Below are 71,920 nucleotides of genomic sequence, written 5' to 3' on the forward strand. Positions count from 1 at the left end.
TTTAGTCCTTTGCACTGCACCTCATTTCTGCCCAGACCACTTTCTTGAAGTCACAAAATTTCCCAATTTGTTTTGTTTTTTATTTTCAATTTCATTTCCTTTGCTGGTATCTCTATTCCAGAGTGTTTGTAGGTCCTTCTTTTGTATTTCTGGCTTCAAGGAGGATCAATTTATGCAAGCCTTGGTGTATGTGCTGCATGTCCCTGCACTGGATGACATGCCATGCCTTTTGATCTCTTTTGCTTTGGCCACGAATTTTGCTTTTTAATTTTTTTAAATGAAGTATCAATGCCATGTCCCTCATTTCTTTCCATTCATGTAGTGCCTACTTCTTTGATTTTTCCCCTGCTTTTGCAACAGCTGTGAGGTTACTTTTGGCCTCTTTTGGTCCTTTGCACTGCACCTCATTTCTTCCCAGACCACTATCTTGAAGTCACAGAATTTCCCAATTTCTTTTTTTTTTTTTTCTTCAATTTCATTTCCTTTGCTGGTATCTCTTTTCCAGAGTGGTTCTAAGTCCTTCTTTTGTATTTCTGGCTTCAAGGAGGATCAATTTATGCAAGCCTTGGTGTATGTGCTGCATGTCCCTGCACTGGATGACATGCCATGCCTTTTGATCTCTTTTGCTTTGGCCACGAATTTTTTTTTTTTTTCTTTTTTTGTAGTCTCAATTTCTTGTCCCTTATTTCTTCCGATTCAAGTAGAGCCTACTTCTTTGATTTATCCCCTGCTTTTGCAACAGCTGTGAGGTTACTTTTGGCCTCTTTTGGTCCTTTGCACTGCACCTCATTTCCACCCAGACCACCTTCTTGTAGTAACTATATCTCCCGATTTTCCATTTTTTTGGCCTTTTTTTCAACTGCATTTCTTTTGATGATATCTCCTTTCTCAAGTGTTTGAAAGCCTTCCTTTGAAGGGCTCGCAAGATTCCGTTTGCCTTCCCGAAAGGAAATTTCATTTCCTTTCGGGAAGGCAAACGGAATCTTGCGATTTCAATGGGGACCAATTGGGCAAGCTTTGGTGCAAGTCCCTGCACTGGATGGCATGCCATGCCTTTTGATGGCTTTTGCTCTGGCAAAGATTTTTTAATGTTTTTCTTTTTATTTTTAAGTGTCCATGCCATGTCCCTCATTTCTTCCCATCCAAGTAGTGCCTACTTCTTTGATTTTTCCCCTGCTTTTGCAACAGCTGTGAGGTTACTTTTGGCCTCTTTTGGTCCTTTGCACTGCACCTCATTTCTGCCCAGACAACTTTCTTGAAATCACAAAATTTCCCAATTTCTTTTTTTTTTTTTTTCTTCAATTTCATTTCCTTTGCTGGTATCTCTTTTCCAGAATGGTTCTAAGTCCTTCTTTTGTATTTCTGGCTTCAAGGAGGATCAATTTATGCAAGCCTTGGTGTATGTGCTGCATGTCCCTGCACTGGATGACATGCCATGCCTTTTGATCTCTTTTGCTTTGGCCACGAATTTTTTTTTTTTTTTCTTTTTTTGTAGTCTCAATTTCTTGTCCCTTATTTCTTCCCATTCAAGTAGTGCCTACTTCTTTGATTTTTCCCCTGCTTTTGCAACAGCTGTGAGGTTACTTTTGGCCTCTTTTGGTCCTTTGCACTGCACCTCATTTCTGCCCAATCCACTTTCTTGTTGTAACTATATCTCCCGATTTTCCATTTTTTTGGCCTTTTTTTCAACTGCATTTCTTTTGATGATATCTCCTTTCTCAAGTGTTTGAAAGCCTTCCTTTGAAGGGCTCGCAAGATTCCGTTTGCCTTCCCGAAAGGAAATTTCATTTCCTTTCGGGAAGGCAAACGGAATCTTGCGATTTCAATGGGGACCAATTGGGCAAGCTTTGGTGCAAGTCCCTGCACTGGATGGCATGCCATGCCTTTTGATGGCTTTTGCTCTGGCAAAGATTTTTTAATGTTTTTCTTTTTATTTTTAAGTGTCCATGCCACGTCCCTCATTTCTTCCCATCCAAGTAGTGCCTACTTCTTTGATTTTTCCCCTGCTTTTGCAACAGCTGTGAGGTTACCTTTGGCCTCTTTTGATCCTTTGCACTGCACCTCATTTCTGCCCAGACCACTTTCTTGAAATCACAAAATTTCCCAATTTCTTTTTTTTTTTTTTCTTCAATTTCATTTCCTTTGCTGGTATCTCTATTCCAGAGTGGTTCTAAGTCCTTCTTTTGTATTTCTGGCTTCGCGGAGGATCAATTTATGCAAGCCTTGGTGTATGTGCTGCATGTCCCTGCACTGGATGACATGCCATGCCTTTTGATCTCTTTTGCTTTGGCCACGAATTTTGCTTTTTAATTTTTTTAAATGAAGTATCAATGCCATGTCCCTCATTTCTTCCCATCCAAGTAGTGCCTACTTCTTTGATTTTTCCCCTGCTTTTGCAACAGCTGTGAGGTTACCTTTGGCCTCTTTTGGTCCTTTGCACTGCACCTCATTTCTGCCCAGACAACTTTCTTGAAATCACAAAATTTCCCAATTTCTTTTTTTTTTTTTTCTTCAATTTCATTTCCTTTGCTGGTATCTCTATTCCAGAGTGGTTCTAAGTCCTTCTTTTGTATTTCTGGCTTCGCGGAGGATCAATTTATGCAAGCCTTGGTGTATGTGCTGCATGTCCCTGCACTGGATGACATGCCATGCCTTTTGATCTCTTTTGCTTTGGCCACGAATTTTGCTTTTTAATTTTTTTAAATGAAGTATCAATGCCATGTCCCTCATTTCTTCCCATCCAAGTAGTGCCTACTTCTTTGATTTTTCCCCTGCTTTTGCAACAGCTGTGAGGTTACTTTTGGCCTCTTTTGGTCCTTTGCACTGCACCTCATTTCTGCCCAGACCACTTTCTTGTTGTAACTATATCTCCCGATTTTCCATTTTTTTGGCCTTTTTTTCAACTGCATTTCTTTTGATGATATCTCCTTTCTCAAGTGTTTGAAAGCCTTCCTTTGAAGGGCTCGCAAGATTCCGTTTGCCTTCCCGAAAGGAAATTTCATTTCCTTTCGGGAAGGCAAACGGAATCTTGCGATTTCAATGGGGACCAATTGGGCAAGCTTTGGTGCAAGTCCCTGCACTGGATGGCATGCCATGCCTTTTGATGGCTTTTGCTCTGGCAAAGATTTTTTAATGTTTTTCTTTTTTTTTTTAAGTTTCCATGCCATGTCCCTCATTTCTTCCCATTCAAGTAGTGCCTGCATTCTTGGTTTTTCCCCTGCTTTTGCAACGGCTGTGAGGTTACTTTTGGCCTCTTTTAGTCCTTTGCACTGCACCTCATTTCTGCCCAGACCACTTTCTTGAAGTCACAAAATTTCCCAATTTGTTTTGTTTTTTATTTTCAATTTCATTTCCTTTGCTGGTATCTCTATTCCAGAGTGTTTGTAGGTCCTTCTTTTGTATTTCTGGCTTCAAGGAGGATCAATTTATGCAAGCCTTGGTGTATGTGCTGCATGTCCCTGCACTGGATGACATGCCATGCCTTTTGATCTCTTTTGCTTTGGCCACGAATTTTGCTTTTTAATTTTTTTAAAAGAAGTATCAATGCCATGTCCCTCATTTCTTCCCCTCCAAGTAGTGCCTACTTCTTTGATTTTTCCCCTGCTTTTGCAACATCTGTGAGGTTACTTTTGGCCTTTTTTGGTCCTTTGCACTGCACCTCATTTCTGCCCAATCCACTTTCTTGTTGTAACTATATCACCCGATTTTCCATTTTTTTGGCCTTGTTTTCAACTGCATTTCTTTTGAAGATATCTCCTTTCTCAAGTGTTTGAAAGCCTTCATTTGAAGGGCTCGCAAGATTCCGTTTGCCTTCCCGAAAGGAAATTTCATTTCCTTTCGGGAAGGCAAACGGAATCTTGCGATTTCAATGGGGACCAATTGGGCAAGCTTTGTTGCAAGTCCCTGCACTGGATGGCATGCCATGCCTTTTGATGGCTTTCGCTCTGGCAAAGATTTTTTAATGTTTTTCTTTTTTTTTTTAAGTGTCCATGCCATGTCCCTCATTTCTTCCCATTCAAGTAGTGCCTGCATCCTTGGTTTTTCCCCTGCTTTTGCAACGGCTGTGAGGTTACTTTTGGCCTCTTTTGGTCCTTTGCACTGCACCTCATTTCTGCCCAGACCACTTTCTTGAAGTCACAAAATTCCCCAATTTCTTTTTTTTTTTTCTTCAATTTCATTTCCTTTGCTGGTATCTCTATTCCAGAATGGTTCTAAGCCCTACTTTTGTATTTCTGGCTTCAAGGTAGATCAATTTAAGCAAGCCTTGGTGTATGTGCTGCATGTCCCTGCACTGGATGACATGCCATGCCTTTTGATCTCTTTTGCTTTGGCCACGAATTTTTTTTTTTTTTTCTTTTTTTGTAGTCTCAATTTCTTGTCCCTTATTTCTTCCCATTCAAGTAGTGCCTACTTCTTTGATTTTTCCCCTGCTTTTGCAACAGCTGTGAGGTTACTTTTGGCCTCTTTTGGTCCTTTGCACTGCACCTCATTTCTGCCCAGACCACTTTCTTGTTGTAACTATATCTCCCGATTTTCCATTTTTTTGGCCTTTTTTTCAACTGCATTTGTTTTGATGATATCTCCTTTCTCAAGTGTTTGAAAGCCTTCCTTTGAAGGGCTCGCAAGATTCCGTTTGCCTTCCCGAAAGGAAATTTCATTTCCTTTCGGGAAGGCAAACGGAATCTTGCGATTTCAATGGGGACCAATTGGGCAAGCTTTGGTGCAAGTCCCTGCACTGGATGGCATGCCATGCCTTTTGATGGCTTTTGCTCTGGCAAAGATTTTTTAATGTTTTTCTTTTTATTTTTAAGTGTCCATGCCACGTCCCTCATTTCTTCCCATCCAAGTAGTGCCTACTTCTTTGATTTTTCCCCTGCTTTTGCAACAGCTGTGAGGTTACCTTTGGCCTCTTTTGATCCTTTGCACTGCACCTCATTTCTGCCCAGACCACTTTCTTGAAATCACAAAATTTCCCAATTTCTTTTTTTTTTTTTTCTTCAATTTCATTTCCTTTGCTGGTATCTCTATTCCAGAGTGGTTCTAAGTCCTTCTTTTGTATTTCTGGCTTCGCGGAGGATCAATTTATGCAAGCCTTGGTGTATGTGCTGCATGTCCCTGCACTGGATGACATGCCATGCCTTTTGATCTCTTTTGCTTTGGCCACGAATTTTTTTTTTTTTTTCTTTTTCTGTAGTCTCAATTTTCTGTCCTATATTTCTTCCCATCCAAGTAGTGCCTACTTCTTTGATTTTTCCCCTGCTTTTGCAACAGCTGTGAGGTTACTTTTGGCCTCTTTTGGTCCTTTGCACTGCACCTCAATTCCGCCCAGACCACTTTCTTGTTGTAACTATATCTCCCGATTTTCCATTTTTTTGGCCTTTTTTTAACTGCATTTCTTTTGAAGATATCTCCTTTCTCAAGTGTTTGAAAGCCTTCCTTTGAAGGGCTCGCAAGATTCCGTTTGCCTTCCCGAAAGGAAATTTCATTTCCTTTCGGGAAGGCAAACGGAATCTTGCGATTTCAATGGGGACCAATTGGGCAAGCTTTGGTGCAAGTCCCTGCACTGGATGGCATGCCATGCCTTTTGATGGCTTTTGCTCTGGCAAAGATTTTTTAATGTTTTTCTTTTTTTTTTTAAGTGTCCATGCCATGTCCCTCATTTCTTCCCATTCAAGTAGTGCCTGCATCCTTGGTTTTTCCCCTGCTTTTGCAACGGCTGTGAGGTTACTTTTGGCCTCTTTTGGTCCTTTGCACTGCACCTCATTTCTGCCCAGACCACTTTCTTGAAGTCACAAAATTCCCCAATTTCTTTTTTTTTTTTCTTCAATTTCATTTCCTTTGCTGGTATCTCTATTCCAGAATGGTTCTAAGCCCTACTTTTGTATTTCTGGCTTCAAGGCAGATCAATTTAAGCAAGCCTTGGTGTATGTGCTGCATGTCCCTGCACTGGATGACATGCCATGCCTTTTGATCTCTTTTGCTTTGGCCACGAATTTTTTTTTTTTTTTCTTTTTTTGTAGTCTCAATTTCTTGTCCCTTATTTCTTCCCATTCAAGTAGTGCCTACTTCTTTGATTTTTCCCCTGCTTTTGCAACAGCTGTGAGGTTACTTTTGGCCTCTTTTGGTCCTTTGCACTGCACCTCATTTCTGCCCAGACCACTTTCTTGTTGTAACTATATCTCCCGATTTTCCATTTTTTTGGCCTTTTTTTCAACTGCATTTGTTTTGATGATATCTCCTTTCTCAAGTGTTTGAAAGCCTTCCTTTGAAGGGCTCGCAAGATTCCGTTTGCCTTCCCGAAAGGAAATTTCATTTCCTTTCGGGAAGGCAAACGGAATCTTGCGATTTCAATGGGGACCAATTGGGCAAGCTTTGGTGCAAGTCCCTGCACTGGATGGCATGCCATGCCTTTTGATGGCTTTTGCTCTGGCAAAGATTTTTTAATGTTTTTCTTTTTTTTTTTAAGTTTCCATGCCATGTCCCTCATTTCTTCCCATTCAAGTAGTCCTGCATCCTTGGTTTTTCCCCTGCTTTTGCAACGGCTGTGAGGTTAGTTTTGGCCTCTTTTGGTCCTTTGCACTGCACCTCATTTCTGCCCAGACCACTTTCTTGAAGTCACAAAATTTCCCAATTTGTTTTGTTTTTTATTTTCAATTTCATTTCCTTTGCTGGTATCTCTATTCCAGAGTGTTTGTAGGTCCTTCTTTTGTATTTCTGGCTTCAAGGAGGATCAATTTATGCAAGCCTTGGTGTATGTGCTGCATGTCCCTGCACTGGATGACATGCCATGCCTTTTGATCTCTTTTGCTTTGGCCACGAATTTTGCTTTTTAATTTTTTTAAATGAAGTATCAATGCCATGTCCCTCATTTCTTTCCATTCATGTAGTGCCTACTTCTTTGATTTTTCCCCTGCTTTTGCAACAGCTGTGAGGTTACTTTTGGCCTCTTTTGGTCCTTTGCACTGCACCTCATTTCTTCCCAGACCACTATCTTGAAGTCACAGAATTTCCCAATTTCTTTTTTTTTTTTCTCTTCAATTTCATTTCCTTTGCTGGTATCTCTTTTCCAGAGTGGTTCTAAGTCCTTCTTTTGTATTTCTGGCTTCAAGGAGGATCAATTTATGCAAGCCTTGGTGTATGTGCTGCATGTCCCTGCACTGGATGACATGCCATGCCTTTTGATCTCTTTTGCTTTGGCCACGAATTTTTTTTTTTTTTTCTTTTTCTGTAGTCTCAATTTTCTGTCCTATATTTCTTCCCATCCAAGTAGTGCCTACTTCTTTGATTTTTCCCCTGCTTTTGCAACAGCTGTGAGGTTACTTTTGGCCTCTTTTGGTCCTTTGCACTGCACCTCAATTCCGCCCAGACCACTTTCTTGTTGTAACTATATCTCCCGATTTTCCATTTTTTTGGCCTTTTTTTAACTGCATTTCTTTTGAAGATATCTCCTTTCTCAAGTGTTTGAAAGCCTTCCTTTGAAGGGCTCGCAAGATTCCGTTTGCCTTCCCGAAAGGAAATTTCATTTCCTTTCGGGAAGGCAAACGGAATCTTGCGATTTCAATGGGGACCAATTGGGCAAGCTTTGGTGCAAGTCCCTGCACTGGATGGCATGCCATGCCTTTTGATGGCTTTTGCTCTGGCAAAGATTTTTTAATGTTTTTCTTTTTTTTTTTAAGTGTCCATGCCATGTCCCTCATTTCTTCCCATCCAAGTAGTGCCTGCATCCTTGGTTTTTCCCCTGCTTTTGCAACGGCTGTGAGGTTACTTTTGGCCTCTTTTGGTCCTTTGCACTGCACCTCATTTCTGCCCAGACCACTTTCTTGAAGTCACAAAATTCCCCAATTTCTTTTTTTTTTTTCTTCAATTTCATTTCCTTTGCTGGTATCTCTATTCCAGAATGGTTCTAAGCCCTACTTTTGTATTTCTGGCTTCAAGGCAGATCAATTTAAGCAAGCCTTGGTGTATGTGCTGCATGTCCCTGCACTGGATGACATGCCATGCCTTTTGATCTCTTTTGCTTTGGCCACGAATTTTTTTTTTTTTTTCTTTTTTTGTAGTCTCAATTTCTTGTCCCTTATTTCTTCCCATTCAAGTAGTGCCTACTTCTTTGATTTTTCCCCTGCTTTTGCAACAGCTGTGAGGTTACTTTTGGCCTCTTTTGGTCCTTTGCACTGCACCTCATTTCTGCCCAGACCACTTTCTTGTTGTAACTATATCTCCCGATTTTCCATTTTTTTGGCCTTTTTTTCAACTGCATTTGTTTTGATGATATCTCCTTTCTCAAGTGTTTGAAAGCCTTCCTTTGAAGGGCTCGCAAGATTCCGTTTGCCTTCCCGAAAGGAATTGAAATTTCATTTCCCTTCGGGACTGGAAACCAAATCTTGCGACCTTGAAAAGAAAGGCTCAGAAATACTCCAGAAAGAAGATATAATCAAGAGAAATGCAATTGAAAAAAATCACCAAAAAGCCAGAAAATGGGGAGATGTAATGACTACAAGAAAGTGGTCTGGGCGGATATGATTGCAGTGCAAATGTCCAAAAGAGGCCAGAATTAAGCTCAGAGCTGTTGCAAAAGCAGGGGGAAAATCAAGGAGGCAGACACAACTTCGAAGGGAAGATATGAGGGACGTGGCATGGTTACCTAAAAAAATGAAAAAAAAAAGAAAATCACGTCCAAAATCTAAGCCATCCAAAGGCATGGCATGCCATCCATTGCAGGGACATGCACGACATAACCCTGGTCTTGTAAAAATTGATCCACGCGGTAGGTCAAAACAAATAAGAAGGACTAAGGAGCACTCTGAAATGGAGATACCATCAAAGGAAATGAAATTGAAGGAAAGAAAATTAAAATTTGGGTAATTTAGGGACTATGAGAAAATGGTCTGCGTGGAAATGAGGTGCAGGGCAAAAGTCCAGAAGAGGCCAGAATTAAGCTCACAGCTGTTGCAAAAGCAGGGGGAATATCAAGGAGGCAGACTCAACTTGCAGGGGAAGATATGAATGACGTGGCATGGATACTTAAGAAAATGAAAAAAAAAAAAAAAAATCTCGGCCAAAGTCACAGCCATCAAAGGGCATGGCATGCCATCCAGTGCAGGGACACGCACGACATACCCCTGGTCTTGTAAAAATTGATCCACGCGGTAGGTCAAAACAACTAAGAAGGACTAAGGAGCACTCTGAAATGGAGATATCATCAAAGGCAATGAAATTGAAGGAAAGGAAATTAAAATTTGGGAAATTTAGGGACTATGAGAAAAAGGTCTGGGCGGAAATGAGGTGCAGTGCAAAGGTCCAGGAGAGGCCAGAACTAAGCTCACAGTTGTTGCAAAAGCAGGGGAAAAATCAAGGAGGCAGACAAAACTTGGAGGGGAAGATATGAGGGACGTAGCGTGGATACTTAAGAAAATGAAAAAAAACAAGAAAATCTCGTCCAAAATCAAAGCCATCAAAAGGCATGGCATGCCATCCATTGCAGGGACATACAGGACATACCCCTAGGCTTGTTAAAATTGATCCACGCGGTAGGTCAAAACAAATAAGAAGGACTAAGGAGCACTCTGAAATGGAGATACCATCAAAGGAAATGAAATTGAAGGAAAGAAAATTAAAATTTGGGAAATTTAGGGACTACGAGAAAGTGGTCTGTGTGGAAATGAGGTGCAGTGCAAAGGTCCAGAAGAGGCCAGAACTAAGCTCACAGCTGTTGCAAAAGCAGGGGAAAAATCAAGGAGGCAGACACAACTTGGAGGGGAAGATATGAGGGACGTGGCACGGTTACCTAAAAAAATGAAAAAAAAAAAGAAAATCTGGGGCAAAATCAAAGCCATCAAAAAGCATGATATGCCATCTAGTGCAGGGACACGCACGACATACCCCTAGGCTTGTTAAAATTGATCCACGCGGTAGCTCAAAACAAATAAGAAGGACTAAGGAGCACTCTGAAATGGAGATACCATCAAAGGAAATGAAATTGAAGGAAAGAAAATTAAAATTTGGGAAATTTAGGGACTATGAGAAAGTGGTCTGTGTGGAAATGTGGTGCAGTGCAAAGGTCCAGGAGAGGCCAGAACTAAGCTCACAGCTGTTGCAAAAGCAGGGGAAAAATCAAGGAGGAAGACACAACTTGGAGGGGAAGATATGAGGGACGTAGAGTGGATACTTAAGAAAATGAAAAAAAAAAGAAAATCTCGTCCAAAATCAAAGCCATCAAAAGGCATGGCATGCCATCCAATGCAGGTGCATGCACAACATACCCCTAGGCTTGTTAAAATTGATCCACGCGGTAGGTCAAAACAAATAAGAAGGACTAAGGAGCACTCTGAAATGGAGATACCATCAAAGGAAATGAAATTGAAGGAAAGAAAATTAAAATTTGGGAAATTTAGGGACTACGAGAAAGTGGTCTGTGTGGAAATGAGGTGCAGTGCAAAGGTCCAGAAGAGGCAAGAACTAAGCTCACAGCTGTTGCAAAAGCAGGGGAAAAATCAACGAGGCAGACACAACTTGGAGGGGAAGATATGAGGGACGTAGCGTGGATACTTAAGAAAATGAAAAAAAAAAAAAGAAAATCTCGTCCAAAATCAAAGCCATCAAAAAGCATGATATGCAATCAAGTGCAGGGACATGCATGACATACGCCTAGGCTTGTAAAAATTGATCCACGCGGTAGGACAAAACAAAAAAGAAGGACTAAGGAGCACTCTGAAATGGAGATATCATCAAAGGCAATGAAATTGAAGGAAAGAAAATTAAAATTTGGGAAATTTAGGGACTATGAGAAAATGGTCTGTGCGGAAATGAGGTGCAGTGCAAAGGCCCAGGAGAGGCCAGAACTAAGCTCACAGTTGTTGCAAAAGCAGGGGAAAAATCAAGGAGGCAGACAAAACTTGGAGGGGAAGATATGAGGGACGTAGCGTGGATACTTAAGAAAATGAAAAAAAACAAGAAAATCTCGTCCAAAATCAAAGCCATCAAAAGGCATGGCATGCCATCCATTGCAGGGACATACACGACATACCCCTAGGCTTGTTAAAATTGATCCACGCGGTAGGTCAAAACAAATAAGAAGGACTAAGGAGCACTCTGAAATGGAGATACCATCAAAGGAAATGAAATTGAAGGAAAGAAAATTAAAATTTGGGAAATTTAGGGACTACGAGAAAGTGGTCTGTGTGGAAATGAGGTGCAGTGCAAAGGTCCAGAAGAGGCAAGAATTAAGCTCACAGCTGTTGCAAAAGCAGGGGGAAAATCAAGGAGGCAGACAAACTTGGAGGGGAAGATATGAGGGACGTAGCGTGGATACTTAAGAAAATGAAAAAAAAAAAAAGAAAATCTCGTCCAAAATCAAAGCCATCAAAAAGCATGATATGCAATCAAGTGCAGGGACATGCATGACATACGCCTAGGCTTGTAAAAATTGATCCACGCGGTAGGACAAAACAAAAAAGAAGGACTAAGGAGCACTCTGAAATGGAGATATCATCAAAGGCAATGAAATTGAAGGAAAGAAAATTAAAATTTGGGAAATTTAGGGACTATGAGAAAATGGTCTGGGCGGAAATGAGGTGCAGTGCAAAGGTCCAGGAGAGGCCAGAACTAAGCTCACAGTTGTTGCAAAAGCAGGGGAAAAATCAAGGAGGCAGACACAACTTGGAGGGGAAGATATGAGGGACGTAGCGTGGATACTTAAGAAAATGAAAAAAAACAAGAAAATCTCGTCCAAAATCAAAGCCATCAAAAGGCATGGCATGCCATCCATTGCAGGGACATACACGACATACCCCTAGGCTTGTTAAAATTGATCCACGCGGTAGCTCAAAACAAATAAGAAGGACTAAGGAGCACTCTGAAATGGAGATACCATCAAAGGAAATGAAATTGAAGGAAAGAAAATTAAAATTTGGGAAATTTAGGGACTGCGAGAAAGTGCTCTGTGTGGAAATGAGGTGCAGTGCAAAGGTCCAGAAGAGGCCAGAATTAAGCTCACAGCTGTTGCAAAAGCAGGGGAAAAATCAAGGAGGCAGACACAACTCTGAGGGGAATATATGAGGGACGTAGAGTGGATACTTAAGAAAATGAAAAAAAACAAGAAAATCTCGTTTAAAGTCAAAGCCATCAAAAGACATGTCATGCCATCCAATGCAGGGACATGCACCAAAGCTTGCCCCCTTCGTTCCCATTGAAATCGCAAGATTTCGTTTCCCGTCCCGAAAAGAAATTACATTTCATTTCGGGACGAGAAACGGAATCATGCGACCTTGAAAAGAAAGGCTCACAAATACTCCAGAAAGAAGATATGATCAAAAGAAATGCAATTGAAAAAAATCCCCAAAAAGTCAGAAAATGGGGAGATGTAATGACTACAAGGAAGTGGTCTGGGCGGATATGATTGCAGTGCAAATGTCCAAAAGAGGCCAGAACTAAGCTCACAGCTGTTGCAAAAGCAGGGGAAAAATCAAGGAGGCAGACGCAACTTGGAGGGGAAGATATGAGGGACGTGGCATGGTTACCTAAAAAAATGAAAAAAAAAAAGAAAATCTCGGGCAAAATCAAAGCCATCAAAAAGCATGATATGCCATCTAGTGCAGGGACATGCACGACATACCACTAGGCTTGTAAAAATTGATCCACGCGGTAGGTCAAAACAAATAAGAAGGACTAAGGAGCACTCTGAAATGGAGATACCATCAAAGGAAATGAAATTGAAGGAAAGAAAATTAAAATTTGGGAAATTTAGGGACTACGAGAAAGTGGTCTGTGTGGAAATGAGGTGCAGTGCAAAGGTCCAGAAGAGGCCAGAACTAAGCACACAGCTGTTGCAAAAGCAGGGGAAAAATCAAGGAGGCAGACACAACTTGGAGAGGAAGGTATGAGGATGTGGCATGGAAACTTCAGAAAATTAAAAAAAAAAAAGAAAATCTTGTCCAAAATCAAAGCCATCAAAAAGCATGATATGCCATCCAATGAAGGTGCATGCACAACATACCCCTAGGCTTGTAAAAATTGATCCACGTGGTAGGTCAAAACAAATAAGAAGGACTAAGGAGCACTCTGAAATGGAGATATCATCAAAGGAAATGAAATTGAAGGAAAGAAAATTAAAATTTGGGAAATTTAGGGACGGCGAGAAAGTGGTCTGTGTGGAAATGAGGTGCAGTGCAAAGGTCCAGAAGAGGCAAGAACTAAGCTCACAGCTGTTGCAAAAGCAGGGGAAAAATCAAGGAGGCAGACGCAACTTGGAGGGGAAGATATGAGGGGCGTGGCATGGTTACCTAAAAAAAAGAAAAAAAACAAGAAAATCTCGTCCAAAATCAAAGCCATCAAAAAGCATGATATGCCATCTAGTGCAGGGACATGCATGACATACCCCTAGGCTTGTAAAAATTGATCCACACGGTAGCTCAAAACCAATAAGAAGGACTAAGGAGCGCTCTGAAATGGAGATATCATCAAAGGAAATGAAATTGAAGGAAAGAAAATTAAAATTTGGGAAATTTAGGGACTACGAGAAAGTGGTCTGTGTGGAAATGAGGTGCAGTGCAAAGGTCCAGAAGAGGCCAGGACTAAGCTCACAGCTGTTGCAAAAGCAGGGGAAAAATCAAGGAGGCAGACACAACTGGGAGAGGAAGGTATGAGGGATGTGGCATGGAAACATCAGAAAATATTAAAAAAAAAAGAAAATCACGTCCAAAATCAAAGCCATCAAAAAGCATGATATGCCATCTAGTGCAGGGACATGCACAACATACACCTAGGCTTGTAAAAATTGATCCACGCGGTAGGTCAAAACAAATAAGAAGGACTAAGGAGCACTCTGAAATGGAGATATCATCAAAGGCAATGAAATTGAAGGAAAGAAAATTAAAATTTGGGAAATTTAGGGACTACGAGAAAGTGGTCTGGGCGGAAATGAGGTGCAGTGCAAAGGTCCAGAAGAGGCAAGAACTAAGCTCACAGCTGTTGCAAAAGCAGGGGAAAAATCAAGGAGGAAGACACAACTTGGAGGGGAAGGTATGAGGGACGTAGCGTGGATACTTAAGAAAATGAAAAAAAAAAAGGAAATCTTGTCCAAAATCAAAGCCATCAAGAGGCATGGCATGCCATCCATTGCAGGGACATGCACGACATACGCCTAGGTTGTAAAAATTGATCCACGCGGTAGGTCAAAACAAATAAGAAGGACTAAGGAGTACTCTGAAATGGAGATACCATCAAAGGAAATGAAATTGAAGGAAAGAAAATTAAAATTTGGGAAATTTAGGGACTACGAGAAAGTGGTCTGTGTGGAAATGAGGTGCAGTGCAAAGGTCCAGAAGAGGCAAGAATTAAGCTCACAGCTGTTGCAAAAGCAGGGGGAAAATCAAGGAGGCAGACAAACTTGGAGGGGAAGATATGAGGGACGTAGCGTGGATACTTAAGAAAATGAAAAAAAAAAAAAGAAAATCTCGTCCAAAATCAAAGCCATCAAAAAGCATGATATGCAATCAAGTGCAGGGACATGCATGACATACGCCTAGGCTTGTAAAAATTGATCCACGCGGTAGGACAAAACAAAAAAGAAGGACTAAGGAGCACTCTGAAATGGAGATATCATCAAAGGCAATGAAATTGAAGGAAAGAAAATTAAAATTTGGGAAATTTAGGGACTATGAGAAAATGGTCTGGGCGGAAATGAGGTGCAGTGCAAAGGTCCAGGAGAGGCCAGAACTAAGCTCACAGTTGTTGCAAAAGCAGGGGAAAAATCAAGGAGGCAGACACAACTTGGAGGGGAAGATATGAGGGACGTAGCGTGGATACTTAAGAAAATGAAAAAAAACAAGAAAATCTCGTCCAAAATCAAAGCCATCAAAAGGCATGGCATGCCATCCATTGCAGGGACATACACGACATACCCCTAGGCTTGTTAAAATTGATCCACGCGGTAGCTCAAAACAAATAAGAAGGACTAAGGATCACTCTGAAATGGAGATACCATCAAAGGAAATGAAATTGAAGGAAAGAAAATTAAAATTTGGGAAATTTAGGGACTGCGAGAAAGTGCTCTGTGTGGAAATGAGGTGCAGTGCAAAGGTCCAGAAGAGGCCAGAACTAAGCTCACAGCTGTTGCAAAAGCAGGGGAAAAATCAAGGAGGCAGACACAACTCTGAGGGGAATATATGAGGGACGTAGAGTGGATACTTAAGAAAATGAAAAAAAACAAGAAAATCTCGTTTAAAGTCAAAGCCATCAAAAGACATGTCATGCCATCCAATGCAGGGACATGCACCAAAGCTTGCCCCCTTCGTTCCCATTGAAATCGCAAGATTTCGTTTCCCGTCCCGAAAAGAAATTACATTTCATTTCGGGACGAGAAACGGAATCATGCGACCTTGAAAAGAAAGGCTCACAAATACTCCAGAAAGAAGATATGATCAAAAGAAATGCAATTGAAAAAAATCCCCAAAAAGCCAGAAAATGGGGAGATGTAATGACTACAAGGAAGTGGTCTGGGCGGATATGATTGCAGTGCAAATGTCCAAAAGAGGCCAGAATTAAGCTCACAGCTGTTGCAAAAGCAGGGGAAAAATCAAGGAGGCAGACGCAACTTGGAGGGGAAGATATGAGGGACGTGGCATGGTTACCTAAAAAAATGAAAAAAAAAAAGAAAATCTCGGGCAAAATCAAAGCCATCAAAAAGCATGATATGCCATCTAGTGCAGGGACATGCACGACATACCACTAGGCTTGTTAAAATTGATCCACGCGGTAGGTCAAAACAAATAAGAAGGACTAAGGAGCACTCTGAAATGGAGATACCATCAAAGGAAATGAAATTGAAGGAAAGAAAATTAAAATTTGGGAAATTTAGGGACTGCGAGAAAGTGCTCTGTGTGGAAATGAGGTGCAGTGCAAAGGTCCAGAAGAGGCCAGAATTAAGCTCACAGCTGTTGCAAAAGCAGGGGGAAAATCAAGGAGGCAGACACAACTTGGAGGGGAAGATATGAGGGACGTAGCGTGGATACTTAAGAAAATGAAAAAAAACAAGAAAATCTCGTTTAAAGTCAAAGCCATCAAAAGACATGTCATGCCATCCAATGCAGGGACATGCACCAAAGCTTGCCCCCTTCGTTCCCATTGAAATCGCAAGATTTCGTTTCCCGTCCCGAAAGGAAATGAAATTTCCTTTCGGGACGGGAAACGAAATCTTGCGACCTTGAAAAGAAAGGCTCACAAATACTCCAGAAAGAAGATATGATCAAAAGAAATGCAATTGAAAAAAATCCCCAAAAAGCCAGAAAATGGAGAGATGTAATGACTACAAGGAAGTGGTCTGGGCGGATATGATTGCAGTGCAAATGTCCAAAAGAGGCCAGAACTAAGCTCACAGCTGTTGCAAAAGCAGGGGAAAAATCAAGGAGGCAGACGCAACTTGGAGGGGAAGATATGAGGGACGTGGCATGGATACTTAAGAAAATGAAAAAAAAAAAAATAATCCAGGCCAAAGTCACAGCCATCAAAATTCATGGCACGCCATCCAGTGCAGGGACAGGCACGACATACCCCTGGTCTTGTAAAAATTGATCCACGCAGTAGGTCAAAACAAATAAGAAGGACTAAGGAGCACTCTGAAATGGAGATACCATCAAAGGAAATGAAATTGAAGGAAAGAAAATTAAAATTTGGGAAATTTAGGGACTACGAGAAAGTGGTCTGTGTGGAAATGAGGTGCAGTGCAAAGGTCCAGAAGAGGCCAGAACTAAGCTCACAGCTGTTGCAAAAGCAGGGGAAAAATCAAGGAGGCAGACACAACTTGGAGAGGAAGGTATGAGGATGTGGCATGGAAACTTCAGAAAATTAAAAAAAAAAAAGAAAATCTTGTCCAAAATCAAAGCCATCAAAAAGCATGATATGCCATCCAATGAAGGTGCATGCACAACATACCCCTAGGCTTGTAAAAATTGATCCACGTGGTAGGTCAAAACAAATAAGAAGGACTAAGGAGCACTCTGAAATGGAGATACCATCAAAGGAAATGAAATTGAAGGAAAGAAAATTAAAATTTGGGAAATTTAGGGACGGCGAGAAAGTGGTCTGTGTGGAAATGAGGTGCAGTGCAAAGGTCCAGAAGAGGCAAGAACTAAGCTCACAGCTGTTGCAAAAGCAGGGGAAAAATCAAGGAGGCAGACGCAACTTGGAGGGGAAGATATGAGGGGCGTGGCATGGTTACCTAAAAAAAAGAAAAAAAACAAGAAAATCTCGTCCAAAATCAAAGCCATCAAAAAGCATGATATGCCATCTAGTGCAGGGACATGCATGACATACCCCTAGGCTTGTAAAAATTGATCCACACGGTAGCTCAAAACCAATAAGAAGGACTAAGGAGCACTCTGAAATGGAGATATCATCAAAGGAAATGAAATTGAAGGAAAGAAAATTAAAATTTGGGAAATTTAGGGACTACGAGAAAGTGGTCTGTGTGGAAATGAGGTGCAGTGCAAAGGTCCAGAAGAGGCCAGGACTAAGCTCACAGCTGTTGCAAAAGCAGGGGAAAAATCAAGGAGGCAGACACAACTGGGAGAGGAAGGTATGAGGGATGTGGCATGGAAACATCAGAAAATATTAAAAAAAAAAGAAAATCACGTCCAAAATCAAAGCCATCAAAAAGCATGATATGCCATCTAGTGCAGGGACATGCACAACATACCCCTAGGCTTGTAAAAATTGATCCACGCGGTAGGTCAAAACAAATAAGAAGGACTAAGGAGCACTCTGAAATGGAGATATCATCAAAGGCAATGAAATTGAAGGAAAGAAAATTAAAATTTGGGAAATTTAGGGACTACGAGAAAGTGGTCTGGGCGGAAATGAGGTGCAGTGCAAAGGTCCAGAAGAGGCAAGAACTAAGCTCACAGCTGTTGCAAAAGCAGGGGAAAAATCAAGGAGGAAGACACAACTTGGAGGGGAAGGTATGAGGGACGTAGCGTGGATACTTAAGAAAATGAAAAAAAAAAAGGAAATCTTGTCCAAAATCAAAGCCATCAAGAGGCATGGCATGCCATCCATTGCAGGGACATGCACGACATACCACTAGGTTGTAAAAATTGATCCACGCGGTAGGTCAAAACAAATAAGAAGGACTAAGGAGTACTCTGAAATGGAGATACCATCAAAGGAAATGAAATTGAAGGAAAGAAAATTAAAATTTGGGAAATTTAGGGACTACGAGAAAGTGGTCTGTGTGGAAATGAGGTGCAGTGCAAAGGTCCAGAAGAGGCCAGAACTAAGCTCACAGCTGTTGCAAAAGCAGGGGAAAAATCAAGGAGGCAGACACAACTTGGAGGGGAAGATATGAGGGACGTAGCGTGGATACTTAAGAAAATGAAAAAAAACAAGAAAATCTCGTTCAAAGTCAAAGCCATCAAAAGATATGTCATGCCATCCAATGCAGGGACATGCACCAAAGCTTGCCCCCTTTGTTCCCATTGAAATCGCAAGATTTCGTTTCCCGTCCCGAAGGGAAATGAAATTTCCTTTCGGGACGGGAAACGAAATCTTGCGACCTTGAAAAGAATGGCTCACAAATACTCCAGAAAGAAGATATGATCAAAAGAAATGCAATTGAAAAAAATCACCAAAAAGCCAGAAAATGGGGAGATGTAATGACTACAAGAAAGTGGTCAGGGCGGATATGATTGCAGTGCAAATGTCCAAAAGAGGCCAGAACTAAGCTCACAGCTGTTGCAAAAGCAGGGGAAAAATCAAGGAGGCAGACGCAACTTGGAGGGGAAGATATGAGGGACGTGGCATGGATACCTAAAAAAAAGAAAAAAAAAAAGAAAATCTCGTCCAAAATCAAAGCCATCAAAAAGCATGATATGCCATCTAGTGCAGGGACATGCATGATATTACCACTAGGCTTGTAAAAATTGATCCACGCGGTAGGTCAAAACAAATAAGAAGGACTAAGGAGCACTCTGAAATGGAGATACCATCAAAGGAAATGAAATTGAAGGAAAGAAAATTAAAATTTGGGAAATTTAGGGACTACGAGAAAGTGGTCTATGTGGAAATGAGGTGCAGTGCAAAGGTCCAGAAGAGGCAAGAACTAAGCTCACACCTGTTGCAAAAGCAGGGGAAAAATCAAGGAGGCCGACACAACTTGGAGGGGAAGATATTAGGGATGTGGCATGGATACTTAAGAAAATGAAAAAAAACAAGAAAATCTCGTCCAAACTCAAAGCCATCAAAAGACATGTCATGCCATCCATTGCACGGACACTCACGCCATACCCCTAGGCTTGTAGAAATTGATCCACGCGGTAGATCAAAGCAAATAAGAAGGACTAAGGAGCACTCTGAAATGGAGATACCATCAAAGGAAATGAAATTGAAGGAAAGAAAATTAAAATTTGGGAAATTGAGGGACTACGAGAAAGTGGTCTGTGTGGAAATGAGGTGCAGTGCAAAGGTCCAGAAGAGGCCAGAACTATGCTCACAGCTGTTGCAAAAGCAGGGGAAAAATCAAGGAGGCAGACACAACTTGGAGAGGAAGGTATGAGGGATGTGGCATGGAAACTTCAGAAAATATTAAAAAAAAAAGAAAATCACGTCCAAAATCAAAGCCATCAAAAAGCATGATATGCCATCTAGTGCAGGGACATGCACAACATACCCCTAGGCTTGTAAAAATTGATCCACGCGGTAGGTCAAAACAAATAAGAAGGACAAAGGAGCACTCTGAAATGGAGATACCATCAAAGAAAATGAAATTGAAGGAAAGAAAATTAAAATTTGGGAAATTTAGTTATTTAGAAAAAGTGGTCTGTGTGGAATTGAGGTGCAGTGCAAAGGTCCAGAAGAAGCAAGAACTATGCTCACAGCTGTTGCAAAAGCAGGGGAAAAATCAACGAGGCAGACACAACTTGGAGGGGAAGATATGAGGGACGTAGCGTGGATACTTAAGAAAATGAAAAAAAAAAAAGAAAACCTCAGCCAAAGTCAAAGCCATCAAAAGACATGTCATGCTATCTAGTGCAGGGACATGCACCAAAGCTTGCCCCATTCGTTCCCATTGAAATTTCATTTCCTTTCGGGACGGGAAAGGAAATCTTGCGACCTTGAAAAGAAAGGCTCACAAATACTCCAGAAAGAAGATATGATCAAAAGAAATGCAATTGAAAAAAATCCCCAAAAAGCCAGAAAATGGGGAGATGTAATGATTACAAGGAAGTGGTCTGGGCAGATATGATTGCAGTGCAAATGTCCAAAAGAGGCCAGAACTAAGCTCACAGCTGTTGCAAAAGCAGGGGAAAAATCAAGGAGGCAGACGCACCTTATAGGGGAAGATATGAGGGTTGTGGCATTGTTACCTAAAAAAATGAAAAAGAAAAAAAAAAAATCTCCGGCAAAGTCAAAGCCATCAAAACGCATGGCATGACATCCATTACAGGGACATGCATGACATACCCCCAGGCTTGTAAAAATTGATCCACGCGGTAGGTCAAAAGAAATAAGAAGGACTAAGGAGCACTCTGAAATGGAGATGCCATCAAAGGAAATGAAACTGAAGGAAAGAAAATTAATATTTGGGAAATTTAGGGACTACGAGAAAGTGGTCTGGGCGGAAATGAGGTGCAGTGCAAAGGTCCAGAAGAGGCCAGAACTAAGCTCACAGCTGTTGCCAATTCTGGGACAAAGTCAAGGAGGCAGACACAACTTGGAGGGGAACATATGAGGGACGTGGCGTGGATACTCAAAAAAATGAAAAAAAAAAAAAAAATCTCTCCCAAAATCAAAACCGAGGGATATGAGGGACATGGCAATTATACTTATAAAGAAAAAAATAAGGAAAAGAAATAAGAGATAAATAATAAATAAAAGATATATTTTTTATAAAGTTAAAGCCTTCAAATGGCATTGCATGCCGTCCAGTGCAGGTGCCTTCAGCAAAGCTTGCCTGAATTGGTCCCCATTGAAATCGGGAGATTTTGTTTCCCTTTTGGTTTTGGAAACTTGCAACTTGTCCTATTGCTCTATGATTTGCTGCTAAGTCAAAACAAAACCTCATAGAAGCAGTTTGTAGGTGTTTCCTCTCAATAGGAGGCTGCAAAGTGGTTGGAACAACTTCTTGAAGGCTGGAGGTTCCATTCCTGGGGTTTGCCCTGGCTTCAAACTATGCATTTATCTAAAATTATTAAGAAAGTGTCTTCATTTTCACGTATGTACTATTCTGGGTTTGAAAAGACTGGAGTCTGCTAAGGAAGGCAGAAGCCTCCCCTGAAATGGAAAATGTAAACCCTCCCCACCCCTCCAAATTGCCATAAATTTTATACTAAGGGGCTTTTAGGCAAAAAATATGGGATCAGGAAATAACCGTTCTTCAATAGGGAAAAAAATAAAAGGATAAAATAAACAATGCAGTACACTAGAACAACGCTGACAGAATCAGAACTCAACCTCACACCCTGTTGGTCAGGGTATTTGTAGCAGTTCAATTGGAAATGCGGCTGCAGCTCTCCTGGAGTGTCAGGTGTGGTTCTGTTGGAGCAGAGGTCCTGTAGAAAAGGGGATAGTCTTCCTCCGAATATCCAGAAAAGGCAGCTGCTGTTCCTCTGGGAAATCCAGTGGAGAAGCCTTGCAGTTACTCCAGGATCTCCAAATTATATCTGGGTAGCAATGCTTGGCTCCTCCCTCTCGGCAAAGCATCTCACAATGGGATGCTATAGTTCTTATCAGTCATGCAGTGACATTCAATAGCCTCTTATCAGCAGACGTTACCTCCCATGGGAGGAGTGATTGTGATCACTCAGAGAGAGAGATAAGGCAAACTGCCGGCTTGACAAAAGACATCTGCCATACAGATGGTAATAGAATATGTCTTGCCTTGCAATCTGGAGCACTACTTTTGATTTATTTGTCATGAGTAAGAACAAATGACAAATTGCAAAGGGAAACTTCAAATACCTATATTATAAATGAGAAGTAATTTATTAATTAATAAACTCAATTTTTTTTTCTTGTAAGTCATAGAAAATAAAACATTCTGAGAATTGTAAGTATGCAAGAAGGGTTGCTCTATCAGTTTTGTGAATTGAAGAATATTACACCAAGGATTGTGGTATTAAGATAAAAATTTAAAATAGTCTGTAACTTCCAGGGCAATTAGTTGCTGAGGATTTCTTACTTGTGCTTGACGCTCTTCTCATCAGTTATCAGATATAGTGTTCTGCTCGTGCTGTGAGAAGCCACAGCAGTAGTGTGTGCTCATCACCCCGGTATCAGTAAACCCACAATGCTGAACCATACAAATGCTGTAGACAAAGCATGTATTTGTGCTGTTAAGAAGAAGAAAAGCTTTAGTGCTGTAACATTTGTTTGCTGGAGTATAAGGATTTCATTAGAAATCAGTGTTTTTCCATATTAGTTATGGAAAGCCATTTGTCTTTATTCCAGCCATCAGTGTGTTGTGGGCAGGCTGAGTGGTAGAGAAACGATTATACAAGAGTGTTAGTGAGAGCTCTTGAAGACCTGGAGCTTGGCTTTTTGTGTGTGTGGCTTTGGGGGTGGGGAGGAGTGAAGGTTTTCATTTCTTTACTTTCTTTCTGCCTGGCAAGTCCAGCACTATCAGCCTGACTGAAAAGAATTCATGTTGCATCCAGAGCACCTCTTGTACCTCTTCTGCATTTCAGAAATAATGACTTTTATTTTCAGTATCTTGAGCTCGTAGAGACCATGGGCAAGTGCCAGTGTGTTTTAGGAAAGGAACAACCACTGTCCCTTAGTGCCAAGCCAAGCCAGGAGGTCTGGGGGGAATCCTTGCAGAGAAAGGAAGGTGTTTGCCTTTCCATGAGCTGTGGGCAGTCCAAGCAGGTGTATAGCTGGCAGAACCCTCATTTCTCATTTTCTCCCTGCTGCTTGAGCTGCTCTGGGGCTGGCCTCCTGTAATCCCTGCCTATCCTGGCCCATGTGCATCTTTGGAAGGGTGAGGGGCAGAGCCCAGAAGCCACATTCAGCTGCTTTAGTAGGCTGTCAGTGGCAAGGATTCCTGGAGTTCCTGAGAGATTGAACAGAGATCAGGCAGAGGTATTACTGAAGGAAAGGGTTGCTAACTTGTTCTCCCAGGGCATTCATAATATCTTTGAGTATCACCAATGCTCTGTGTTCCTTCCTGTCACACACTGGTGCTGTGCTAGCAGCTTGCTGGTAGTGGCAGGAGCAGAGTTTGGTATGGGAAAAGAGGTGGCCTGCCTCCCAGGCATGCTGCTGGCATTCATTTCCCTTGCAGCTGAGGGCATCTCCACAGTGCTGTGCTGCACAGTCTGGTCACATAGGAAGGGCTCAGAGGCTCCAGCTGGGGTTATGTGTGACACCATGGCTTGGTCCCTGGGCCATGACTGCTGTCAGACAAGAGAGCAGTTGCCTTTACCATATTTAGGGGTAACAGCAAAGGGGTGGCAGCATCTGAGGTGACAGCAAGGTGACAGCAAGGCCCTCTGCTTCACCCCATGCACATAAGCATGTGTACATTCTGTATGAGCAAACAAGAGGGAAGGACCAGCAACCCTGGTCATCCAGTTAGAAATGCAGCCCTGGAAGGGGTCTTACCATGAGCATCTCAGTTCAGAATTGCACCTAACTGATCCACCTTTAGGAAATGGGGGCAAAAAGCTCTTCTGGACAGAGCTGCTCTGCTCTTTTCTGCTCTTAAATCTGGTTTTCAGGTTTTGCTGGCAAGGAATTTCACCCCTGATGCACATAGTGGGAGCGCCTCCCCCTCTGAGAGGCACTGAACAAGGGCTGTGGCTGTGCGCCAGTGTTAACTCAGACAGCTCTGTACCACAACTGCATGACCCACTTCCCACTCCCTGCTAAAGGAGGTTAAAATCTGACTGATACATTTTGAGCTTTCTAAAGTATTCCCTGATGTGCAGTAACAACAGTAAATAGCTGCTTCCTAAAATGGGAACTCTAATCATCCAAAATCTTCCCCCTCTGCCAGAGCCAGACATCCAGGCTGAGACAAACTGGGAATTAACGTAGCCCATAAGCCACAAATCTGTGCAACTCACCACACTTAGCTCAAAGCTCCCACCAGCACAACTTCTCGCCACCATTGCTTATTATTTGATGAATGTGGACATAATTTCTCTCTCCTATTGCAAATAAAATAAGGTACTGAGAATAATTTTTGGGAAAATAGCAGAAGGCTCTGCTCCTGTTTGAAACTCATGAGAGCTGTGCTGCTTTCCTCATGCCCAGGAATGGGCATGGGTGGGTTGTGCCTGAATCCCACCTCTGGAGATTATCCTCTGCTTGTGCTGAAGCTTAGGGAAGGTTTCAGGTAGAAACACTGTCCTTTGCTTTTCCTGGACCCATGAACCAGAGAAGTAACAAACAACACAGACTGAGTAAAAGATTATCATTTAATGTTGCTCTCCTGCTGATCAGGCCTGGAAAGCAGAGCAGTCTTTTCCCCAACCTAAAAAAATGCAATTGAAAATCGCGATTTTCAATTTGTTTGAAAATAAATTCTCAAATTGTTGAAAATTGTATCATAAATACAAGGTGACAACCTTTCCTTCTAATGTATGAGCTCCCCATCTCAGAAGTAAGGGATCATAGGAAGATCTGCCAGGCACCTTCACAGCTTTCCTACTCATCTTTGTGTTTATCCTCCTGCAGCTCCTCATGCCTTCTCCCAGCTCTTGCCAGCACCATAGCAAGTGCCTTTAGAGCCACCTGAGCTGCCCTCCACTAGTGTCCAGCATTTCCAAAGCTTCCTGACCACAGGCAGGGCAGGACTTCACAGCAGCTGGGGTGTTTTCCCCAGGGGACAGAGAGGGGTGTGCCCATTTTTGGTTGAGAGCAATTAGCTTCACTAAACAGACAATGCTCCTGGAGTTCCTCAGGCCATGATGGCACCTTGTTTCAGCAGGCACTGCCAGTGATTGGCATCTTAAAATGCTGCTCTTATCATTGCATGTGGAAGTCTTTTTTTCCCTTCCTGAAACTGAGATTTCTTCAGCTCTAGAGGGCAGTCTTCCAGAGCTGGGCAAAGTTTGTGTATTCAGAGACCTGGGGAACAGGCATCTGAATGGGTGAAGAAATGCAGAAGTAAGGCTTCAGGGTGATCTGCAGGGCAGGGAAACAAATCAAATAGTGATTTGCTGGCTGATGGCAAGTCACTAGAAAGCAGCCTAGTGGGGGGACTGCATCCAAGTGCCCCTTGGGATTGTGAGATGCCCTAGATGTTCCAGGGTCACGTGGTGAGGAGAGAAATCCCACCTGATGGAGAAAGGCTGGTGCAGGGCAATGGCTGAGCTCCTGATAAAGCTCCTTTTTCTTCTGAGTCCAGGACAAAGCTGCCAGTTCTCAATCAGCAGCCAGGGACAAGGTGGTCCACAGGATGAGGCACTTGCTTGAGCAGGAACCAGAACCAGAATGCCAGCTCACCCCCTCCCTGGGCCCTCTCACCTGTGCTTGTTCCTGCTGCATCAGGGAGATCCTGCAGGGACAGGGGCTAGTGTCCAGTGGTAGAAATTCCCCCCATGCCAAGTACCAAAGAGGAATCGCTGTGAGAGCAACGATGTTCATCAGCACCAAGAAGCTGAAGAGTGAAAATACAGCTGAAGAGCTGTATTTTTGAGTAGAGGGAAAACAATCTGTGGGTCTCTGCACAGAAGATGGTGTCATTATGAGGGATCTGTTATTACAGGACTTAATTTCTTATACTATATCCCACAGCAAACTGAAGAGGCTCCTGCAGATAGAGTCTCTTCCTAATTAGAAAGCTGCTCTGCCCTTGACGTCCCTGCATCAGCTGTCCTAGAGATTTATTACATGCAGGTTCCAAGCGCCCATGTTTGAGAAGCCTGCATGGAAAAGCAGATATGCTGCCACTCTTCCTCCCAGCCGTGAGTTGAGGTTTTGGCTCTGATGCCTCTGTGCTGATGCTGCTTTGGCTGTTTATGATGAGTTCTGCCAGCTGACCCGGAATCCAATCCTTCAGAGCCTGTTTTTTCTGCTTTTCCAGTAAGTTGACCTGAGAATAAAAAAGCTGCATGGGAGAAAGAGTATTTAATTAGACTGATACCAGCCAGAGAAGGCAGGAGAGGGGCTGCTAGCTTGGCAAATCCAGTTTGATTTCACTGAATGGAGGAGTCAAGTTAACTCTGTAATCTCTGTTTAGCATCGTTCCAGGAATGCTCCTTCCCATTTGCTTAGGTGAGTAGGATCTAAGAGGGTAGAGCAGAGTGCTGTGGAGGCTGTACAGCCCAGGCTTTATTTGGACAACATTAAATTCTATCCAAAGACTGAAATAATGAAAGTCATGAACTGTAACTGAGACTGCAGTCCCTGGGTATCAATGAGCTGGGGGAAATATCAGCTTTTCTTTTGGGAAATCTCAGATCCCTTCTGATGTCCTGACCCCTCATTTCAGTGGAATCCTTGTGGGAAGAGGTTGTCTGCTTCCTTATAACACTCAAGGGATCCCATTGCTGGTCCAAAATGAAGAAGACAACAGAGGACTGAAGCCTCGACTTGAAGGGCTGGCTGGGAAGGCTGGAGAAACTTCGTTTTGATGGGAATCTGTGGATAGAAATGTCTGTGGGATAGTAGTTTTTGTGTCACACCACATCCATCAGAACCTGACCCGAACTGTCATTGCTCTTCTTTGCACCCCGAACCCACACACTCTGTACCAGTGAGCCAGAAAGATGGACCCAGGATCTACCCCAGTACAGGAATGTGGGATTCGCTGGGCAGAGGGAGGGAGCAGGATGGAAGGAGGGGCAAGAGAAAGGCATCCCTGTTGGAAAGTGGGGGTCTACTGCTAATAAGCAGCTGGTACCCATCCGAGGATGGGTTGGAAAGAAGAGCCTATTTCTTTTCTGCAGCAGACAGCTTCATCTCTAGCTTGATTTCCAAGAAATTGTATGAATAGTAGGGGGCTTCAGTGACTGTATTATTTCCATTTCAATTTCCTTTCAGTTTGCCTCTCATTGCTCCTGCAGCATTTTCCTCTGCTGGGATGCTCACAGACCCCTTGCTGGGCAGGAATGCATCATCCCCACCCTTGGCAGCTCAAGCAGTGCACAGCAGCTCAGCCAGCACACCCACCTCCCGCTGCTCTGATACAAACCAGGATCTGGGGAAAATGGGGCACACTGAGGATCTGGGCTGTGGACCCATGCAGCACCCAAACCACCTGTAAAACACCTGCCCAGAGAAGGATGAAATGATGGCTGGTGTTGGCCTCCTCAGTGTCCCCAGTCAGTGCAAAGCTGAGGGAAGCTGAAGCCATTTGATGAGGAAAATTACTTCCATTTAACTGTGTCTGCTTGTATTTGGGATTTTCTTCTGTAAAGGCAAGGAGCAAAGTCCTACCACAAATTCAAATATTTCGTTTGGGTTTTTGTTCTCTAGTCTGTTCATGGAACTCAAATGCTTCATTTCACATCAATACTTTGAGTCTGGCCCAAAGAATTAGCCATTTGTCATCTGCCCCTCATTTTTGTTTCCAGATACACAATCTGCACTTTTATCCATGTTTTCCCATGTACAGTTTGATTAAGCCTTTCTGCAAAGCTGGGGTTTGGCCACAAGCTCCTTATTTTGCTCTTTAATTGGCAGTAGTTGCCATTAATTAGTTTATTATCAATATCAGTTAAATAAAACAGCATTGCTGGTGCCCTCAGCTGGAGGGTTCCTTGACCCACAGCAGGACCAGGCAATGGTTGTGTAAATGCTTCCAACCTCAAGGGATCTACTGAAGCACATTAATTTTTTTTTAAAGCTTTTCAAAATACAGGTTTGAGCTCTTCAGCCTTGAACTTTACTGCACAGTGTAAAGCTGAAGCCAAAGTCCTTAATCAAAAATGTTCATTACTTTTTAAGATACTGCCTACCTCTAACTCTTATTTATTCCTCTGAGGAAATAAGGCAAGGCTTGCTGAGTTTGGTACATGAGCTGCACACACAGCAGCTATCTTCAGTGTATTGCTTTAATACTAATGCTCCTAGGTCCACAGTTCAATATGCTCCTCAAATTTACAATGTTCCACAGAAAGTCCAGCTGGATGAGTAAAAATTATTCTGAGCTGGTTTTTGTTTAGTTGTTTTTCTTCTCATTTAGGCTTTAATGAGTCACCTAAAGCAATTGGAGAAGCTGAACACATTTTAGGCATGCAGCAGGATAGCCACATCCTCTCTGCAGACTGGGATTTTGATGGTCACTTTCAGTTAAATTTTGTAATTCCACCCCTAAGAACCCTAAATCCATTGTGTGCAATACCTGAGGTGGAGCAGAGCAGCTAAGCTGCGCATCTATGGGGTGGCCCCTGTATCTATAGGGTATTTCAGTAGAGGATTTAGTGGGGAGAGCAAAGGCTTAGCTGGTGCAGTCAGAAGAGGAATCCATATCTCTGCTCCTTTTTCCCCCTTTGCAGGTGTGGTGCTGTGTGAAATCAAAATCCCTCTCTGCCAGCACTGAGAATGCCCGGGATGACAAGGATGCTCAGATGGATGGACACATATCATCCACATCCTCATGCACAGGTAACAATGAGTTCTTGTAAAAGTCCTTTAAGCTTGAAGATCTTTTTTTCTCTCCAAACTGGACCTGGTTTCACTGGAATTGTGTGAGATGCTGGATAAATACAGGTAGTTTAAACAAGGTGTCACTTCTTGCTGGCTCTTCCTCCTGTGAGAGCATGGGGGAGAACCAGGTATGAGAAGCTCTTCTCAGTGTCCTGAGCTTTGCATCTAATCCCATAAAATCTCACTCTCTCCATCCCTGCCAAATGGCAGGGTGCTTTCACTTGCAAAATATTTCAAAACCTGGGTAGTGTTTCCTCAAGTGAGTTTTGTTAAAGATATTTTTAGTAAGAAACCAGTTATCATGATCATAATACCAGGGGACCTTGTTGGTTATCAGCCATGCTGGTGGTTTCCAAAGCCAAGCTGCAAACCATGTTAGAAACTGATGAACATCTCTTTCCTGAAAACCTGGATCAGTATGCTCCCTGTCTGGCGTAGATGTGCTTTGGGTCCTGGGAAGAGAGATGGCCCCAAAAAGTGACCTTCATAGCATGGAGCAGTGCCAGGTGCCTTCATCCCACACAAGAGATCAAGCAACTACCACGGGGCACATGAGGCCACCACTGCCAGGGAGCCATGGTGGAAAACACTGGGAAGAAGAGACTGAAGGAGGGGTTCCATGAGGGAGCCCTCAACCTATGGCGAGGCCTGACTTTTGGCAGTGAGGCAAGGACAGATGACAGAGAAACCTGCGGAGTGACTCTACTCTTTCCTGCAAGGGACTTGGGCAGGTGTCCCCTAAAAATTTAGACTTTTTCATGTCATTACCTAATGAGTTCCTCTCCCATGCTGGGATTTCCCACCTGAGCATAGTCAAGGAGTGCTTGTGGCCTTGCTGTTGTGTTAAGATCTTGACAATAATTTTTCTGAGGTCCAAAGGTGATCCCAGGCTGCTGTCCAGGGAATACCTGTACTGAGATGCTTCCATGCTGCGGTTTAAAAACATAAGCTTTACAGCATCTCCTTTTTCTTTGCAGGCTGGAAAAGCTGGACATTGCTGTGTGATCTCTGTTGTAATCTCCCTGAAAGAATTTTCTGAGTAAAACAGAACCCAGTTCCTCAGGGGTTTTATTTCCCTCTCAGATCAAATAGGAACCTTCTCAGGACAAACATTAAATACTTTATAAAGGTCTTTCTGCTGCTTCTGAGAGCATCTGTAAAGTAATCATTATGTGAATAAAATCAAAATATGTGTATAATGATTCAAAGGCAACCTAGAAATAACTGTAAGGGTCTCAAAGGAGATAATAATGATTCTAGGAGCACACATGGAGACCAGCTCAATCCCAGGTGCCTAAAATCACTGCAGGTGAATTCACAGGTGACATTCAAATGAAATCTACTCCAAAGCTGGGCCACCACGAATATAATGTTCTACCAGCACAGACCTTAATAAGGTTTCTCCGTGGGGTTTATTGTAGGAGGAAGCCGATGCAGGTTTCTATTTATCTTTGTCCTCTGCCTTCTTATTCTGGTGAGGGATACCCACCCGATGGCTGTGAGGAATGAGAAGGTGAGAGAACTTTGCCTGCTGCTGTTCTGGTTTCACAAACCGAGCAGAGTTACCGGCTTGAGAAAACTCCTTTTTCTCCCCTTAAACTCCACTACTTCTCTGAAGCCCCACATTTCCCTCCAGCACTTCTGCCTTCGTTCGGGGGTGTTTGAAACTTTAAAGGTCATTTGCAAGCGGCGCACGGCTCTTCCGAAGCGGGGGCAGCGGGGTCGGGCTGCTCTAGCCCACCTCGACGGCCAAGCTCCATCCCGCCACAACCCGCGCCCGAGCACAGCCGCGAGGAATCCGGGCGGGTGGGAACGGCCCTGGAAAGGGGGAGACTTCCCCGCGGCCACCCCCGTGGGGCCGCCCCCGGGGCGGGGCCGCCGCCCTGAAAGCCGGGCCCGGCGGCAGGGCCGGGGCAGAGGCTGCGCCGCAGGGTGAGGGTGAGAGCCAGGGCCGGCAGCAGCAGCAGCAGCAGCACCATGGAGAGCGGCGCCGACGGGCGCCTGGACGCCGCCGCCTTCCTCGGGGCCTGGCGGCGCTTCGACGCCGACGGCAAGTGGGGACACGCGTGGGGGGAGCCGGCTGAGGGGTGCGGGGGTGCCGGGCCCGCTGGGTGCCCTGCAGGGCTCTGTCCGTGCAGGGGGGAGCGGGACCGCCGGGGTGGGTGCGGTGTGGGTGCCTGGGATGCTGCACGTGGGGCCGACGTGTCCGAGCTTTACATCCACGAGGTCCTGCAGGTGTTTTTGAGCCCACCTCTTCCTCCTCACCATGAATATCATAGCTATAATTCGCCCTTTCCACCCCAAAAGTTTTGTCTTTTCATCACTTCCCCGTTTCATCTGCTGCAGTCTCTTTTGGTCCCAGTTTGGGACTTTTTTGTTTCTGAAAAGTTTTCTGTAAGAAAAACTCCAAAGGGAGCACAGCAGCTGTGCCCAGCCCTCACACAGAAGTGACCAGATGAAACTGAATAGGACGTGGGGCTCCCCTGAGTTGGCAGATGAGGCCCCACTGCGATCCTGACCCTGAAGCCTTGAGCCACCTGCATGCAGCCCATGAGACAGATCCTGGAACTCAGACAGTACCCCTGACCATTAATATATTTGCTCTTTATTCAGACAATGGTTACATAGAAGGGAAGGAGCTTGACGATTTTTTTCATCATCTCCTGGAGAAACTGGGACCAGAAGTAAGTAGCTGTGGTGCATTCATTGCCCATCAGGTGCAAGCAGAAAAGTTATGCTGAGAGATGGTTTGTGTTTGTTGTTCCCTGATTGCCGACTTACTTAGTAGTCTCGAGGTAATAAGCTTTTCTCTTGGCAACAGGGTGGCATTTAAGCATGTACAAATGCAGCCAGCTGAGCAGTTTTTGCTTAGTTTTTTCCAGCCCAACAGCTGCTGGTCAGGGGGAGATCACAGTTGGCACCAGCTGAAGGGGCTGGTTGGCAGTGTGGAGAGAAGTAAGAGGGAAGTGGAGTGAGAACAGTAAGTAGTTTACTGTTGCTGAATAGAACCAAGTAAAAAAGCATGGGCGCACAGGCACACAGCCTGGCTAGCTGAGCAGAAGGGCAATGTTCATGGTTTATTTGTTCAAGCCTGTGCTGATTAGTTTTGTTCATATGATAGGTTTCTTTCCCAGGTCAATTTTTAACAAATATACTCTCGTTAATTTTAAATGGTGCTTAGGAAGAAGGCTTAGGTCTGTATTGCCACAAATGGCTAAATGCCAAATGAGCATCAATTCTGTTGCTTCTGAGATCCAAACCTGGCTCTACAGTGTTTCTGGGCTTCTCCCCGGTTTCCTTTCCTGGTTTTGGCAGCATTTCCTCTCTCTCATTGTCTGCATCTCTGTACAAACAGAAGTTGCACTACAATTTACAGGGGCTGCTTTCCTCAGCTGCAGGTCATACCTTGCCTATGAGTGCCACCATCAATGAAGGAGAAATCCTGCTACTCAGGCCAGCACTCAGAAGTTTGCAAAGAATATAATAATATTTTCACTACACAGAGTCTGCCCAGATAGGAAAAAGAGGAAACATCTTCCAAATGGAAGGAAGGGGTGTGCCAAAAACCAGAGATTAAACACTTCCTTTAGGCAAAAATTAATTAACAAAGACAGAAAAGGCAGCTGATAAAAGGCATAAATTCATGAGTATCAAGTGTAAAATCAGAATTGTACTTATAAGCCAATTAGTACTCTTAGATTTTTAGGCCTTCAATTAAAAAAATAGAAGCTGTGAGTAATTTTTTCAAGCATGTTTTTCTTTAATTTGCGAGTAAATTTGGACTGAAATATTGGCAGTTTCTGCAGAAATGTCTTTCAGAGCATGGATGATTAGATGAAGAGATAGACATGTAAAAAGGCTTCAACGAATCAAAAAAGATTCAGGAATAAGAATATTTAGGGACACAGAAAAGCTGATTTCAAGAGAAATCAGAAAGTTTGTGATTCTTTACCCAGGAACATAAGATGAAATTGGGAGCTGCTAGTCTTGGGGTACTGAAACAGCAACACAAACCATGCTCAAACAAACTCAGTAACAGCAAACATGAGATGTTGAAGGAGACACTTAAAATGAGGCTGCAGAGCTCAGTGCTGCAGTGGGACCTTCAAGTGGGGCTCTCTGGAGTGAGCTGATGGTTATAAAATCCAGGGATAATCAGAGATCTCATTCTGAAGGGAGCTTCCTAAGGATTTGAGTCAAGAGAAACTCCAAGCCCCACTCTAGCCCATAACTGCCCTCGTGCATCCTTCACATGAGGTCCTGGGACAGCGTCACACCAGCTGAGTAGCAGAGCCTGTGTGTTAGAGCAGTTTTGTAGTCTTACTGATACAAATGTGAACTCCATTATATTGTGTCATTTTTTATCAGCACACAGAACTTGCAAAATGAGTGTGTTCTAGCAATGAACTTCCTGCTTTAAGAAATCAAGAACAGTTTTATTGCTAGTTAGAAGTCCCTCCTTGGATGACTCTAGCTTAACTCAGCACCCTGATATAGTTTGCATCTCCTTTGCTTCTGCTAGCTAAGTTTTGCCATTAAAAGAGATAGTTTAACACAAATTGAATGGAGAAAGAACCAACTCCCTCTCCTCCTATTAAATAGAAGAGACAGGCTAATTCTGAAGGACCATGCTCACTAAGTTTCAGAGTTCTCAGACAGGCTCCCAAGTGCTTTTGGTTTTTTCCCTCTAGTCTTCTTACCTATTTTTGGCAGTGTTTCCACTCTGGTAATATTAGTGATAAAATTACATGGCAGGCTGCAGGCAGAGCAGGCTGTCTTTGTGGCAGAAAACCCAAAGGGAGCTTTGGCCTGGGAGGCTGAGAGCAGTCCTCTGCCCACTCCTCTGGCTATGGGGGTCGCTTGAGCACCAAGTTAAACGAAGGTCTTAACTACCTTTGTACAATGAGTTTGTCTAACAACATTGAGCCATTTTTCTCTTTTTCACATGATTTATATTGTACAGGCTATTTTTATGGCAGGAGGGGTAAAGGGTCCCCTCTGCATTGATTTTACCACCCTCCAAGAAAGTGTCCTCTGTGATAAAAGCAGTGAGCTGGGACTGAGCATCTCTCTGCTGTACCACTCATCTTGACCTTTACTCCTTTGGGTTCTTGATGTCTTAGTTTCCTTGCACAGTAAAAGGGGTAGACAGCAATACACTGGCACAACTTACAAATATGTCACAAGGATTAATTAGTGACTATGTCTGAAGTGCTACACAAGTGATAAATAATGTTATCAGCACTAGAAGTTGCCTATGCTTGAATAGAGAATGGCTTCATAATTATATTTTTTCAGCCTGCTGAAAAATTCTCTAAGCTGTTATTTTTCTTAATGACCACTGTGGTCCTTCAGCTCTGTTTTTCTTCCCAGTTACACTGCAGCATCCCCAGCTGGCACTAATGCCAGGGGATGGGAGCAGCTGGGAAAACAATGCAAAAATGAGCCTATCTGGAAGCTGAGAGACACAGCTCTTCCTGACATCTCTGAGCGAGGAAAGGAACTTGAAATAGTATCCAGTGATGGAGGCCAATTTATTGTCTTTTATTTAACCATCAACAATTGTGGGGGGAGAGGAAAAGCTTTGCAACAAAGGTAGACTTGTAGTAAACCAACCAAATCCCAGATGCTGTTTCCTATCCCTTCTCCTCCAGCAGTGGATAATTACTGGAAGCATTTGGACAATGCATTTAACAATACACTTTAACTTTTTTCTGGCCCCAGAGTGGTCAGACAATTGGACTAGATGTTTGTTGTAGGTCCCTTCCAACGGGAATATTCTATTCTATTCTATTCTATTCTATTCTATTCTATTCTATTCTATTCTATTCTATTCCTAAGAAAATCCCTTCTGTTTCCAGGTGTGTGTAATTTATCCACATGCCAGCATTACATCTTCTAGCTGCTGGCACTATTCACCTGTTTCTCTTATCACTGCTGTGACTTCTCTCTAACTATTTGAGCCTCCAGCTTCCAACCTGCTACCAGGTGGCAGCCGTGAGCTCCCTGAGATCTCTTCTGCTCTTTCATTAAACTCTTTCTTCTACATTATGGCAACTCTATCCATATATTTTTAAAGTTTTTATACTGAGGTGAAAGCCCAGTAGAAAGGGCTTTCCTTGCAATGTCAAATCAGTAATTTTATTAGAACAGGAACTATAGCTCCTGCATTTCTGTCTTATATTCCTGTGCATCTTTTTCTGTATGAAGATCTTCCTTGCCTGCTCTTTTCTATGGTTTTAATGAAGCTCTATGTATATTCTCATAATAATTAAATAGGACTTTTATAGAGGAATGGCTATAAATTTTGGGGTTGGATTACTGAAAGTTTCCATAGAACTAATGATGCCTGGGCAAATATGGAGAGAAATGCACATTGCCATTGGGCTTTCTCAGAAATGTATTTCACTTTGCCTAAATTTTACTCAAATTAGATAGAAAACTTTCAGATAAAGGATGGTTGCCTTCTCCTAACTGTAAGTGTGTAGAAGACCACAACAATTGTTGAAATATAGATTTGATCAGACAAGACAGGTATTGGTCTTGTTTGAATCCCTCCTGCCTGGAAACCACATGGATAGTTATGACTGGAATGGACCGAAGTTAATCCTCTGGAGCTCACTCTGAGCAGCCATTAAGGATTTGTCTTTGCTTTTTACTTCCAAAGAATAGAAGCACCCTCCAGCTATTCTTGCACTTCATCCTTGCCTTGCACACTGCATTGTCTGTCTAAATAAAGTGTATAATTTAGCATGGCCAGGAATGCAACAGCTAGTCAAACAAAGTTTAATGGCCAAAATATCAGCCAGCCTCAAAGCCATCTAAGGCAGATTTCCCCTGTGCTTTATCACCCCAAGAGACCTAAGGTCAATGGTGACCAGCAGGTGAACAGCAAGAAGATCCCTAGCAGAAAGCAATCAGCTTGCATCCACACTCAGGATATTTCAGAATTCTAACCCCCAGGCAATCCTGGCTCTTTGAATATTAGGACAGAATTCTTTCCTGTCAGGATGGGGAGGCCCTGGAACAGGTTGCCCAAAGAAGCTGTGGATGCCCTATCCCTGGAAATGTTCAGGTTGGATGGAGCTTTGAGCAACCTGGTCTAGGGGAAGATGTTGGAACTGAATGATCTTTGAGGTTCCTTTCAACCCAAACCATTCTATCTTTCTGATTACTGCCAAATAGAGTTCTTTCTTTAGGTGTGGCTTCCATCAGCCTTGATTACCCTAGCCAGCTCCTAATCCTGTTCCTCCACATTAAGGCATGGAAGTGCCTCGAGGTATTTCTTAATGCTAACTCAACATACCCATGGTAAAAATGACACAATATGTTTTCATCACCCAAATGCACATCAAACAACTTTCAGCCTAGCAGAGAGGACAGAGCAGAGAACCTGTCCAAAACCTAACCACAAAATCATGATGGCACAGGAAGACTGCAGTAGCATTTGTTGGATGCTGGTGTCTGCTATGGGAAAACAGCTTTCCCACATTTGAGCTGATGAGAGTTAGAAAAGAAACCAAAAACACGATGCGGGATGACAGGGTAAGTGCTCATCTATTGTCACATGCAGGAGTACAGTAAATCCTAACCAAAGTACGGGGCCAAATTCTCAAGTGATGGCATTGAAGTTAAGTGAGAAAGATTGGCCCAAAGGAGAAATTGGCCCTGGAGATGTAGGGTAAAAACTCACAATTATGAAGGCAATCCAACCTACAACTGCATGGGGGTAACAAAGTCATTCATGAGATTAGTTTTTGCAATGAAGAAATGTTTGGCCCAAAAATGAAAGGTTCTTCTTCTAAAGTCAAAGTGTACATTACTGACGTCTCTCATCTGCTCCTTGCTGGGCTCATATTTGTACTGTGTAGCTTTTGGCACAATAATAGTTGTTGATTTTCATACCCAGCTCTCCTTCTTGGCAGACACAATGTATTTTCATAGATCTTGTAGGAACTCTGTATCTGTGGGACCCTTGGCCTTTCTATCATATTTGGCTGAAACACTAGAAGACACATGTTTGAGCCATCATTTTCAGAAAATTCTCTAGGTTTTTTTTGAGAAATAGTGTATAATGGTCACTTACATGTAGTTTCATATTTTTTTATACCCTAATCAATATAGCAGCTTGCTTCTAAAATCATGTCAAGAAAGAAAAATAAATCAGTTTATTACAGGATTTTCTTGACCAGCAGGAATTAAATGAGACATCCCATTTCATTGAGTAGGAAAGGATCTGAAGTGCTCCATACATTCACTTTTTGCCCTCCAAACCAAGTGACTCATAACTGTGTTTTCATCAAGGCAAAATTCTGCCAAGCATATGAATCCCTTAAGGAACAAAAATTTAATTAGTCAGCATGAGGCAAAGACTGCAACAATAAAAAAGAACAAAGAAGACAGATTACAGCCAGGTTTCCAAACAATCATAACCAGCCATGACAAAGAAATAAAATGCTGCAGAAATTTTAAAAATATGTGATCATGCCCTTTCTGTGATTACAAACTATTAAAATCAGATTACCTTTGTGATGCTACAGATACTTCTGAAGGGTTTTCAGAAAAGGGAAGATGAACACTGGACATGGAAAGGAGAAAGCAGAAAATTCATTTGTTATGGCAACTTGAAGCACAGAAGCTTTTCTCTGTTAAACTCTGTGGAAGATCATCTGTAGTAAGCAATTTACTTGTTAGCCCTGAAAAATATGTGAGCAAAGTCATGGCAATATTTTAAACTGTTTTTTATGAGAATAAAAATTATCTGGCCTTCTCATGGTAAGTAGTAAAGATTTCTTTCCTGGCTGCAGTGAGAACATGCAGCAGCCCTTGGAAACCACGCATCATCCACAAACTCAGGGAGGTGCATGAACCAGGGAAAACAAGGAATTACAAGAAAGGCTTCTCTGTACAGAGTGACTGGAAAGGATGTAACAGCGTTCACTTAAATCCTCACAAAAGGGAAAGCTTTGAGAACCTTTGAAACTGGTTAAGGATCTGTTGCTTGAGGCAGGCAACATAATTAAGACAGCATTTTCTGATAAAGATGTGCTCAGCTACAGACTTTTACTTACTGCAAAGCCATTTCCTCCTGTTCCATCTTGTGAGACAAGAGGCACATGTTTGTATGCTACTCTTTGTTACATCATGATTTAATGCAGCAGGCAACCCCACACAGCCAGCCACTCACTCACTCACTCACTCACTCACTCACTCACTCACTCACTCACCCTCCAGTGAAATGGGAGAGGGAATCAGAAAAGTAAAGTGAGAAAACTCATGGGTTGAGATAAAGATGTTTTAATAGGTAAAGCAAAACCTAAGGGCACAAGCCAGGGCAAAATGAAGAATTCATTCACCAATTCCCATGGGCAGGCAGCTGTACAGCCATGTCTAGGAAAGCTAAATTCCATCATGCTGAATTCAGAAGACAAACACCACACTCCAAACATATTTTTATTCTCCTTCTTCCACTGGCTTTATATGCTGAGCATCACACCATATGGTGTGGTATATCTTTTGGGTCACTTGGGACCAGCTGTCCTGCCTGTGTCCCCTTCCAAAGGGAAGCCCCAGCCTCTTTGCTGATGGGGTGAGTTGAGTCTTCAGATCATTTCCTTGCTTGGACAAGGGGAACAGATCAGGTACATTATGGAGTTTTTCCAGCCTTTTAAATGTTTTTGGAGTAGAAAGGAAAATAGAGCAAGCTACTTGTTTTGCGCCACCAGTAGGTCAATCTTGAAAACCTGACCTCCCAAAATTAGTTTCTGTTTGGAATATCTTATTTGATCTGTTGAATTTTTTTCAGTCTTCTGGGATTTTTTTTTTTTGTAAAGGTCCCCTTTGAAACCTAATGGTCCTAACACAAAGTGTATTGTTTTAGCATAAAAATTTTTAATATTGGAATAATTTTGTCTTGAGCATTCATCTTGGGAAAGCCAGTTTGTGCTTCATTGTTTTATTCTTTGTGAGTAAAGGCTGGGTTTTAGTAGAACTATTACCAGTTGCGTTTCATAAGCAGAATATTTATGAAGATATAAAGATTGTCCAGATTGAAAAATCCACTGTAGTGTAACCCCTTGGACTAAAAGCTTTCAGAGCTGTGTAAATATTGTAAATATTCCAGGCATTTACTTGATGTATCATACAGTTTAAATCAGAATATAAAGAGAAGGAGGCTGTCCTATTTTTATGCAGGTAACAGTGTCCCTGCCACAGATAGCTCAGTGAAGTGGTGGTTAATAGCTGACACCAAGTTGAACAATAAGCATTTTAACAAATGACTAGTTTGAAATGCACAATACACGTTTCAAATAGCTGTGATTCAAAAATGTCATTATCATTTTGGAAATAACTCATCCTACTGCGCTTGAGGGAGGATCATTTTAGAGTACTTTGCAAGCCTGTTGAAATTGGCAACTGATAGGCTCGCCTAACTCCTGGGAGATGTCTCAAAGTTTCAAGGGGCTCTCAGAAGGCAATTTAAATAGCATGGGGCTGAGTTACCATGCCAAGGGGAAAGAAAACCAAAGTGTGTGTTCAGTGATGATCTGTGCCCTCAACACCCAAGCCCAAAGGACTTTCTGGGCACCACCATGGGAAAGGAGGATCCTGCAGCCATGCCCTGGGACCCCCTCAGCCACTCCTCCTGGGGCCTGCCACCTTGGGTGCATTCCAGTGGGATCACTGCTTGGTGTTTCATCCCCAGACTGGGAGCTGCCACTGCTTGGTATTACACAGCAAGAATGCACTCCAAGGGCTGCACTGCATGGAGCTGTGCACTGGGCAAATTTGGGAAAGTCACTCACAGTCTTGTGTCACAGTGATAAAAAAGGGAGTGTATAACATAATGGAGCTTTAATAGCAGCTGGAAAGAATTAGAAACTGGGTTAGAAGATCCAGGAAGGAATAGCTTAAGTCCCACATCCACCTGGTTGTAAAGATGATAAAAACTTTGAAGGACTTTTATTCAGGGATTAGGAAGAAGGTAATTCATTGTTTTTTAAAAATTTCTACAAATGTATGCCACAATCACTGTGGGTTATCCTTCTCCCTTCCTTCTCTCCCCTCCCAGAGAGGGCCAACTCCCACATAATTGGGAGAGAAGCCAGGACCTACTCAGTGTGGCTGCTGAGGGTAACATAGGAGTAATTGCTTGGGAAGGATTAACTAGGTGAGCTTCCCAGCTCAGCCACTAATTTCATATGACCGGAAGCCTTTCCACATGATGAGGAAATTGTATTTTGTGTAGTCCAGTCAGAGTGGGTACCCTCATGGTTTCTGTTAAAGAAAACATGCCTGATGAACCTAAGCATTGTATTTCACCTGTCACAGCGATGCCTGTCAAAACATATAACCTGACAAGTCTGGAGAACTCCTCACTATGTATAAATTGATTACGGGGTTGAGCAGATACAAAGAGAATGTCAATTGCTTGAAATTCTGTGCTTTTAACCCAGAAACACTGACAGGCCTTGGTGCCAGAGCTTAAATCAGCTGACAGACAATAATAAGCAACAATCTAGCTCCACTGACACCTTTCAAGGCTGATGATCTAATGAACTGCAGAGATGTCATTCAAGGATAAGGATATCTTCCTGAAAAGCACAAGCTGAAAACAAGCAGGATGGAAACTGCTGTAACACACACTTGAGCAGAACCTATGCCCAGTGATATAATGGGAACAGTTGGGTAAAGAAGCAGGCGTCACTGAAATATTTTGGGGTTTCTAAACACTGATCTTCCAACTGAAAGCTTAGTAGCTGCAAGGATATGCGTAGGACTTATTTCCAAAAATTCATCCACAGTGGTGTGTCTGTGGGTTTTTAAAGGCATTACCCACAACTGTAAGAATGCAGTGATCCTGATGATTATTTGTGAGTGAGGAGAGATTTCTTCCAGGAGGGTCTTCTGGTGCCCTCAGCAATTTTCATGCATTTTTTGTTTTCCCCATGGCAGAGCACCATCACAGAAGAAGAAGTTCAGAGGATGAAGGAGCAATTCATGTCTGTCTATGATGTCACCACAGATGGACGCTTACAAATCCAGGAGGTATCTCTACCCAACCCCAGACCAGGATTTCTTTTATAGAAGGATGGAGAATTAGAACAGACTTTTTGTAGGGTCTGTAGGAATAGGAAAAGGGGTGATGGTTTCAAACTGAAAGAGGATAGATTAGGAGTAGATTAAGGAAGACTTGTTTTAATTGAGGGTGGTGAAGGACTGGAAGGGGTTGCCCAGGGAGCTGGTTGATGCCCCATCCCTGGAAACATAAAAAGTCAGGTTGGACAGAGCTCTGAACAACCTGATCGAGTTGAAGATGTGCCTGCCCATTTCAGGGAAGTTGGATTGGATGACCTTTAAAGGTCCCTTCCAACCAAAACCATTCTGTGATTAAGACTTGTAGCAGACTTGGGAGATCTGGATGATAGAGCCTGGGTGCAGAGGAGATGACTCACAGAGTATTACATAGGCCAGATCCTTTGGTCTGGAGTTTATTTCCAAGTTTATTTCCATGCCAAACCTGTATTTCATATACTGGATCAGTAGCTACCCAAGTTTTTTCCTTTCTTTACTTTCATGGTGTGGGTTTGTTTTTTGTTGTGTGGATTTTTTTAAATGTTTTTCATCCAGCTTGCAAATATGATGTTGCCGGATGATGAGAATTTCCTACTGCTTTTCCGACGGGAAACTCCCTTGGACAACAGCGTGGAATTCATGCGGGTCTGTATCTCCACACAGCCTCCTCCCCCTTGCACACCACCAGCTTCTTCAGCACCAACCTTTCTGTCCGCTGTAAAACACAGCTTGGGAAATAGATGGGTTTTGTGGAAGCAAAACGCGTTCTGACCTTTTCAGGTAGAGAAGGTTTTACATTATTTACACCAGCAAAACAGAGGTGTGGTATCTAGGACTGGCCAAGGGTACCCAGAGAACTCATTACATTTCACAAACACTCTCAGCCACCTATCAGTCATGCCACTGCAGACAAATGTCCCCACCCATCAATTCACCCCTTCAGCTCCTCACCTGCAATAAAATATAGACCAAGACAGCAGAGTAGGTACATTTTAAGCACAATTTTATTCTGAAACATTAGACTGTTAGGGCTTGGAGAAGAAACCTCCATAAGTTGGGTCAACAAGCCCATAGAACTTTGCCCAATCTTCCTCTGATCTCTGCCCCCTAAGTATCCCAACGGGGAATTTCAGTTGTTCCAAGATCTCATGCAGTTACTTTTATTTCACATAGAAGCTGGGGGCTTCTGCAGATCAATTGCTTGTTGTATATGGCCTTAACTCAGAGCAATAAAAGAAGCTGCATGTACAAATTAGGTAAAAAAATGCAAAACAGTTTCTTAGTACTGTCTTCCTTTTATAGACAGTGTGTCTGCATTAAACATGTGATAGCAGTATGTAGCATATACAGCATCCAAGTGTGAGTAAGAGCGATTGTGTGAAAAGTTTATTTTATTTCATCTAAAATTAATTGAATGTTGGCTAATGCAACAACTTGCTCATTATGGAAGTTCTGCTTTGAATCTTTACAATCTATCACAGAGCAGATGAGTAACTACAATATTTATGTGCTCTCATCAATCTATCCCCATTCAGATCTGGCGCAGTTACGATGCTGACAGCAGTGGATTTATTTCAGCTGGTGAACTCAAAGTAAGTTATTCTAACAAATCTCTTTGGGCTTGACCTATAGCTCACTGATGCCAATGGGAGCCCTTCCATCGGCTTTACCAATTTGCTGTCTTTTTGTATGAGTGACAAATGGCATTTCTGTGTTGTTCATAGCGAGTTTAGGGACTTGTGCCTTCTGGCATGGTCTCAGGGGCCCTGCCGGAGGGAGGATGGTTTGCAGTTGCCCTCCATGTCCTGCTTCCCCCTAGCCTTGTCCCATGACCCCAGTTGTCCTGGTGACCTGAGGCATCCAGTGAGCCCCTCAAGGCTTTGCACATGTGCCTCTCCCAGCTAAACAGAGCCAAAGCCATTGTGTTTTTCTAAAGGAATTTCTTCTCAATCTCTTCCTGAACCTGCAGGTTTTCTGAACACTGATTTCTCATTAAAACTCAGGCTATTGAGGCAAGAGCCTGTTCAGAAACCATAACTCAAACACTTTGAACCAGCAATCACAAAAGTTCATCCCTGGGCTGCACATAATGTGCTGAAGTCTCAGTGTGGGGCTTCAGCCTGTGTCCCAGCAAAAATGTTAGAGGAGGCTTGAGTGTTTTACTGAATGGTAAATATTTTGATTTGAGATCAATTAGCAACTATTGCAGGACTTATGCTGACTTTTCCTTATTTTGTGAGTCTATTAGGACTCACTTCAGTATACCTATTCTGGGGAAATTTAGTTACTTTCTAATTTATTCAAAAAACCACCATGTTTCAGCTAAAAAAAAATTGAACTTTGTCAAACTGAAGACACTAGTACTAACCAGGAATGTGAAACTAGATTTGTGTAACCCTGCTGAATTTGAATTTAATTTCCTACTGTTATTTTCTGAATTTCCACTAGAGAGTAAAATTTCTCTCTTTTCTTACTACAGGATTTCCTGCGAGATCTCTTTTTGCAGCATAACAAGATGGTTGCTGAGGTAAAGCTGGAAGAATATACTGACACTATGGTAAGAAAATATAGAATTAATGTTGTTTAGATCTGAGTACAGCCTAAGATCTCCTTTAGGGCCAATGTCTACAGGACCATAAAAGCCCTGCAAGGAGCTTAAAAGGTGTGTCAGAGATCCCTGGGGGGAGTTAGTGCACACTGCTGCTAACAGTTTTTGCACTGGACATCAGCTGTGAATGCATTTCAAATAATTTTACTGTGAGTTGAACTATCTCCTATGAGAAAAGAGCTCCACTTTACACCAAAGCTGGCTGAGCTCTAAACCCCTTTAAATACAGGTGAAGTGCATCCTTCTTCAGGATATGTTAAGCCTCAGGCAGAGCTCCAGCTCATTCACTTCCTCCTTCCCTCTCTTCCTCCTAACAAATCTTTTTACTCCCAGGACATGCAGGTATTTGGCTTTTCTGCTCTCAAAGCCCAGCAAGCCTTGCTGGCTCCCAGCTGCTTCCTTGAAAGACTGAGAGGTTGAAAGTTTCAATTCTCCACCTGGCTTATCACATTATAGCTTTTATACTGCAATCAACAACATAGTATTTGGTGTGTGTTTAGCAACAGTCACCTGGATTTCAGAGCAACTCATAATATCTACATCTAAAATCAAGAAGCGAAAAAAAATCTCATTTCTGGATGTCATTCTCAAGGGTATAATTCGAATCCCACTAGCAGACATCTATCACTGCAATTTTCTAAATGGTTTTCAGATGGGACTGCATTGTTTCTTGGCACAAAATCTGTGTTTGTACCTAAAAACTAGTTTGGTATGCAAGCAAACAAGGAGCTGCCTCCATATTTTGCAATACCATATTATGTATGTGTGATCTGTGTGTGCCTGGAAATGTGACCCTTTAGAGCAAAGTGAGAAACTGTGCTGTTACAAAAGAGTGTATATTTTGTTTTTCATAGTGAAGAGGGAGGAATGCCAGCTGCAGAAATTATTTTCCAACTGGCACATTTTGAAAACAAAAAAGGCCCAGAAGTTACAGCTAAAACAAAAATATATCTGGTAGCAATTTGCTGGTAGCAAATGTCTTTCATTCTGCTCCATTAAGGTTTCCATCCCTGGTGCCTAATCTCTGATCAGGTGCTGGGGAATAGGCAATCTGAAGCTTGTAGACATTGGATGGTTAATTTCCTCCAACTCATTTCCCTTCCCTTTAATTTCCCAAGAAAGATCTGTGATTCCACTACCCCAGCGCAGCCAGGTATCAATGCAGCCCAGGGCTGAGAGCCAGGAGATCTGGTTTCTATTCCCGTGGTTTCTTGTAGAAGGGCTTTGTATCTCCAGAGAAGCAGTTCAATCTCTATGTTGGAAGATAAGATTTGATGTGGGAAAAGGGATGCTTTGTATATCTAGGGAAATCTATGATCTGAAATACAAATCTGGCTCCTATGGACAAAGGTTTGCCAAGCTGCAGTGCCAAAAGAATCAGGGATGTTAATAGTATGAGAAAATAAGAATATGGCAGATGATTATTTTTTCCCTTGCAATTATTTTCTCTAAGCTGAAGATCAAGGATGTTTATAAACACACCTGATCCCAAAAGCTAAGGCAAGGTGTGAAATTATCACTGGCAAAATCTTATCCTATGATATCCTGGAATAAAATAGAGGATGTAAATTCTGTATATAACAGCAAATTATCCACATGAGCAGTATCCTATAGCATCAGATACACTCCACAAATGATTGCATAGGAAGTTATCTGAAGAAAGAAGGCAAAATTCCAAGGAGGGGAGAAAGATTTAGCCTTGCATTTGCAGGGCTGGATTAAAGATAGATAAGTGACTCAAAGGACATCAAGGTCTAGGGTAATGGCAACCATTCACTTTGTCTCTCTCCCTTCCCACATGGAGTGAGGAGCTACTGGAGTGCAGAGTCCCACTGCCACTGGGCTCTGCCACCATCACCAATGTTCGGGATAAATGGATCAGTGGCCCATCCATTTTTTCCCTGACTGTTATATCTTTGACAACCAGCAGCAGTGATTCGTTTTCTGCAGGTTGGACATATTATATTTCTCTCTCCTATTGCTTTGCTCCCAACCTTTTATCTTCTTAGAGCACAAAGTCCTTGGGAGGAGGACCTGTTTCTGCTGCACACGGCTACAGAGTCTCACAGGGTGGCCCATCTATTCTGCTCAGGGCTTTCAAGGGCCAATGTAATTATTATGCAGTTGAAATAAGCTGTGTCTCAAGGAGCTGTAAACCCATCTGTCCCCACAGGATTATACAGATCTCTGCCCTTTTTTCTGCATATGCACAGCTGGCTGCACACATCTTAAGCACATACTGATATCCTGAGTGGACCCTAGGGCCTTCTGGAGATAGAGATAAAGGGGAAAAGGCAAAAACTATAACTTAAAAGAAGCTAGCCTAGGCTTGAGGAAAAAAATAAAGGCAGAAATTTATGGTTCTGTGCTGGATATTTGCAGTTTGTGAGCAGATATCATATCAACCAACCAGGGCATGTTAAATTCTTGCCCCTTGTGCTGCTATGAATGATCTCATGCAACATAAAAAAAAATGCTGGGAAGAAGGAGAGAGTATTTCTTTTGGAAGAGACTGGTCGTCTCTGGAAAGGAACATCACTTTATCAGGTTGCTTAGCAGCTGCTTCTTAAGAGGCTATTCTTTTCCTTGTGACCTTGGCATCCTTTCTTCAGAGAACACTGGTATAGATCAGGGATTTGATGGAAAAGTGATGAACTCCTATAAAGACAACAGGTAGTGAACACATTGGCATTGCACAAACTCTGCGAGTCTGCTAAATCAAATCTTAAAGAGCACTAAAGCCACTGGGGAAAACCACAGAAGAATATTTGAGTTCTCAAGACTCTTCATGGGCAAATTAAAGTGACAATGCTGTTGTGAGGAAGCCCCTTTGTAGGCACTGTTGCTTTTCTTCCATGCCTACATAGATACATATTTGTATTGATAGTCATTAACTGAATGTGTATTAATAATTATTTACATGCACCCACTTGCAGTTCTTAGTCTTTGAAAACAATCTGTAGGTTTGTTGCCTTCCCACAGGCAGTGACCAAGAGCTGTTGGCAGGGAGCAAGTGCTTGGATGTTGATGTGAAGCCTAGTATTGCTCTGAACTTGAGAAGAGGCCCCAGGGGTCCGGCTATGTGTGCTTTGGGAGACAGAGCGAGCATAGCTGAAAATGGATGGAAGGTTTAAATAGCATGGTGAGAATTTTCTGCCTTCCTGAATAAACAAAAGCTAGAGAGATGAAGACTGGCCCCCTTGATACTTCACGATGAGGATACTGTGTATGATGACAGTAGAACAACCTTTTCAATCCCCCCCACCTCCCCTTGCCCCCAGGAGCAAGCTGTTAGTAGGTTTCTGGGTCCTGGTGAAGTTTCAGCTCAGAAATACCCATCTCACATATGCATTTGACAACAATTTTTAAGAGTGACAGATTCCATTATCTGTGTGTGCACACAGCTGTGCACTCAAGCAGAATATTGTAAATGCCAGGATATGAACTAGATTTGAGATATGGTTTCTGATAGTCTGCAGCTTCCAGATAGCAGCATGTTACTTCTAGTTTGTAATCCAAAAGTCTACAAGCTGCATGCAAGGCAAGCTCATTTCTGAGTCAAACTTCCGCAATTTAAGTTGTTTATTCTGCTGAAACATTCACGAGTGCAACACTGACATTCACTTTTTTCATTGACTTATGTTGATAATGTCAGATGGAGCATAAAAAATGTCTTTATTCTGAGTGTTATTATATCTCAGTAAAATGCAAAGGACAGTTCTTGTCCAGCCTGCAGGCCATCGTTGCCCACCACAGGTTAGTAGTCTAGAGAGACAATAATGTAAATGCACTGACTAATAACAAGTATTGGTCATGAACTACAGCATTTGAAAGCTTGTAGATGGTGATGACTGAGGATGAAATCTTAATGCCAGAGAAGTCAGAGTAGATATTTTTCCCAGCTGTAATGACACTGGGGTTTTGCTGGGCTTATTTGCAAAGATTCTCCTGGGAACTGAGCTATGTGCCCTGAGGACACAAGCCTGCAGCTGAGGCCTCCTCATTTTCTCAGTACAAAGGGGAAGAGGTTGTCTTCTTTCTGAGGATGATCTGTGTCCACGAGTATGCACTGTGTACTACCTTTATTGTACATCGGGAGAATTTCCAGTGCTTTTGTGTCTGCTGCCTGTCCCTTCTGCAAGGATAATGAAGAGTTTCAGTGTGGTCAGTTCCATGTGAAAGTCTGGCTGTGTTCAGTGCTGATGCCAATGTACTCAGGTGAGTAAATAAAAGCCAAAGCACAGAAAATTCAGGTGGTTTAGACCCTTAACGTCTTACTAGTCAAGGTAGCATATCTTTGTTAGCAAAGTCTCTTATGACCACCAAACAAAAGGTGTGATAATGGAAAGACAAATATTTATTGTATTGAAAAAAAGCCTAAACAGATTTCATTATGTTTGTGAACACACCAAGCAAACTTCCCAAAACTCTAGAAATACCATAGGAGTTGAGCGTAGCCTACAAGATTGGTTCCCAAAGTGCAGTCTTCGCTCATCCTTTCTCCTCCTGGTAGTGGTCCATGCCAGCCTCTCTCCCAGGTGACTGAGAGGACCCACACAGCTGATGAACCCAAATCTGCATCCTGTGTCCTTTCTCAATTTAATGCCAGGGGTGCTGTCACCTCCAGTTTTGCACCACACTTGCTGTGGCATAAGCCAAGGGAAGCAGAAAATCCCATTTAAGCTCAAACTTCAGTTTTGAAGATCAAAACCAACAGAACTCAGGAGCCTGCAGGCTTTTGAACACCCCAACAGATAATGCCTTGGTCTCTTAGGAATCAAAACCCTCTTAGAAATCCTGTGCTAAAGAACTTTTTTATCTGACACAGGCAATTTGGCTGGGCAGGATACTGAGCTTTTGTCCTGAGGATAACTTGCTGGCCACGGGGCCCTCCAGTCACTCTGCAAATGCCTTTGTGATCCCATCCTTCCCTAAAGAAAGAGGCCATAGGCAGTCCTGAAGCTTGGGTTGATGCCTGTCTTGATACAGTCTCAATAACCTCTGCACTCCCTGGCCAACTTTTGTTTCAGCTGTTGGGCATAGGTGCCCATGATATATACATTAAAATATATTTGTGAGAATAGGAGGTCAAGTAAAACTGACTCTCTCAGTGTCCCACTTAACTACACACAAAGAAAGAGAGCCAGAGAAGGTATGAAAGCAGGTTTTATTGAGTCTGCTGATCATAGAACTATTTATTTTGGCTGTTTACTTCTTTCCTTATCTCTGTCATGGGAAATAATTCAGATTTATATTGCTCTTCAAAGAATGTCATATTGTGGTGTTTCAGTAGCCTTCAGAACTCTGGACTGAGAAAGCAGAGATATTTCCTTTGCTGAATTAAAAGCTGATGGCAGTTTTGATTTTGCACTTTTAAAAAATGGAGATGTTACAACTTTTATTTGCAAACCAAGCTCTTACATATTCTCTGTCTGTCTCAGAGTGCCTCAGAGTACATTCAAATAAACAGGGCTCACCCTTGGTGCACTGCCATTAAAATGTCAGTGAATTAATTTGGGCAAACTCTTTAAAACACGGGGTAGCTTGACAGTAACAGAAATGCATCATTTTATAAAGCATACTGCTAGATGCAACAGAGCTTTTGCTAAAATTGAGTGCTATTTAAACATGCCAGACCTTGTCCTTAACCACACTGTGATGTTTCATATCAGCCTGGCAGTGTAACTATACCTTTCATGAGAGTAAACTGAAAATCCATCAAATTTAGCATATCAAGACGGTGTGTGAAGGCAAAAGTTTAAATTAGAAACAATCTCATGACCATTTCAATTATCTGCTTCTCCCGTTATGTATGCTTTGTCATATGGGGTGGCTACTCTCTGTCATTCTTTGTGTACTCATGCACACGATTAGCAGATCAGATCAAACACTCATGTGCTTGAAACTTGAAAGTTTGATTAAAAAACATTTCCCCAAGCTGTTCCCTGAGTAATACAGCACATGACTGCCATGCAGTGGGTATGCATGAGGTCCACTTGTCCCAGTAACAGGATTAGGTCTATCTTATTAGCTGTGGTACCTGAACTAATTCAGTGAACACTAGCTCTTCCTCCCTACATGTTTTCCATCTTTCATGTGTTAGTCACTGGGCAAGAATTAGCTTGGTGTAGCTCTTCCAGCCAGACTTTTTTTCTTTCTGTTGACTGGTATGGATGATAAAAATATTGCACGTGTTTGAAAATTGTTTTCAGGTTAGTTGTGGCAGAAAAAGGCCAAAGAGATAGAAAACACTAAGGTTCTCTCTTACAGAGCTGAAGGAGGTCAGGGAGGGGAGTTGGTTAGTTGTAAATAGACGTGGTCAGTCACTGAAATTTCAATATCAAGCTGAAAGATAGGGTGCAGGTGAAGAATGTTTCCTTCCATTAAGCCATCCACCAAGGAGTTTATTACCTCTCTATTAAATGTGTTTTACTGGGATCTGTACTGCTGCAGGAATATTGTAAAGAGCTCAGAAACTGGTAGGATTGAAAACCATACACTCACAAAATTGATAATGAAACAGAAAGCCTTTCACATCTTAACCACTATCTTTCATCTAGTCTGTTTCATTAAGAGTGCACAAAACTCTTCCTGGTTATTTGCAACTTTTGGAACCATGAAAATATGCTGCGATCACAAAGTAGAGCAGATGCAAGGCAGGCTGGACACATGATGTCCCAAGGCAAGGACAGCCATGCTGGGATGCTTATTTATTTATTCCTTGGAAAAGGACATGAGGCTGGAGATGTTTCCTTGGAAAAGAAACATGAGACTTGTCCCAGACAAGCCAATGTGAAATGAGAATTTTTCCCCAAGTCTGCATCTTGGACAGAAAACCACCAGGTCGGTTCTGGCTCTTGGAGAGGAAACCACCAGTCAAAGGAGGAGTCCAGGTGGAAGTATTTAGAAAATTTCTCCCTTTTTCTGGCTTTTTTTTTTTTTTTTTTTTTTTTTCAGGACCAGGGCAATGTCCGTATTTAGTTTCTGAAGGTCTTTCCTACAGACCTGCTTTATCCCCATGTAAAGTGGGAAGGGAGGAGTACTGGTATTTGATTGCTTTGGGTTGTTGTCAGAAAGCTGGTGGGTTTTGCTATTCCCTTGTGCCACCTTTGTACTTGGTGCTAGCACAAGATGCCATGCTGCCCAGGGTTTGGGCAAACACCCTGAGCAAGCAGAGGGAAGGGCACAGGCCAGAGCAAAATGTATATTGCCTTTTTTTTTTTTGTATGCATGTTCTCCTTATGGCACATCTGTTTTATCTCTGTCTTCATGATTTATAGATGAAAATCTTTGACAAAAACAAAGATGGACGACTGGACCTGAATGACCTGGCAAGGTAGGATTTAATAATGTTGGTGGAGTGTTTCATCTCCCAATGGTAGATCCACACAAGGTGATGCTCTCCCTCTAGGGATGTGCAGTTGAATTCTGCCTCCTTTTGAATTAGATCTGCTCTGATCCCACCTCTCCAACACATGGTCCCCATTGCAATAATCTGAGAATCTAGAGCCAGGGATAGGAGCAGTGCCAGGGTCTGTCTGTACAGCATCAATGTGCTCTGGCATAATCTGAGGCGCTTCCCAGGAAGTGGCAAAGCAACAAGTGGCTCTGTTTCTCAAAAGAAGTCCTTTCAACAGGGTCACAGACATGCATTTATTCTTCATCATTATGTGCAGCAGGGATTGCAAAGAATTTTTACTCCATTTTGAATAATGAAAGTGCCACCACAAAAGAGTTTGGCAGTGGCAGTAGGAAAGAATTTGGAGGGCCAGGGTGAGATGCTTGTGAATAAAGCTGGGGATTCAGTCATGTGCCTCTGTATCTTTTCTGTCCCTGATACCTAAGAGGCTTTTAGATGGTTTACACTGCCTAGAGATAGAGAGTATGCCTCTCTCTGTAAAAGTATGTGCATTGGTTGGATAGGACTTTAAGTTTTCAGATACAGTCTTAAAAGGCCAGTTTAGAGGATGGGGGGACAGAGGCACTGGTTTGCCACTGTTGCTCTGTGCTTCAAATCCCAGCAAATGCCAGCACAAATAACTGCAGTGCATACAGCAGTTCCCTTTGACCATGAAATATCTGAGGAGAATCTGGGGCGGGATGAAGAATATCTAAAGGGGGTTGCTGTTAAAATTTTCTCTTAAATACAGTTCTCTTTCAGGAACCAGGCCATCTGAGGCTCTCCTCTAGTCTGAAAACATTTCTCAGACTCCAAATCCCTCCATGTGTGGACAGAGCTCAGCAATGCCCTGTACCATGGGCTCTAAAAACCTCAGGGTTAGCAGAGCAGTTGGAGAGAGAAAAGGGTTTATTAGTGCTTGACAGGCTTTAGGAGATGAAAAGAGAGGAATTCTGCCAGTCTTGGTGTACAGGCCAGTATTACTTTGTCCTTTACTTTTACAACCACCAAGTTCTCCCTGCAGTAGAAAGCCATAAATCACTTTCTTTATTGCAGCACAGCAATCCAGTTACAAGGAATGATTGTCTGTTAGCTCTTACTTCAGAAGCTGACACCCTCTGTTGTGCAGGACCACCAGAAATGCTCTGGGAGAAGCAATGGTGCTAATAGGCATGTCTGTGGTGAACTAAAGGGCACCCTCTGTGCGCCATCAGACAGGGAGAAAGGCGCGTGTTCCCACAACAGCCCACTGTAAATAATCCCACAGGCAATTCTCTCTTTTATAGGCCTTTAATCTAACATCCCTTTGCTTTGCAAACAAGGAGAGCTCAGAATAGTTTGTGTGCAGATGATAAAGCGAAAAGATCGTAATTAAAATCTCTCCATTCAGGATTCTGGCGCTCCAGGAAAATTTCCTTCTACAATTCAAGATGGATGTAAGTAGCACTAATTTTTGATACACTGGTCCTGTCTCACTCAGCTACGATGACCTGGCCCCAAACTTGAAATTTTTGCTTTAATTTTTCATTTGTTTGTCCTCTCTGTATGCAGGCTTGCAGCACAGAAGAAAGAAGGAGAGATTTTGAGAAGATCTTTGCACACTATGATGTTGTGAGTCCCATGAGTCAGTTCATTCCCTTGCAGTTTGTAAATGACAGAGTTAGTGTTTGCTGCTGAGACTTCCTCCTGCTTGGTTGTGCTGGAGTCACTGCGGAGCGGCAGCTGTGCCCAAGCCCGTGGCCCATGAGCCCAGATGCCAGACTGGGAGGGGTAAAGTAGGGACAGAGAGTAGCAATGCTCAGAGGTCTTGTGTCAAGGACCCATTTTGACTTTCTCCACTGCCATGGCCAGTGCTGCTGCATTAGCAGTTTTCCTGCAGGAGATACAAGGGAGGAAGAGGAGGTGGTGGCTTTAGCACTCACAGTCTCTGTCAGTTCAGGACCTGCATCACCACCACATTATAAAATAAACCCCCTTCCCATACCGAATCCATGGCTGTTTAGGGAGTCTGACTCAGGACAGACATAACCATTTAACTGCCTGTTAGACATCAGCAATTCAGTGCTGCTTCTGACAGTCACACAACTCCCTCAGGATGGTGGGAGAAATTGCCTTAATTTGGTGGGAAGAGATGGTTTGGGAAATACAATGGGATCTTAGATATCAAGAAGAAATTTTTTGCTGTGAGGGTCTTGAAGTGCTGAAACAGTTTTACCCAGAGAAGCTGTGGATTTCCCAACCCTGGAAGTGTTCGAGGCCAGGTTGGATGGGGCTTTGAGCAACCTGGGCTAGTGGAAGGTGTCCCTGGCTGTGGTAGAATGAATTGGAATTGGATGATCTTTAATGTCCCTTCCAACCCAAACCATTTCATGATTCTGTGAACTTTATGCAAGAAAGCTTGGTGACCAGGTGTTGATACTGACCAGTAAACGCTGTAGTGGTTTTGACTCACTAGAGAGTTTTGATGTTTATTCCTTCTTTCAGAGTAAAACAGGAGCACTCGAAGGCCCAGAAGTGGATGGGTTTGTCAAAGACATGATGGAACTGGTCAAGGTATCTTCATGGCTCCATTTGTTAATACCCTGTATTTCTTAAAGATCAGTGCTTTTGGAAACGCAATGTGCACAGAGACACTAGTAAGGTCATCACAATTTCTTTCTTCTGTTTTCCTTGTGGATGTGGTTCTCACCAGAATGACCTCATGGTTCATTAGTTCATCTCAGGGCTACAATTTAAAATTACTTGAGGTCTGTCTACAATCAAGAATAGCATATTTGGTGTGTCTCTTCAGCCCCTGATGGATTGAAGAGTCTGTCTTCATTGGATTATCTTGAGTTTCCAGATGCAGTCCAAGTTAGAGCTTTTGACCCAGACAGAATCTGGTCTTTAGCTTCCTCTGAGCCTGAACTGTTGCCTTTCCACACAGTGTGAGATATCTGTGCTGCCATGTCCATTCAGGAGAGAGCAGAGAATGGCAGCTGTGTGCTGATGCCTGCATGTGTGTGTTCTGGCCATGCAGTGTGCAAGGAAGGGTGCAGGGATGGGCAGGAGGCTGCATTTGTTCTGTGTGTGAGTGTTTGTAAAGAAGGGAAATTTGTACTTTGCCTAAGGGCCTTTATCAGCATTACCCTTGGATACGACAAGCTGTGCATGTGAATTTGATCCCCTCCTGTGAATGTGGGAAGCAGAGCAAGCAGTACAGCATTAGGAGCATACAGAAACTGTGTAGCCTGTAAAATGTGTCTTCAGCATGAACTTAATCCACAAAAGGTATTTTTACACTTCTGGCTAGCCTGTAAAATAGCAGTATGCTGACAGAAATGTCACATTAGTCCTTGCACAGCAGGTTTGAGAGAGGAAACCAGATGAAAGCAAAGGTCTTGTAGAGCCGGGATCTGCATTGCACAACTTTCTGAAGTTTTCTTTTATATGGATCAGATACTGATGGCCTTGACTGAGCACAAAAGTCATGGTGTATTTCCATAGGGTCACTTACAGTTCCATGAACCTTCTGCTTTTTCAGGGCACCCTTTCCTCATCTTCTGTTTCCTTCCCCATGGCATATGAGATGATGTGGGGTCTTTTGGTTGCTCTTCCTTGGGTGGTTTTCCGAGTTGTTGCATGGTGGGCTGCTTTACTAGCTGGGGAAATCCAGAGCCATTTTCCCTCTCAGCATTCTTTTTCTCTTTGCCTGCAGCCCAGCATTAGTGGGGTAGACCTGGACAAATTCCGCCAGATCCTGCTCAACCACTGCGATGTGAACAAGGATGGGAAAATTCAGAAATCTGAACTAGCTTTGTGTCTCGGGCTGAAAATTAACCCATAGCTGGGAAAGTGCTTGTGGTTGTGTTTCCCTTGAAACATTTGCCTGCTGCTCCTTGTAGAAGTGTGTTCTGTGCTGCTGTGGGAGTGGTGGGGAGCTGAGGCACCATGCTGCCAAGCTGGAGAGTGGGATTTGCACGGCAGCCTCCTCACTCCACCAACTCCTTTGTGATGTTCACTTGCTGCTGCATTTTGTGGGTCCCCTTAGCAATGTCTGTCCACCAGCAGATGAGCTGATCAGAGGACAGGTTGCTGTTATTCTGCCCTCATGAAACGCTGCCCTCCCATTCTCCTAGGATAGGAACAAGCATCTCCTCAAAAACCCTCAGTGCTTTCAGAGTGCAGCTACTAGGTGTTTCTGATGGTCACTTTGTATGTGTGAAGTCATTACTTTGGTGAACACTGTGCCTTGTGCATTTAAAACATTGGATGGATGACAGTGTATTTGTGCAGAAATAAAATGGCAATTACAGAAATTCAGTAACATCAAAGTTTATGTGTTATGTGCAGAAAGCCATCTGCCACAGGCTGGCAGACTGTACACAGCAGCCTTTAATGTAACATGCATCAAATGGCAATAGGTTTTGGCAGCTGAGGCCTCTCAGTTGTGGAGTTTAAATCTGCAATGAAATGTGGTAGATCCTTCCCATGGGGAAACCACACACGCCATGTGTGGTTTGTGTGTCACCCTCACACGTGTCACCCTCAGGATGAAGCCACAGAGTAACATCACTTCTGTAAGACACTTCCCTTCTGACCCAAACTGAAATAATCTACAAGGTTTCAATAAACTGGAAAACTGGAAGGACAGAAGCCTGATGAGAGCAAAGCTCCTACACATGCTTGATTTTTTTTCAATTCCATTGGAGTTGGTAGATATTTGTAACCATTATTGAATTTAAAGCTTCATATCACTCCTGGACCGTGAGTGTAGACCCAGAGTCCAATGGCAACAGCGTCCTTTATGCCACATATTTCCCTATTCCAAAGGCTTTGACTGAATATTCAGAAAGTGTCATGCCTACACTATCATGCCCAAATAATTCTTTCTTCATTTCCCAAGAGAAAATTGTGGAGAAGGGGTTGTTGGCAAAAATTCCTCACATTTCACAATTTCTGTCTCCTACATGTGACAGACCCACACTTGACACTACTAGGGCGTTTCTGGTTATGTTTTCTGCACCAGGAAGCACAATAAAACATCCCCTTTATACTCAGTTTTGTAAAAACTAATCAGAAATTGCCTTCAGTCAACATGAATAGAGATGTAAACATGGATTCCATAAAGCTCTTAAGAACATACTCAACTTATGCTCATTTTGTATTTTCATTGATGATAATCTCACAGAACAAACAAGTGTTAAATGCTTGTTTAACCCCAGCACAGAGCTAGACCTTTAAATTCTGAAACTGCTTTTTATCACCCTGGCAGCAACACAAATCACAACCACAATAACAGAGCTTTACAACGGTTCAAAAAAACCCCCATAAACAAGGAATCAGGCCTTGGCATTAACTCCTCAAGCCAGTAGGGCTGCAGTTTTGCTCATGGATGCTCACAACCCTCTAAGGAAAGAGCTGTGGTCAGGAGTGCAGGACCACCAGCAGAGAAATCCCCCACACTGCTGTTTATCAGACATGCTTTATCACAGTCTTTGAACAACTTGTAACAAATCAAGCAGAATAAAACAACTATTGTTTTATTGTACCTCAAATAGGTTGTAGGATGTGACTGATCAGCATAAACAGTTATGTCTTTAAGTATATTCTTCTGTTTCTCTCTCTTCCTTCAGTCTGTATCATTCTAATTGTTATTCTTCTTTTCTTAAACTATGTTTTTATTCCTTTGGACATGGGAGACATTTATGTACCATCCCCTTTGATATATTTCCACATATAGATGTAGGGTCTTTTTGCTCTTTGTATTTCCCAGTGATGGCAGGTCTATTTTTTGTTTCCCCTCTGTTTAATCCTACTAATATCAGAGAACTGTTTCTTATTTATTGAAGTGTAAATTGAAGCGTATCCTGTCCTGCCTCACCAAAACTACGGCAACTCTTAACTTAAAGGGAAAATTTATTTTTAAAGACTTGATACAACCACAGATCTCATTTCAAGAATTATAAAACATTTCCTCTTTATTAAACCCCTATGCTTTTCACATCCTCTACAGCCAATAGTTTTTATTCAACAGACACTGAGCAGTTATGAATTTGAGATGTCAGTGTCACAATGTATTTTGCTTCTTTTGTACAAGTCTGGGATTTTTTTTTTTTTAATACTGATTTTGACACAGGCTTCACACAACTACTTTTACTAGCTTTTTTAAGTGAGTGCTTAGGCTCCAGTAAGTGAGTTTAAAAAAACATTTTACAAAACATTAGCAAGAAGTAATTTGTAATCATAGATTAAAAGGTTATATTTAGAAATCAGAGAATGAGATTTTTTTTTTTTAGTTAGTTTTCCATTCCCATGAGAGTTTGTTTTTTTATTGTGTCCTGGCCAGAAACCAGAGAGCAGCAAGATAGACATACATACTGTCTTGTTTGCAAGGACCATAAGGGAGCGCCGTATCCCAGTGGGACTACAGCCTCGGTGAGCTGCAGATCCCCTCTAAGCAAAACAAAATGTGAGGTGCAGTGGGATTTGAGCCCACATTGCAAAGGTCAGCCAGGCAATCACTAGTGAGACATCATTTTATAAACCTGTAGCCTCTGAAAGTGAACATAAAGGCAGGACAAGGCATTTTGAGACTTCTTGCAGAGAAGACCTGTTCCTTGCAGAGCTTTTTTTGGTTTTGGTTTTAGTTTTTTTTAGTTATTATTTTCACGTCAATAATAAATAATCTACCAGGTCCTTTGGTCTAATGCTCTGATAATATCAACCTCTTAGGTTCCTGTAGATATAAAGCTGGGCAACGCATCTGATAAAGTATAGCTGTTTTCCATTTTGCAAATTTGAAGGGTACTTCTATGTACTCCTATGTACAAAATACAAGATAATTCACATTTAAAGGGTTACACAAAAATACTTGGTTTGCATTAGATATATGAAAACAGCAACAATTTCCATGGTTATCACTCATTTTTAGGAGGCTACATTGTGGTAACTAGTATTTGAAAGCAGAAAGTGAATAAAAATCTTTGCAAATATAGTTTTCCCTTGGTATTTTCATGTTTTTCATTGGAAAACTGGGGTTAAGGGATTCACAGTTTTCTATCTCTTCATAGTATGTAAATCTACTGAAATAAACTTTTAACTGACTCATCATATTTCATAGATGTATTTCCAAAGCACATTTAGCAGCCACAGGTTTAGTGGTCAGTATGCACGGTTCTCCCAAATGTGCATTTTTATGGTTGGTTTTCTTCCTTTACTTGTTTAATAGGCAGACTGCTGGATCTGGAAATCACTGTGTGAATTTCCTCAGAACAAAGCTATTCCTTTGGTTCCCTTTTCACTGTGAGTTGTATGAAATCATGCCCTGCACTCCTGTCATGCTCCCTGCTTGTCTTGGCCCTTCTCGTTTTTGGTACGTGACATAACTTTTATCTGGATGACTTGACACGACACCTTTGTTCAGGAGAAGCTGGCTCTGACAGCTTCAATTGACTGTGTAGAACTGATACCCATGAAAAATTAACATTTATAGGCTTTTAAAGTCAAATTCATCCCTTGTTTAACTTCATTGGTTCTACTGGAAATTAAAGTCTCCTTTCGTCCATCATTTTGAAACTCAACACAGTCTTTGTTTGTCCCAAACCATCATCACAGGGACTTGCCACTGGAAGCCCCCATTTTCCTGAGTCAGCCCCACAACCCCAAATGGCTCGCATGCCAGTTGTGCCTTGGTCTATGCAATTTTCCCCCAAGAAAATGAACCCACATATACATGCTTACCTCATTCCCCAGTCTGAACATATTACAGCAATCTCACATCATTGACACACAAATTGGAAACAAATGAGATGCTTAGGAATTGTAGCATTTAAATTTCATCAGTGCTTTATTTTCAGATTCTCAAAAAATAATTATCTCTCTTTGTTCTCACAATTTTGCTTTAAATAACAGGTGTGCACATCTGCCTGCACATCTTACAAAAACTGCTCTTTATTCCAATTGAAAGCTTAGAATTGAGCATCGGTCCAAAAGAGGGGTTCAGAGCAAAGGGGACCAGCACAGTATTTTGATTAATCTCCTTTTCTATTTGTCTGGTAAGAGAATAGTGTCAATATTAATGAAAACAATTGTGATTAATGCAGTCAGCTAGACTATCAGAGAATGTTCTGTCACGTTATAAAAGGAACCCATCACTAGAAACACCTTAATTACAGCTATTATCTCTTGAAATGTCTGAGTAACTCTTAACATTGATCTGATTTGAAATAGAAAGTTCCCATTATGTAGCGAGATGTTAAACAGGGCTTTGCTGTGTAATTACATGGGGTAAAGTAACTATGAAAGTGGAATTTGCATGAGGGCTACGCTGACAGCTAATGAAAAGATCTCATTTTCTGGCACCTGTATTTTCAGTATTTCCATGGAGAATGGAGTCTCATTTTAAGTAACATTTTCACATGGGGAAAGGGGAGTAAAGAATGCAGTTATGACCACTGTGAGAGAAAATAAGGGAACCATTTGTTAATACCAAGAGACATCTACAGGGAGCTCCAACTGAGTCCCAGAGGTAAAAACATTTCCCTGCCCTCTCTTTCATAGCTTGAAATCACTGATTTTCACAACCTTTTCCATGGTAAAGCATCCTGCTTGCTGCCTGCTATATACTTAGCCTTTGTGCTGGCTTCAGGCACTTCAATTTACTCCTTCAAAGTTGATCTTGTCCATAAAAATACACCCTGCAGGTGTGCTGGACACCTTGCATAGATGATGACAGAACCAGAGTGGATATCTCAGCCCAGAAAAAATGTTCAGGGCAGTAGCACACACAGTGTGGACAAATGTTCAGGCTGCAGCTCTGACATCTGGCATCTCTTTAGATGAGCTGTTTCAGGAAAAAATTAGTTTGAGTGGATTTTAGGGTGGCACCACAGCCCATGAGAGATAATATCATTAGGCAACATGTCTGGAGAATGGGTGTGTGCTCCAAGCTCAGGGAGACCTGGTTTGGGGTTTCTGCTCTCCCCAGTGTCTTGGCTGTGAGTCTGAAATGTTTTCAACCTGCTCAGTCTTACCAGGGGACAGCTTCTGTTGTGGATAATGAGAGCACATATTTCAAAGGAGTCATTTTGGTTTGGAAGTGTACCTTCAAGGGATATATTCACAATAACAGCCATGATGTTCCAACTAAAAGAGAGCTGAAGGTTCCAGTGCCCACATGCAGTGTGAGGGACTGCATGGGTTGCACTTTACTCTGAGCCTGGTCACCCCTTTGGGGTCTTCCTGCAGTGGACCCTGGATTCAAAACCCAGGGAAAGATCTCCAGAAGAAATACAGGGAATTTAAGCTCTAAATTAATTTTAAATCCAGCTGAGGCCTGCATCCCTGCACAGTAATGTTTGTTCCAATTCTTCCATGGTTCTGTTTTGTAATCAACACTGGAATGTAAAGAGAGGGAAAAGAGTCACTGCTGACATGGTGTGAAGAAATCACCCTTCCTGCATCTCTCTGTGAGGTGGGAGATGGGCTTTAATGACAGAAGCTGCATGGGACAGCCACAGGCTGCTTCCCCCAGCTGCTGCCAGCCTGCAGAGCCCCCTTAGTTCCAACGAAGTAAGACCAGCTTGGGATGGCAGGAGAAATGGCTGTGGCTCTGTTTCCAGAAATAACCTAGAGCTTTTAAAAAGGAAGGCTTCTAAGTTAAATAGTGACAGCGGTATGAAGTGGCAGCTTGCTCAGGTTGGCACCTCAGTGAAATACGTCTTGCTCTGAGAGAGGCTGTTGTCTGCTTGACAGAGGGATACAAATAGATCTATCTGCAAACAGCTTGAGGGCTGTTACAGGGCTTTCAAGGGGCTTCTAGCAGCTGGTAGAGCTAAGGAGAACAAATTCTCAGTTTTTGATTCCCTGCCAAGTCTCTTGTAAAATATTACTCCTAATGCCTCATAGAGAGGAGGATAGAGACGCGCTCAGCATTCTTGTTTAGGTGGCTGTTTGAATAGATTGCTATCATCTGTCACTTTAGCCAATATGTCTCTTTACTTTGATGGTGTGACCAAGAGGTTTTCATTTATTATTGATAATATGCAGGAAAGGGGTTCATTTGTCCAGCATATTAAAATTAGGAGCCAGGTGACTGCAGGGGTGTTCTGTGCCAGGATAGAGGAGAAGCCTGGAAAAATTTTTGTTTCAGATGAGGATCCAGGCAGCAGCTGGGTGGCAGAGCTTAGAGTAATGTACAATCTCTGGTTTTCAGATGAGCCTCGATTTAGCTGAGAGACAGAACAAGGGCAGCCAGTTGCTGCAGATTAGGGGAAGATCGGTGCCTTTTTAGACACACTGACCAGATCATTGGGAAACCCACAAAGCACATGAAATTCAGGCCAACCCATTATTTTATCAGTTCCTCCTGCTAGCAGAGAAAACACATGTGATGGTTCAGATGATACATGGAGCTTGCCAAGGTGCCACAATAATAAAAACTTTTTTTCTGCCGAAGACCTAATTAATGAGATCACTGAAGGCAACTGCTTCTGTCTTCCTAATAAGTAGATGTGCATAGGGGCATGGACATGCATCTGGGACACTTTCTGGTCACTAAACTGAGACCGATCTGCTTGGGTTTAGGCTGTATAGCAGATTTTAAACAAATCAATAGATACTTCCTGTCTATACTTTTATCATAGGGCACAATTGCTAATATAGGTGGCATATTACAAGGATCTTAAATGATTGATACAATGACAAGATGGCATTTAGAGACTTATGGTAGAATTTCTTTAACCATCTCTGTCTCATATATCTCTGTCTTTACAGTAAGGATTTCTTCTCATGTCTAAACAATGGAAGATTCTATGGGCTTGCTATTAACGACATTCAGAAAGTTGTGTTGTAGTTTTTAAGAACTAGAAATTGCCTGATGTTAAAAGGGTATTGTCGGTGTTATTTTTAGGTTCCAATAAATTATCATGAATGTTCTGCCTTCTGACTTTCTGACTCAGAAATTTAGCATATGTTTGCTCTGGCCACCACTTCCAGTCTCCGGCTGACAGGATCCCAAAGTGCTGTTGCCAACACTGGGCATGAATCAGGCCACACCAAACTGAGCAGCTGGCTTTAAAACTGTAAAATATCTATTTTTCCTTCTTTCATTGCCCCCCTGCATCTTTGCCCTTTTTTTTTTTCTTTTTACAGGAACCTGTGGGACTCTTTCTATCCTGTCTTCTGTTTCTGAAACCTCTTGGCTGCCACATCCACAAGCTTTGCTCTTCCTTGATTCACTCTTCTGGGAGACAGAGAAGTCCAGGCAGGTAGGTGGAAAGAAGAAAAGAAAGGTGAGCGTTTGCCAGTTCAAGGCAGAGCGATATGCCATGCCATCACCAAACATGCGTCCTTGCCGGAATTCACACCTTTAGGCACCTGAGTCAAGAAGTGCAGTTCTTCCCCTGTACTGAGGAGATGTCTCTGAGCTGCTGGGGTGTTGGCTAAAATCTCACCAGGCTGCCATCAGAGCTTGAGCTCAATGAAGCAGGGAGATGTACAGCTTTTCAGTCCAACAGAGAAGGGAGTGAGGGATGGCCTCAAGCACATTCTTGACAGATGCCTGAGAATTCCTCCTCCTCAACTTCTTTCCACTGCCTTTGAGGTTGCTGGTGCTGGGGGTGTCCTCTTTTGAAAAAACCTAAAGTATATATTCTGTTGATCACATTCCTTGTTTTTAAAAGTCCTCCTGATCCTGTGGGCCATTGGAAGCAGGAGTGGACTTTGCTTGGACTCAGTCATGGGAAACCACATTGCTGAGGCTGCTTCTGACCACATGAGATCCCCAAAAGTTATGTGTGAGGAGCTGCAGCATACAAGCTAAGGAAATTCAGTGTACCTCTGGAATTTCAAAGCAATCTGGGGAAAATGCTCCAAGAGTGGGGAAGGCATTTCCTCTCAGCTGGAGAGTATTTGGAAAGGAAGATGCAAAATGCCTCATCCCAAAGTACAGAGTCCCCAAGGGCTGGCTGGAAAGATGCTGTGGCCCCAGCTGGAGCAGGTAGCTGAGGAGCCAAAAGTCCCTGGCATCTGTCACACAGCTATTCCCTAATACATTTCCTTACATCCAGTATCTTACAGAGGAGCACCTGTAGTATATAACAGATGGCCCAACAACACAACCCTTCAAAGCGAGGAGACAGCTCACATCAGTGGGATATTTGTCCTTTCTTGAACTTCAAGCTTTTCCCTGCATTTCATTTTTTTCCATTAAAATGGCAGCAAAAATTAATTCACAACAATTCTATATGTTGATGCCAATATTTGCCATTTCATCATAGAATAATCTAGGTTGGAAAAGACCTTTCAGATCATCAAGTCCAGCTGCAGCTTTTAATCAAAAAAGACCCCATTACAATTCAGCTCTAATGCCATAGCAAACACACTGATACATGTGTCACTTTGGCATAGGACAATATCAGTAATTTTCCCAAAGTGATAAATTTGGGAAGGAAGCAGAAATTGAGAAAAAGTCCCATAACTTTGTGGAGATGTTTTAGTGCCAATAGGCAGCACTGAGGCCACGCTGTTGTATGTAGCCCCTGTCCCTGGATCCCACTGTTGGAAGAACATCCCTTGGTGAGGGGTACCTGGCAGGGCTGACAAGCCTTAAAGTGTTTGCAGAGGTTCAGAGCTCCTCTGCTCTTGGGACTTTTTATCACTTTACTTGTCCTGTGCCTGGCAGTGCCTCCAGGTGCTGCTCAGCTGCTGCTCTTCCTGCCCCAGCTACACGATTTCTTTCTTTAGCTTTGCAAATAGGCTTTCCTTGTTTTTCTGATCTCTTCCTGCTCTGCTTAAGGAGTCTTAAATCACCGTGTGGCAACTGCGTCTTGGGGGGATTTGGGGTTCAGACATGGGTTACAGTGTGATAACAGCTCTTCATGCCAGCCACAGCAGGCTGACAGCAGCATTGCAGGAAATGCAGGTTATTTCAGGAAACAGCTTGGGAAAAGGACATCTTGCTTTTTCTGGAGATATTGGGTCTGTACAGGCTGCTTCACAAGGTAGGATGCGCTGAAGGAATCAGCTCCATATGAAATTATGCAGATGGTCCCTGCTGGGCAAGCAGGGTCTAAGCAGGGACTCTTCCTAGATGTCACAGAAATATCTCAGGTTCACTAATTACCAACAGTGTCATCAAGCTGGCTGATTGATCAAAACCACCATTCACCTTTTAGGTAGCATACTTGGACATGTCCCAGGTCAAATCCTGTCCTCATGTCAACACATCCAAGCCCATCAGTGTTAACTAAGAAGAAATTCAGCCCCAAGTCTGTAAGGGACACCACAAATGCAATAGCCTGGACTATGAACTCCTCTCCTGAGCCATTTAAAGCCACCCAGCAGCATGGGAGTTACACAGGGATCCCCACAGGCTGGAGAAGCACTGAGGAGAGATGAGCTCCTTTCCTGTTAACTTGGTGGGCACTGCTTTTCCTCAGCAGCAATGAACGGTTAAACAAAAACACAGGTCCCCAAAACCATGTCATGTGTGGGTAGAAATGGACCTGAAAAGGCTGATTAATTAGTCAGTGTCAAAGATGTTTCTTATCTTAGAGAGAAAATAACAAAAAGAAATGGCTTGTGTTTAGCATTCTCTGTGTGTAATCTTCTGCTGTGTAATAATGTAATAGTAAGTTAAAATATAGTATATATCTGTACATCATCTTCTTCAGGAGATTGTCTGGTTTGCCTTGTTTTAAAGATCATTTCAGTAAGGATCAATTTCCTACCACAATGTTGGTTTCTTTTGAGTTTCAGTAGGGAAGGAGTCACACAGTAGCTGGCAGCTCCAAATTTTGGCAGGCTCCTCCATCTCTGATTTGAACCATCAGTACAGCTAACTGTACTGGTGTTCACAGAAAAATAATAGGAAACTCAGCTGATTTTAACATGCATAGATAGGCTCCTGAACCACCCAGACATAAAAGATTTCTCACAAATAATTGGTGGTGAATAATTGATGCAATTAAAACATCCACTTTTCCTATCCGTGGGAGCAGATCATTCATTTCTGATTGCTGCAGCACTTTCTGGGAAATCTTTGATCAGCTCTATAAAGCATGCTGTACATTTCCATTTTCTGCTTCAGATAAGTTTTATCACTGGGCCAAGGGCTTAAGGAATTAATTTAGCCCATGAGTCTGACAGGCTTAGATTTCAGTGTAGGAAGAAATGGAAATCTCTTATATGTCAAAGCCTTCCCTTTAACGGCCATGAAAGTCTGCCCTAGGTGCTCTGCTTTGAAAAATGAGTGCATAAGAAATGCAGCACTTGGGTGCAGAGATAACAAAGCCCATCACTGGGAAAAATTCATCAGATATTTGTTCTTATTTAACAGTCCTGTTAGAGACATTTAGGCCACACCACTAAATAACCAGGCATGTATACACTTGTTTCTGTGAGTTTTATGGTAGTAAAGGGAGTTCTTTGAAAGAGCAGGAAATTAGTGTTTTATTAATTTAAATTGCTGCACATTCAACTTGAGAGTTTTGTTAATGATACTCAGGGTATCCAGGTCTCAGTTCTTCAAACGTTCCTGTAAACCGCAATACTACATCCATATAAACACATCACAATGCAGAACATCAGCTTTGAAAAATCCAACTGGTTTCAAAAAATCATCTTGGTCTCCCTTTTTTAAGTTCTCAGTGTAATTTTGCAGTTGGGACTATTTCACAGTCTTAAAATTCACTTACCACAAACCAATGTGAAAGGCAAACTTCAGTTAGTCTCAAGCATACAAAGAAGGAAAGAACAGAGATCAGTGGTCCATGATCATTCAGCCAGTACTTCTGGCTTTCACATTTTTACAGAAAGTTTTGTAGAGCCTAATATTAAGACAAATTACAGCTTTGGGCTGCCTTTTTTTTTTTTTTTTTTAATGTCAGAACAGTTTTCTTGTCCCCAGAGAATCTATAGGTCTTTTTTGCTGTACATTAAGCAAACATGACCGGCGTCCATTTTGCACAGTTCATCCTCTCCCTGCTCCTTTTCAAAGGAAGCAACTATTTGTGTAGCATTTCAGTGTGGTAGGATTTTGTAATTGAAGTAAAGGACTGCAAGGAAAAGAAGCTCCAGTTCACAGGTTAAATCAGTCCTGTGGATATCTGCAACAGATGTGAGCTAATTAAAATTAACATTAAATGAAATTAACTTTAAATGAACTGCATTATATTTGAAAATCCACTTGAATTAGATTACTCCTCTTTCCTTCCCTTTGTTTTTTCTATTACTAATATTGCCATTTAAAGGTCATGCTATTTTCTGAAGCCTTTTTGTGAGGTTTGTTGTTTTGCTGGTTCTTCTCAAATCCCACAGTCCAGATGTGCAGCAGTCTGTGCTTGCGTGGTTGAGCCCCCTTGCCCACAGACACGACTCCTCGTGCAAACAAGCATTTGAAACTACAAATTAGAATATTTGATTAAATTGCCTCATGGCATTCAAGGAAATGGCCATTTCATGCACAAATTAGAGGTTTTGCCAAAATGAACACACAAAGCAACATGGAGGAAGATCGGCTGAAAATGCCACTTGCAGAACCCATGCACACAGCACTCAGACTGTCTTGTGCAAACTCTTGGACATTTTCTATTTATTGCTGTACCTGCAGTGGGCTACACAGGCATCCCTTTATGATCTCCAGCTAGGGTTAAATGCAGTATATTTAACTGCAGTCAGATTTCCAGCCTGTGGAGCTCATGGAGCTTTCCATAACTTTCCAAGGATTTTTTCTGGGTTTTTCTTTGAATAAAGACAAGCAGAGTTTTTGAGGCATCAGAGTGCAGCTCTTTCCAAGAAGGGTATGGCCCATAACATCTTCTAAGTATCAGCTTAAGCTTCTCTTAACCTTTATTTTACAGGCACTTTGCACTTTTTTGCTAATACCAGCCAAGGAAGGTTTCTGTCCAGGGGTGATGTTTGTGTGATTTTGACTACAGTATCAGTTGACACTTGTACCTTCAGCCCACGGCACTTGGCTGAATATCTCCCAGTGAGACACAGAGTTAGCACAAAGCTGGAATCTCACAGGGCCGAGTCAGGTTCTTCCCTCATGTCAGTCTAATATGCCAGTCTCCCATCAGGGAGGGAATCCCTGTAGTCCATCTTCAGCCTAATTTCTGAGGACACAGGTTGTCCTTTCTCATCCTGTCCTTTTTTTACTGGGCTTCTCTCCTATAAGAATAGGAGAGAGGTTTGTTTCCAATTTGTAAATTATGCTGAAGGATAACAGATCTGTGTTTATGGCAGCTTTGCTTAGCAGATATAACAAGGGTCTGTTTTATTCATGACCAGAGGAAAAGGAGCAGTGAAAGCCAGGAGATGAGTACAGGTAATTACTGCAGATGAAGAATTGGGTCTTGGTCAGGAGGCTTTCATTGCTCCTGTCCCACCTTGCATGAACACTGGGAGCCAGTGTTAAACCAACAGAGAGCTTGAGAAGAATTATCAAGGCTTACTGTTTTAACCTGCTTATCCTGCTCCCCACCAACATGTTCTTGCCCAGAGTGCTCCCAAACACTGCTTGCCTGTCAGGGAAGATGCATGGGCACTCAAAGAGGTTGTGGGTGATGGGAAGCACAGCAGCAGCCTTAGTGCTGCATCCTCAGCTCAGAGGCTGCTCAGCAACTTTTTGGCACAACACAAGTCAAAAATCTTTTATCAGGCTGGCCAGAGATCACAGCTCAGTGGCACGAGCCTTAAGTTCTTTTCTGGGCTGGGGCTGGAATGTTCACTCAATGCTGCAAATGCCACATGATTACCTTCCAATCACTTGCAACTGCTCGAACTCGGAGCAAATATTTTACAGAAGACACTTAAGCATCACTGTAGATGAACTCCTAATTTGTAGTGTAGGAGCAAATGTGGAAAAGTCAAGATGTGCTTTACTCCAACTGTGGTGTCAAAATCAATCATGCCCTCCAGAATTTTTCACGGTTTCTTATCTCTCTTATTTAGCCTGGTTTGCTTAAACAAATTAATATTTCTGCTCACATTGGTATGATGACAGAGCCACAACCTGAAGGTTTGCCACCCTTGCCTGGCTCAGGGAGACTTTCCAGCAGGTACAGTTTGGGCTGAGAGCACCTTGCCTCTGTCTTGAAGCCCTATGTACCAAGGAGACATTAGTGCTGGTAACAGCTTTGGTGAGCAACAAGGCTTCACAGACAAGAATCCAAAATGCAGTTGTAACTTGAATTAGACAATCCCAAATCTCAGAGGGCAACATGTATCAGCCACACATAGCTACACATAGTGACCATGTATATACAAACATATTAACAAACATGGACAGATTAAATGCCAGAATTCCTGCATAGGAACTAAGCATGTGCATATTTTTTTTTATTTGGAGGTTGCATATACTTTTCAATCAAACAAAAAACAACAGGGATGTCTTATTAGGAAAACCATGATGGAAGCATGCATGGGATGCCAGAGACAGCAAAATTACCCTCTAAGCAATTCAAGTCTTCTGGAGGTTTGCATTACACTGTAATTTAACATTTCTGGTGTAAGCAGCTCAGTCAGACTGATATTTAATTTCAATGGTTTGGAACTGTGGAGCCACTGCAAAGCTGGGAATAGCTGGCTGCCACTGAGTCTGGTCCAGCCTGCTCCAGCAGCCAATTTCTGCTGTTGGCAGAGAAAGAAGGCTTCTCTCCAGCTGCAGGGCTAGCCAGCATGCATCCGCCAGCCACGTGGCCAGGGAGCTCCACAGGGCTGCTAGGTAGAGCCCCTGAGTAAACAGAGTGCCTGGCATTAACAGCACCTTTTGGAGCCAATTGTTAAAGTTATCCTACATAATGATTAGTGCGCAGGTGGTAATTATTAGTAACAAGCAATTATTAACTTACACTTGAAAACCTTGTTGTGCCAGCTTCTGAATAAATACATCTGAGGAAGAATGTCCCTGCCCTGAGTTCTTAAAGCCTTGTTTGGTGGCTATTCCCAGGGTGTGGCCCAAAGAAAAAAACAAACCACAAAATATGTTTTGAGCTTTATGGTTATGGGGAAATTCTGTTCTAAGCACTTGCAAATACTATGTGCCACTCAGGCTCTGGGTATCATGACTCACAAAGGTGAGCTGGTAGAGGAGAAGTTTGCAAAAAGCCTTGCAAAAAAATTTCAAGACAGCATTCCACATCATGACAGTCATAAAATCTTTTAGGTTTGAAAAGACCTCTAAAATCATTGAGTACAACCATTAACCCAGCACTGCCAAATCGACCACTAAATCATGTCCTCAAGTGCCACACCTACACATTTTTTAAATACCTCCAGGAATGGTGACTCCACCACTTCCCTGGACAGCCTGTTCCAATGGCTGACCATCCTTCCAGTGAAGAAATTTTTCCTGATATTTAATCTAAGGCTCTCCTGGTGTAACTTGAGACCACTTCGTCTAATCTTGGCACTTCTTACCTGGGATAAAGATCAACCCCCACCTTCTGCAATCTCCCTTCAGGATGTTCAGAAAGCAAAAAAGTACCATTCCTGAGCCTTCTTTGCTCCAGGATAAACACCCTTAGCTGTTCCTGAGAAGACTTGTGATCCAGACCCTTCAGCAGCTCTGTTGCAATTCTCTGGACACACACCAGCACCTCAATGTCCTTTTTGTTGTTAGGGACCAAAAACTGAACACCAGATCTGAGGTGAGGCCACACCAGTGCTGAGTACAGAGGCGTGATCCCTCCTCTGGTCCTGCTGACCTCACTCTTGCTGATACAGGCCAGGATGCCATTGGCCTTCTTGGCCACTTGGGCACATGCTAGGTCATGGTCAGCTCCTGTGGACCAGCATCCCCAGATCCTTTTCCACCAGCAGCTTTCCAGCCACTCTGCCCCCAGCCTGTAGTGCTGCCTGGGGTTGTTGTGACCCAAGAGCAGGACCAGGCACACAATGTCATACATTTGACCTCAGCTGATTTTTCCATCCTGTCCAGATCCCTCTGCAGAGCCTTCCTGCCCTGCAGCAGATCAACACTCCCATACAACTTGGTGTCATCTGCAAAATGACTGAGGGCATGCTCAATCTCCTTGTCAGGTCATCAATAACGATAATATACAGGACTGGCCCCAATGCAGAGCCTTAGGGGACACCCCTTGTGACCCACCACAAACTGGATTTAACTCCAGAGGTACCTAATTCCTCCTTTACCTCAGTGTTTAACAATAAGACCAGTTTTCCTAGGGGTACACAGCCCCCTGAGCTGGAAGACAAAGATGGGGAGCAAAATGAAGCATCTACAATCCAAGCAGAAATGGTCTACACCACTGAGATACACACAAGTCTTGCACTAGTATTACAACAACCCCATGCAGTGCTACAGACTTGGGAAAGAGTGGCTGGAAAGCTGCCTGGAGAGGGATAAGCACATCCAACATTTTGAAAGAAAGTGTGCAAAGCATTAAATAGCTGCAAAATATAGCGAGACTAAGTGATGACATATAGATGAAAAGCATAATTTCATTGCCTTTAGCCTGATTGGAATTGTTTCTGTGCAGTTGCAGGGTGGATTAAAGGCAGGATTTGGATAACACAGTATAATGGTCCCAGAGGACTAGTTATTCAAATTTATCTTCATATAATCATTGCAGTGTACAGTGTAAAATAGGAAAAGGATTTTAATCTGTTTCTGTCTAGATATGTTTTCTCATCACAGAAAGTGCCACTAAAATTGTTAAGTAAAGAACATATCCTGCCACCACTGGGATAGACAGCAGCTCATTTTGGGGCTGGAGTGGCCCTCACTCAGGTTGCTGTACTGCTGGCCATTTGCAGAGTGGGTAACCCTTTCCTTTTTTCATCAGGATCTCTTTCTCTTCTGAGTCCTTCATTTCAAGTAAAGATCATAAAAAGGCAAATCCGCCTGAGATGTGTGTTTGTTGGGCAGTTGTGAAAACCCACCTGAGCAAACTGAACAAATGGGGTCCCAGCAGGTCCAAGTACCCTCTGCCCTGAAGAAACACTTATGTCAGGCTTCTTCCCTTAAAGCTTTCCATTACCGAATGAAATCTACTGTCCTATTTTGCCTGGGATAATTTGTTCATTAAACATCAACATCCTTTTTTTCAGAGTAATGACATTTAAAAGGTATTGCCACAGGGAGGCCAAATTACATCAGGGTCACTGCTGTGCCAGGCACTGTGCGAGCACAGAAATGGATGTGTGGCTGGGAGGACCCTTTTTCTCTCAACCCGTTCCTACCAGACCTTCAGACACTTTGTTGAAGCCTGATGATGACTGTGGTAGGTATTGTCAGCGTCTGGCTGACCACAGGGCGGGGAAAATTGCATACCACTGGAAGGAGGTAGAAACTCCCTTCAGCCACGTATGGTTCATCACTTTAAAAATTCAGCCTTAGCCTGACCAGAGCTACTAGCAGGAAGGTCAAATAAACCTGTTTTAAGGGCACAACTGAAGCAGTGCAGACAGCCCTGTCTGCTGGGGAGAGAAGGTGGACTCAGAGTGATGTGCTTAAGCTGTGTAAGCTCTGTGTGACAGTACCAGCCACAGGACCAGAAATTCCATGTTATGATGCAACTGCTCTTCATAAAGCATCAAGTGGAAATTCATTAGGCCAGAGGAAGCATCCTCTGCCCCTCAATGCACAAAGCATTCTTGTCCTCTAAGCAAATACCTTTTTATACTCCTGATCTTCTTCATGCTACCAAACATGTTAATGCACTGAAGTCCTTTCCCACAGTATTATGGAAGGCTGTTATTCCTGAATCGGTAAGAGATATTCTTGAGGACATAGGCAGGCATAATTTCTACATCATCCATGGACTAGTCTATTGTCTACAGTGAGACAGGGAGGCAAGCTGACCTGCTTCCTTCAGTTTATACTGTGAAGATCTTCCTCTAATATAAAGACATACCCAATGCAGAATACAAAAATCAAAATGTTAAATCTCTTCCACTTTATCTGGGCTCTCTCTGTGATAAGAGGTTTCCAAAAGCCAGGAATTCCCCACAGAGTTTTAATACCCACCCTTTGACTGCTATTAATCCTTGTGGGGTAAAAGTGGGGAAAACTCCTCACGAACCATGTAGCTTTGAAGTTAATTCCCTGTAGAAGGATGCCTGGAAAACAGCCGTGACACTCCACTTTCTGCAGAGACTATATAGGGGAAGGAGAGAGCTGGGCAGACAAATTTGTTCTACTTAAAAATGGCCCCCAAAGGGTGCCCTGGGTTTAGGGTACTCTATGGCAGGTGAGTGGTTCTATAGCATCAAAGTTTAGTTGACAAAATTTGTCTCATCTCTGA

At 42.6% G+C, this 71,920-nt stretch overlaps 1 protein-coding gene across 1 annotated transcript; it reads left to right on the plus strand.

The window, feature by feature from the left end:
* The first annotated feature begins 30,518 nt into the window (after window positions 1-30,518).
* SCGN (secretagogin, EF-hand calcium binding protein) lies at window positions 30,519-54,964 on the plus strand. Its single transcript, XM_059852473.1, has 11 exons — window positions 30,519-30,634; window positions 31,198-31,268; window positions 40,540-40,632; window positions 41,215-41,304; window positions 42,195-42,251; window positions 43,139-43,216; window positions 50,548-50,603; window positions 52,057-52,102; window positions 52,218-52,277; window positions 53,151-53,219; window positions 54,364-54,964. Exons 1-11 carry the CDS (start codon window positions 30,562-30,564, stop codon window positions 54,490-54,492), a joined length of 822 nt encoding a protein of 273 aa, XP_059708456.1. The 5' UTR covers window positions 30,519-30,561; the 3' UTR covers window positions 54,493-54,964.
* The last annotated feature ends 16,956 nt before the right edge of the window (window positions 54,965-71,920 follow it).

Source organism: Haemorhous mexicanus, chromosome 1 (genome assembly GCF_027477595.1).
Source record: "Haemorhous mexicanus isolate bHaeMex1 chromosome 1, bHaeMex1.pri, whole genome shotgun sequence".
Taxonomy (NCBI): domain Eukaryota; kingdom Metazoa; phylum Chordata; class Aves; order Passeriformes; family Fringillidae; genus Haemorhous; species Haemorhous mexicanus.

Bases quoted from the DNA above. Each gene is read 5' to 3' on its own strand.
- SCGN (XM_059852473.1), top strand. From the start codon at position 30,562: ATGGAGAGCGGCGCCGACGGGCGCCTGGACGCCGCCGCCTTCCTCGGG. The intron at 40,633-41,214 runs GTATCTCTACCC...TTTTTCATCCAG, and splicing joins GACGCTTACAAATCCAGGAG to CTTGCAAATATGATGTTGCC. The intron at 42,252-43,138 runs GTAAGTTATTCT...TTCTTACTACAG, and splicing joins TTTCAGCTGGTGAACTCAAA to GATTTCCTGCGAGATCTCTT.